General features: G+C 39.0%; 2 non-coding genes across 2 annotated transcripts; both read right to left on the bottom strand.

Annotated features, from left to right (window-relative positions):
- Positions 1–35,376: 35,376 nt before the first annotated feature.
- Positions 35,377–35,484, bottom strand: LOC112746195 (small nucleolar RNA R71). The gene has a single exon (XR_003174090.1). It is a non-coding gene; the product is annotated as a small nucleolar RNA R71 (small nucleolar RNA).
- Positions 35,485–48,718: 13,234 nt separating this feature from the next.
- Positions 48,719–48,826, bottom strand: LOC112745414 (small nucleolar RNA R71). Its single transcript, XR_003173344.1, has one exon. It is a non-coding gene; the product is annotated as a small nucleolar RNA R71 (small nucleolar RNA).
- Between the last annotated feature and the right edge of the window lie 23,263 nt (positions 48,827–72,089).

The raw sequence follows: 72,089 nt of genomic DNA, 5'->3' as shown, positions 1-72,089 counted from the left end.
AAAGAAGAGGAAGAATTGTAATAGTAATATAAGGAGAAGGGTATTTGATTGTAACATAAAAGATGATTTATTTGTATGAGAAGGAAGGAAGGATAATATATTTATTCTGTTGTTGTTGTAATATATGAATAGAAAAGAACTTTTGTACGTAGAAAGAAAGAGAAGATTTTGTATTTGTATTATTGCTTGTGTGTAATTGTTAGAGGCTTAAGCCTCTATTTATACACGTACATTAGGTAACTTTTTCAACTTCATATTAAATGAAGTCATTCTTGAGAAACTATATATCATGGAAAATGGTCATTCACGTAAGGTATGATAAAGTATCCTTATCACAACATTTTCATACCTTTTTTTTGATATTTATTTTCACACCTTAATTTATAATTGTTAAATAACTAAAAAGTTATTTCTTATATCAGACTCATACTTTAATATCACATGGCAATAGTCTTACTGTACCGATTATAGTTATAGAATTTTAAATAATTATGAGTAATTTTTTCAAAAAAAAAAAAGATTAACTAGTAATTATGTTAAATGTAAAATTTTAATAAAATTTTATATTTTGTTAATATTAAATTATTAAATTTAGATATTTAAAAATTTATATTGATAATTTAAATAATTTTATTAATTATTTATTTAAATTGATTTGATTATAGTTGAATTATAGTTGAACCATTAAACTTTTGGATCAGTTGGGTTCACTAACTAGTCCAATTCTCAAAATCTTGGTCAGTCCATGTATGAACAATAATAAAATAAAGATAATAAAATCTTTTTATATAAGTAAAATCAAAGAATTTTGTTCTTGATTAAATTAAAAAATTCATTATTTCTCAAAAAAATAATCCAACTTTAAATACGAGAATTTATTCTTTTTGGGATTCGCATTATTTCGCCCAGTTACATGCAAAACTGCATTATCCTCAGGCAGTTTGCCTAGTGATCCGGTGAGCTGATAGCAAGGTCGCTCAATTATAAAATGCTCGCGTCCTTCTTCTCATTTTACTTTCACCATTCTCATTCTCTCTCGGATCTTTTTTCTCTATTGATGCTCTCAACTCCTCCACTTTCCATGTAAGTCTTTTCTTTGTTTTTGCTTTCATTTAATATTTATTTACTTGTTCTTGTCATATTTATTTATTTATTCAGTTTATATAATATTATTAATAGAATAATTAGATTAGTACTATGTGAAAATAATTATTAATTATTATAAAAATAAATTTCAGGACTAGTTAGATCAGTGTCATATAAATAGTTAGATTAGCGTCATGTAAAAATAGTTATTAATTATTATAGGAATTATTAATTATTATAGAGTATTTTAAATCTTAGAGTTGGTGGTAATATATAGAGTAATTTTCAATTATTATAGTCTTAAATATTTTTTAAGTAGATTACAATATATAAAAATAGAAATAGATGCTTACAATAGAATTGTTTATGAATTAATTTAAATTTAAATTTAAAGTATATTTAGAGTAGTATTTACATATTATTAGCATTATTATTATTATGTGTTATTTGTAATTAGTGTAATATGATATTAGATTATAGATTAAGCATATTAATAAATTATTAATTGTGGCATATTATATTAGAATATGTATAAATAAATTATGCATTGACAAGATTATTTTTATATTTCTGAAGTTTTATATAGATTATACGGATGGATCGGAGTAGAACTTCTCGGTAGAACATGTAGAACATGTATAGATTAAATAGGGATAATCATATTGCTGGGAGACTATAGCACATGGTATAAAATTTAAATTACATTTGATGTGAATGTGATGACAAGTCATCTTATGCTAGTTTCATAAGCATTTTTCATTTGTTTCATTAGGTTTTATGCACTTTCTTGCACAATAAATAAGTGGTTGGAGTAAAATTTCATGATTATTGTGATTCAATCAAACATCATTTATTTTATACAAAATCATGAGATTTATGCAAGAACTAAGTGATTATTATGATTGATGTAAATTCTTGTGATTTTGGTGAAACTTTAATTGCTTGTTTGGTTAATTTCAGGTGAGAAAATGAAGAAAAGAAGAAGCCATACGGTATAGCGTTGCGTTCAAATAATGAACGCCACGCTCACTTGCGACGCGCATGCGTAACGGACGCTTGCGCGTCAGGGATGGATTTTTGAAGATCCACGCGTACGCGTGGTAGTGGTTGGCGCTCGTTTTCAAAAAGAGCGCTACGTTCATTTACTCAGCGTTTTCGGGCTTGGAGGCAAAGTTTTAAAATCGACGCGCACGCGTCGATAAAGAACTTGTGATGAAGCACGCGCACACGTGACTGGCGCTGAAGCCTGGAATTGAGATTTCACTACGCACGCGCACGCGCAGAGGACGCGCAAGCATGGGCAGCGTTCACTAAGCCAACGTGGCGCTCACTAAGTTAACGCTATCAACGACGCGTACGCGTGAAAGGGGCCCGCGAGCATGTTTGGAGCTGAAGATTGATAGTGACGTGCACGCGTATATGACGCGCACGCGTCGGTGAGCAAAGAGGCAAAAGACGGGCACGCGTCTGAGATGCGCACGCCGTGGATGAATGAATGCTGCGCTCACTTAGAGAACGCAACGTTCCCCTGGAAGCAGCACCCAAGTGCCATTTTGATCCACTCCTTCACAGGCCACAAAGCCCACTCCAATTACTTGCAGACTAAATTGGAAAGTGTATAAATAGGATGACATTTGATTTCATAGGGAGCTCTCTTTTAATTTTCCTTTTAGCATTTTAGAATTGTAGATCAGATCTGAGTTTTGGCTTTATGTTTATTTTCTCTCTTCTGCAGCCTTTGTTTTCTGTTCTTGGTTTTGGAACTCTGATTGGAGAATTCTTCTGAATTCCGTCACCTTGGAGTTTTCTTTTATTTTTCCTGTTTCTAGTTTTATGAATTGGAGATCTGATCTGAATTTTTCTTTCTAGTTTTTACTTTCTCTACAATTTCTTCTTTCTATTTTGTTAAGAGAGCAATTGAGATCTTAATTTCTTTTCTGTTTCGTTATTCTTCTGCAATTGTCAATTTCTCTTTTAGGATTTTAAAATTGATCTAAGTTTTCATTCTATTTTAATTCTTCTACAATTTCACTTTCCTGTTTTGGTCCTGAAATCCTGATTTAAATTCTATCATCTAATAGTTCTTTAATTCACCGCAATTTACATTTTCTAGTTCTGTTTTGATTCCTAACACCCAGATCCCTTTATTCTTCATGCAATTTAAGTTTTCTAGCAATCTAGATTCTACAATTTACATTTTCTGCACTTTAAGTTTTAGTTATTTACTTTTCTTGCAATTTAAGTTTTAGATCTTTTAATTTCTTGCACTTTAAGTTTTTGCAATTTTACTTCTTCTGCACTTTACTTTTATGCCAATTTACTTTCTGCTCTTTAGTTTACTTGCAATTTCACTTCTGTTAACCGAATTTCACTCAAATCATCAACTATTCGCTTAACTAAATTCGTCACCGTACTAAAGTTGCTCAATCCATCAATCCCTGTGGGATCGACCTCACTCCTGTGAGTTATTACTACTTGATGCGACCCGGTACACTTGCTGTGAGTTTGTGTGGAATCGTTTTTCCCTCATCAAGTTTTTGGCGCCGTTGCTGGGGATTGATTCAGATTGACAATGATTAAGTAAGTGATAATCTAGATTAAGCAAAATTTCTTTGTTTTTATACTAATTGTTTGAGATCTCTTAGTTTAAACTGACTTTAACCTCACTCTAGCAGTAGAGTACTTTGCTCTTGGTTTCTGGTGTTGTTTGTGTTGTATGCCAGGAGGAAGGAGAGGTGAATCCACCTCCTTTGATTCTGAGCCAGAGAGAACATTATTGAGAAGAAGAAGAGAAGTAAGAGGAAAGTGAATTATTGGAGAAGAAGAATAAGAAGAATAGGATCAAGAGATGGAGGGTAACATCCCAAATCCACCTGAGGATGTGGCTAACAACAATGGCCCACCTCAAAGGAGAGTTCTAGCTTCCTACACCTTCCCTAATACAAGAAACTGTGGGAGCAGTATACTAACCCCCAATGTTCATGCAAACAATTTTGAGTTAAAGCCTCAACTTATTACTCTGGTGCAGAACAACTGTTCCTATGGAGGAGGTCCACTTGAAGATCCAACCCAACACTTATCCATCTTTCTGAGAATTTGTGAAACTGTCAAAACCAATGGTGTGCATCTAGACATCTACAAACTGTTGCTGTTTCCATTCTCCTTAAGGGACAAGGCTTCTCAATGGTTAGAGACATTTCCCAAGAAAAGCATCAACAATTGGGAAGATCTAGTGAGCAAATTTCTAGCCAAATTTTACCCACCTTAGAGGATCATTAGATTGAAGACAGAGGTGAAAACTGTTCCGAGGGTTACCTGAAACTGTAGGCCGATCTCGGATGAGATCTTCTGTACTGGTCGGAGATGACGTGTCCGGCTGGCTGGTGGCGGCAGGAGTTGTTGTGTCCGACTTGTTGGACTGGCTGCACTTCTGATCCTTGGTCACCGGAGGGTGGGGGGTACCTGCAAGAGACTCCGATGCTTAAGTTAGCACGGGTATTAAGTAGGTTTATTGTAGAATAAGAGTATGAGTTATACCTGGGTGCTCCAGTGTATTTATAGTGGTTGTAGAGTGACCTTTCTAGATAAGATAAGTTAGTTATCTTATCTTATCTTTATCTTTGACTTGAGGTCAGCTTATCTTCAAGGGAACCGCCCTTATCTCTATAGGCTTGGACGGCCTGTGGATTTGGGTCGTGTTCCTCTATTTGGGCCCTTTATTGGGCTTTCCTGTCGATTTGGCCAACCTCTTTGAGAAGAGGTCGGATAGCCTGACCTAAAGAGATCGGTCGCTTTATCACTGAACATCTCGGGTCGGATAGCTCGGCCCAGGGTGTGAACAGTGCCCCTGCTCGAGCTTGGTCTTTCTTTTTGAGGTCGAGTCTTAGACTTCGATCCTTCTCTGGTGAAGCCGAACTCGAGCATTTGTTGACTTCTTTCTTTTTGTAGAATTTTTGAATGTGGAACGTTTTCCTCTGAAAGCGCGCGCTTTTATAGTAGCGTTCTGTTCTTGGGAACGTGCGAGGGTTTAATACCTTCATTAATTGGTTTTAATTACCCCGTTCCCTTGGCTTTTATTTTGAAATTTGCTCACAGAAAACGGTTTTTCTTCTTCATTTCTCTTTGTAACTTCTCTTTTACTCTCTCGCTTTTCTGTTTTCGCCTTTTGTATTTCTTGAGTTGCGGCATCATTTGGCAGTTTTTCTGGGTGATTCCGTCTCTCCGTCTTCAATCTCCTTCGAGGCTTCTTCACTCAGGTTGGTTTTTCTTCCTTTCTCTTTTCCATGTCACTTTTTCATGTCTGATTTTGAGAAAGTTTTGATTTTGTTTGGAGAAAGTTTGGATCTTTCTGCTTTTGTTGTGCCTGATTGCTGTTGTAATGTGTGTTCTGGGAGTTTCTTCGCCTTTCGCGTGAACCTTTTCGCTTTTCCTCTTGTTTGATGCTTGCATGTTGTTCCATTTCTATTTGTGCTTTTGATTTTGAAGCTTTGGAATGATGATTTTGTTTGAATCACAAAAGGTTGCATCTTTGATGATTTCCGCTTGGCATGTTTGATGTTGGCGATGCTCTTTTGCTGATAGACTGTAGGAAGATAGTGGCTTTTGATGACTTCGTGTTTCCCTTTTTCGAAACATTTTGTTATTTGAGATCTTCTTTTATTGTTTTGAGAAATGTCGGGACGTGAGCTGTAGATTTTTCCTGAAATCTTGCTTTGTTACTGCCTCCAAAGGATGCCCTAGGGCTTTGGTTTGAGTCTTGGGGTTTTCCTTTTTTGTTTGTTCTTCTGTATTATATTAGTTGAGTTGTTTTGCCCCTGGTCCGAGATGTTTTTTAGTAATCCAATCTTCTTTTCTTATTGTAGGATTAGTTGGCCTCATGTCTTCTCGCAATAACATTGTAGAGATGTCTTCTAAAGTTTCCGAGGGGATGTCCGATTGGCTGGACTCCCTTGTCTTAATGTGTATCTCTGTTGTGGATGCTGAGTTTTGTGTGGAGCTAAAGAAACATCATAGGGTTTGTGATGATGGTGCCCGAGAGAGAGATTATGAGCTTGTGGCGCCCGATTCTGACGAGAGGGTTTGTTTTCCTACTTCTGTCGAGGGGGAGCGTCCCTTTTTCTACGCCTATGAATATTTCTTCAGTCAGTTGGACATTACTTTTCCTTTTACTGCTTTCGAGACCGACTTGTTGTGGTCGTGTAACATTGCCCCATCCCAGCTTCATCCAAATTCCTGGGGTTTTATCAAGATTTTTCAGCTGCTTTGCCAAGAGTTAGGCATAACACCTTCTCAGACTCTTTTCCTCTATCTTTTTGTTTCTGCCAAGCCTGGAGGGTCTTCCAAAAAGAAAGCTTCCTGGTTTCTTTCAGGTCAGCCCAGGGGCATAAAGCTTTTGCCATGTATGATGAGTCTTTTAAAGATTTTAAGAATTATTTCTTCCGAGTCCGTGCTGTTGAGGGAGCCCGCCCCTTTTTTCTTGATGAAAATGATGAGCCTGCCTTTCCTCTAGAATGGCAAAAGAATGTGAGAGTGTCTCGCTATACATGAGAGATGCTTGACGAGGTTGAGCGGGCTTTTGTAATTATTCTTGAAGATTTATGGGGGGAACCACCCCATCTTAATACGAAAAGATTTTTGAGTGATCCATCTTTGATTCGAACTGGTTTGGGTACTGTCTGACTTGTTTCTATACTTGCTTTTTAGTTTTGCTTCTTTTTTTTGTGATTGTAACCCATTACTGTGGTCGATTCTGTATTTTCAGAGATATCAAAAAACAACGATTCCATGAAGGCCTACAAGAAAGCAAAGAAGGCTGCAGCTACTCAAAATATCTCGGCCAAGGTGGTGGGAGAGGGATCTTCTCAAGTTCCGATGAAGCTGCCCGTGCCGAGTTCTCCTGGCCCGAGGAGGGTAATTCCCACTCCTCGGGTTCGCCTGGCCGAGCCTCCACAGTCTTCCGCTTCTACTTCTGGTGTTCCTCCCAACAAGAAACAAAAAACAATTGAGCCTTTCAACCTTGATGCCCCTGATTTTGACGCAGTCGAGTTCGTAGATCAGCAGATCGGTCCATACAGTGTCCTCCCTATGGATGATGTATCACTCCTTCGTCATTTGGACTTTATAACTCGGAGTAGTGTAAAAATGGCACATATGGGAGCTGCCTTGTACCGAACGGCTCAAAATCTTCCTCTCCATGCCACCAGAGTCTTCATGGAGGAGGCAAAACAGGAATTCGATCGGATGAAGGACTTGAAAGAGGAGCTTGAGGTGAAGGTGGCCAAACTGGAGAAGGATCTGGAGAATGAGAAGGCGAGTTCCCTTGCTCTAGTGGCTTCTGTGCGGTTGGCCGAGGACACGGCGTTGAGGCATAAAGACAGCTACGTTACGTCCTATCGGGAGGGAATGCATTTGAAGGGGGAGTTGGAGAACGCCCGAGCTGATAATTCTGAGCTTCAGGGTCATCTTGTTGGCAGTGTGAATGCTACTTACGAGAACCTGAAGGAGCAGGTTCGAATTATTGCTCCCGAGGCCGACCTTACTCTTTTTATCCTGGATAATGTTGTGAGGGATGGTAAGATTGTCCCTGATGACCAGGATGATGACGATATCGAGCCTCCCCCTGTGCCTTCTGTCAAAGTGTCAACTTCTATTGTTCCTCCAGGTGAGGTCGGTCATTCCATTTCTAATCCGGACTGTCAGATCTTGAACCAGGATGATGGTACCGTGGATGCTGTTCCTATTCAGACTCGCCCTCCTTCTCTCTGTACTGATGCTGCTGAGAAGGCTCTCGATCTTAGCTGATTTTTCTTGGGTGTTTGTGTAGATGGCCCGACTTGTGGGCTTTTAAACTCTTTATTTTGTAATTTGAATATTTTGCTGACTCTTGATACTCCTTCTGGTTGCTTGTTTAGCAACTTTTCATTTTGAAAAAACAACAAGTAGCTTTCAAGCTTTGGGCCTGATCATGAAGCTTGTTTATAATATTGTATTTCATATCATGCTTGTTTGCACTTGTCTTGGCACCTTTTTGGGTTTTGAGAATGCTGAAGCCTTGCTGCTCGGCCTCTTTGGATTGCCTTGTACCTATTGCTTATAGCTTGGATCCTTTGAGGTTGTGGATGTGTGGATCCAACTTGTATTTCAGTTTTCTGGCTCTTACTTGTATTTATTTCTGGCCATCCATAACCGATTTCTTTACGTTGGTCATCTTTCCAGTTATTTTTGTAGTCCTCTTTTTTGGACCTTTGTCAGGTCTCTTTCAGGGACTACTTTTATAACTTGTTTGTTGTAGGAGACCGACTTTTTTATGTCAATTTCTTATAAGTTATTTTGTAATCCTCTTTCTTGGACCTTTGTCAGGTCTTTTTCAGGGATTACTTTTTATAACTTGTCCGTTGTAGGAGACCGACTTCTTTATGTCGATCTCTTCTAAGTTATTTTGTAATCCTCTTTCTTGGACCTTTGTCAGGTCTCTTTCAGGGATTACTTTTATAACTTGTTCGCTTGTAGGAGACCAACTTCTTTATGTCGATCTCTTCTAAGTTATTTTTGTAATCCTCTTTCTTGGACCTTTGTCAGGTCTCTTTCAGGGATTACTTTTATAACTTGTCCGTTGTAGGAGACCGACTTCTTTATGTCGATCTCTTCTAAGTTATTTTGTAATCCTCTTTCTTAGACCTTTGTCAGGTCTCTTTCAGGGATTACTTTTATAACTTGTTCATTTGTAGGAGACCGACTTCTTTATGTCAATCTGTTCTAAGTTATTTTTGTAATCCTCTTTCTTGGACCTTTGTCAGGTCTCTTTCAGGGATTACTTTTATAACTTGTCTGTTGTAGGAGACCGACTTCTTTATGTCGATCTCTTCTAAGTTTTTTTGTAATCCTCTTTCTTGGACCTTTGTCAGGTCTCTTTCAGGGATTACTTTTATAACTTGTTTTTCGTAGGAGACCAACTTCGTCATGTCGATCTCTTCTAAGTTATAGCAATTCCTCTTTTATAGGGTTGGCCAGACCTCTTTCCAGGAATTTGCTGATAACTTGGGTTGACTTGGTCCAACTTTTTAACGTCGGCCAGTCTTTAAGTTATTATTTAGCAATCCATAAGACCTCGTCAGGTTCTTTTTCCGGATCACTTTCGATAACTTCTTGCATTATTTTGTGTTCATCTTTGCCGATTTGTAGAAGGTGGTTTCTATCTTTGTTTGGTCGACCTTTAGATGAATCGCGTTTTCATCTCTATTGGTCTTTATCGTGATCGTGCAGTGAATCTGTTTTTCACTTTTCTGCCGATCCGTTGCTTTATAATCGGACGATGAATGCTTCAGATTAATGCGTCTTGAGAATTTGTAGAATATCTAAAATATGCTTTATTTAAAACAAAATGCAAATATATACATGTGGGAGCTTTTCATCTCTTTAAGTCGGATAATTTCTGAATCTCAACTTGATGCCTCATTAAAAAACCTTTTCAGGAAAAAGAGTGCATCCTATGATGAGATCTTTTACTTTTTCTAGCTATAGTACCTTCTTAGGTTGCAGGCGTGCCATGATCTGGGAAGCTCTCGTCCCTCGAGTTCGGACAGTCTGTAGTAGCCCTTCCCAAGTACTTCTATGACTCGGTAGGGTCCTTTCCAGTTTGTTGCCAGCTTTCCTTCTCCGGGTCGAGTTGTTCCAATATCATTTCGGATTAGCATGAGATCATTCTCAGCGAAACCTCTCGGTACTACCTTTTGATTATATCTGGAAGCCATTCGATGTTTTAGTGCTTCTTCCTTGATCCGAGCTTTTTCTAGGATTTCAGGAAGTAGGTCGAGCTCTTCCCTTTGAAGTTGGGAGTTGGCTTCCTCATTGTAATGGACCATTCTAGGCGACCTTTGATAAACCACTATTTTATGGTTTATCTTGTGCTCAATTGAGTGGATTTTATCAACTCTTTACCCACTTATTCATGCTATTTGCATGGTTTTACATTTGCCTTCCTAATTATGTGCTTTGATTGAAAACATGCTTCTTTGGCCTTAAATTCTCTATGATTAATCCTCTCTTATTACCATTAGACGCCTTGATATGTGTGTTAAGCGATTTCAGAGATTACAGGGCAGGAATGGCTCAGAGGATGGAAAGGAAGCATGCAAAAGTGGAAGGAATACAAGAAGTTGAAGGAACTGCAAAGCTGTCCAGCCTGACCTCTTCGCACTCAAACGGCTATAACTTTAGCTACAGAGGTCTAAACGACGCGGTTCCAGTTGCGTTGGAAAGCTAACGTTCGGAGCTTCGATTTGATATTTAATATGCTATAGTTGCCCTGACGCTAGACGACGAGACTGCGTGCTCCATGCGGACGCATCGCAGTGACGGAAATTCAGCATATTTGAATTCGCAACCAGCGAATTCTGGGCTGTTTCTGACCCAGTTCTCGGCCCAGAAAATACAGATTAGAGGCTATAAAGTAGAGAGATTGCATCCATTCATAATCAAGCTTTCATATTCACAATTTTAGGAGTAGATGTAGTTTTTAGAGAGAGAGGTTCTCTCCTCTCTCTTAGGATTAGGATTAGGATTTCTCTTAGTTTTAGGAGTGACTCTCGATCCCAGGTTCAATGTTCTTTTTATTTATTTTCTCAACTTAATTTATGAACATCTATGACAGATTTAATTTCTTTTGTTAATGCAATTCGAGGTATTTTCAGATTTAAGATTGCTTTGCTTTATTTATATTGATGCTTTTAATTTAATTTAGATATTTTTCTCCCTTTTGGCTTTGGTCAAGTGATTGGTAGTACTTGAGTTATCAAACTCAGCAAGTGATTGAAATTGGCAGATTCTGCTTGAGCTAGGATTGCTCTAACACTAGTCTCTCCACAGGAGTTGACTAGGACTTGAGAATCAAGCTAATTCGTCCACTTAACCTTCCTTTGTTTAATAAAGGCTGACCAAGTGGGATTAAAACCAAATTCTCTTCACACCTGATAAGGATAACTAGGATAGGAATTCGAATTCTTATACCCTGCCAAGAGATTTTATTATTATTATTTTATTTTACTTGTCATATAACATATTCCCTCCTTACTTCCAAAACCCCAATTTACAAACTCATAACCAATAATAAGAACATACCTCCCTGCAATTCCTTGAGAAGACGACTCGAGGTTTAAATACTCGGTTATTAATTTTAAAGGGGTTTGTTACTTGTGACAACTAAAACGTTTGTACGAAAGGACTTTTGAAGGTTTAGAAACTATACTTGCAACGAGGATTTATCCGCAAATTTCTAGACCACGCAAAAGTTCTCTCGTCAAAATGGCGCCATTGCCGGGGGAATTGCAAACGTGTGCCTTATTATTGGTTATTGTAAATATTTAAAAAAAAATTCTTATTATTCTTATTTTTAAAAATCAAATATTTTTTTTAAAATCATATCTTTTTCAAAATCTTTTCTTATCCTTTTTCAAAAATCATATCTTTTTCAAAATATTTTCTTTATATTAGTTTTTGTTTTTATTTTCTCCTACTACTATGAACTCTCACCCCTTTGGCTATGAGTCTGGTTACAATTATGTTGCAGGAAGAAGAAATTACAATGAGAACAGGCATCAAGGTTGGAACAATCAAAGATGGGAGGAGCCACAAAGATTTGATCAACCCTCATGGCAACAACCACCTCCAATGGACTATTAACAACCACCACCATATGCCTATAAACCCTCTCCTCAACACAGCTTTGAACCACCATACTCACAAGCCACCTACAACCATTCACCTCCATATGACCCTAACCCGTATCCACCATACCAACCACCCTATGAACCAAATGAACCCTCCTATCCACCCCAAACCTCCATGGAGAAAGCACTTGCCGATCTAAACTCTACTATACAAGCTCTCTTCGCCCAAATTAGACCACCAAATACCTTCAACAATCAACCCTCAAGCTCTAGTGCACTTCCTTGTCAACCACAGAATGATCTCTCCATCCCATCACCTCCATCCATGGAAGAGCACCCACATCCATCAATCCAAGAGCAATATGATCTCAATAATGCTATTGACATGGAACAAGAGAGAAGGGATCATCTTCGCGAATCCATACTTCATAAGGAGCTAGAGGAGGCCCTAAAGGTGAAGGTAGTAAAAACCCTTGAAGTCGAAGGAGTGGTTGAAGAATTAGTGAAGGAAGAATCAAGGGATCATCTCAAGGAAGCAGCGGATCGATTTCATGCAACTCTATATCAACTAAATCAAGCGATAAGTCAATTAGGTTCCCGACGCTCGGACACTCAAAGTGCTCCCATGGCTTCATGTGGGCAATCTAATAAAGAACGTAGTATGAAGGAGACATTAGAAACCCCAGTGGACAGTACAGAACATGACTTTGTACTGGAACAAGTGGAGGAAGCTGTAATTATCAAAGAAGAAGAAGTGGTTGCAGACTTAGGAGATGCTGAACCTCCATGGAAAGTCAAGACATAGAACCTCCTTTCAAGACGGTTGCATTTGATGTTGAGGAGGGTGTACAACCTCCAAGGCATATCATGGTTAAGGACTTGGAAGAGGTTGATCAAGAGATGGAGATTCAAGAAGAAGAAGCACAACTTTCCATACCCTTGGTAAGTAATGAAGAAGAGATTGAATTGGAAGAAAGCTACCAAGAGGAAGAGGTTGAAATTGAAGAAGCTTGCAAAGAGGTGGAAGTTGTCAAAGAGCACAAGGGAGTGGAGCTTGGAATCACCTTGCCAAAGTTATTGGAGACCCCTCCCCCTAAGTTGCCATCATACTTCACAACATTCAAGTGGGTAAAATTCATATCCCTTAGCTTTCTAATTCCACTTGAATATGGGCTACTGGAGACGGATGGTCAACTTAGAGCTCTTTGTGGTATTAAGAGTAAGAGGACGATGGTTAGTGGTTGGAGTTGTCAAGCAAGGTTCAACATGGTTGCATACTCAAGGTTTAAATGCAAGGGTTGGTGTAAAGCTCAACTGAATGGGTCTAGGAAGTTGTTTGGACGCTTCAGTGAGAATTCTAAATCTGAACCACCCGGATGGAATCATGATAATCAACTTGAAGACGGGTGCAAAAGCAAGGTTTGGGACCCCGGAATTCATTCCAACAATCAACACTCTTGGGGCCTTGTCACTTGCCTTAACTTACTTGAAGGCTTTCTGCGCCTAGTCTGGGACCCAGGAGGCCATTGGAATCACAAACATTGGTGGAGATTTCTGGATGAATACAAGCATAAGCCACCATAACAGGGAGCTCACCAAATGTCCAACTTAAGGACTCTAACTAAAAGTGCTAGGTGGGAGACAACCCACCATGGTATGATCGTTCCTCTTTCATTTTTATTTGTTTTCGAGTTTTATTTTATTGTATTGTATTGAACCTGGAATTTTGCATAACATTCATATTAGCATTGCATTCAGCATACTACATTATTAAAAAAAAAAAGTCACGTGACGCGACCGCCTCATTGACGCGTCCGCGTCGCAAGGAGATGGGAGACAACACTAATATGAACAGAGAGTTATGCAGGAGCAGCGCTGGAGGCATGCCAATGGCACAAATCGTCCCACGCGACCGCATCGCTGACGCGACCACGTCATATGGGAATAATGCCTCCCACGCGACCGCGTACCCCACGCGGCCGCGTGACCAAGATTTCGACGTCAAAGTGGTGCACACCCGAAAGTTGTGCGAGAGTGGTGATGGATTGGTGCTGACCGCATAATCCTTCCCACGCGGCTGCGTGACCCACGCGACCGCGTTATATTCCTCTAAAGCCCACTCACGCGATCGCATGCCCCATGCGATCGCGTCACTTAAAATTTGGCACTAATATGATTTTGAACAGAGAGTTGTGCGATTGCGAGGCTGCCCTCGCGCCAGTAGCATAAACTGTGTCACGCGACCGCGTGACCGACGCGACCGCGTCAATCAGTTTAACCGCAAGCCGCGCGACCGCGTGCCCCACGCGACTGCGTCGCTTGCGTCGCACATTTTATCCTTATTTGCCAAATATCTTATCTTTTCTCCCCCAATCCTAATTTTTCCTCCCTCCTTTCTTACTTTCTTCTTCTTCCCTTCTTTCCCTTCTCATTCTTCTTATCTTTTATTTTATTTTACTTAACTTATTTGCATATTTCATTCATTGCATCTTAATTTTGTGCATATTTTTGTTTTCTTTTCTAAATTCATTATTTTTCCTTTGGTGTTAAAATTTTCTTATTTAACTGTTGCATCTTCTCTTGAATTATTTTGGGTGCTTAGTGACTTGTTTTATTCTGGATAGGTTATATTATTTATATCAATGCCAATCTTTTATACCGGTATTACTTTTACATTGATATGAATTTTTATTATCTCTCCTTACCCACACTCTCTTCCCTATTTTTGCAAATTTTTGCATTCCTGATTTGCCATGTACTTCTACTGTTTTCTCATTAGCATGTTGTAGCTACCATGTAATTGAGACCCTCATTATCTGGCATTAACCCAACCATATTTTATTTTATCTTTATTTCTGGGTTACTGTTCTTCTTTTTCTCTTCTTTCAGGTTGGCCACCGAAGACGGACAAGGGAGAAACTTCTATAAGGGGAGACAACACAAGTCCATCTGCACAATCCTTGAAGAAAAGCATCAATTGGAACAACCCGTCCACTCGCACATCTTAGCATGCACCGAGGACGATGCAATCTTTAAGTGTGGGGAGGTCGATACCGATCTCCATGGGTTAGCCATATTCTTCTTTTCAACACCATTGTTTTATTTTCTTTATTTGTTTATTGTCGCATCTGCATATTTAATTGCATATTTGTTTGATTTTTTGCATATTTTACCACTTGGTTGAACTAATATTTTCTTTTTCAAGAAACCTTTTAGAGCATTTTACTAATTTGAATAAAATTTTTGTTACACTTGTTTGAAGAGATATTATTTTGGAACATGGGTTAGAGCTCGAACACATAAAACCAGTGAGATTTTGAGCCTATTTGATTGTTGCATTTTATCAACCAATATTTTATTTTTGGTGTGTGTTTTTCTCTCCAAAATTGTGATCTTTGTCTTGCTTAATTCTATATTTCCATGGTTTGATGTATGCATGCACTTATATGATTGAGGCCTTTATTTCACTAAGCTTACATACCCATATGGCCTTACCTTTCATTATCCTTTGCAAACCAATTTGAGCCTATTTTACCCCTTTGTTCTTTACTTTAGCACATCATTAACTCTAAGCGGAAAACAATGTTGTCCTTAATTTGAATCCTTGGTTAGCTTAGACTAGTGAGAGTGCTCATGAATTAAGTGTGGGGAAAAGTGGGTTTGGAAATATTTGGTTTAAGAATTGGGTGTTATATATCTTTATGAAAATGTGAAAGAAATGTTTAGGACATGTTCATGCATTCAATAATTTAATCATATGCATTGAGAAAAACAAAAGAAAAAAAAGAAAAATATATATATATATATAAAAAAAAAGAAGAAGAAAAAGAGAAAAAGAAAAGAAAAAGAGCAATTATGCAAAAAGGGGACAAAATGCCCCAAAGTAAGTGAAAGCAATGCATATGTACTGTACTTGAAATTAGAATGCATGAATATGTGAAAAACATGGTTAATGGATAGTTAGATATTATATTATGATTACATGGATTGTCTAAAGTTAGGTGGCAAGTTTAAGTTAATTAAAGATTCAGATTTTAGTCCACTTGGCCAAATACAATCCTACCTTGACCCTAACCCCATTACAACCCTTAAAAGACCTCTTGATTTGTGTATTTGTGCATTAAATTTATGTTGATTGTTAGATGAAGAGCAAGCCTTAGAAAGCAAGGTTAGTAGAGAATTGAGAGAATCGAACCTTAAACACTTGAGTGATTAGAGTGTCTACACTACCAGTGAGGGTTTGATGCTCGATTCTTTGTTCCCGGCTTTCATGAGCTATTTTCTTCTGCAAGTCTATTTGTACTTCATTTTTATGATTTGAATTAGTGAAATCCAGTTCATGTATGTTCTTAAAAGATTTGTTTACTTTTAACCAAGTAGGTAGAAACATTCTGCATATAGTTGCATTCATACAGATAGGTTGCATTTCATGCATTCTACCATTCCTCTTCATCTTTATAGCATCTCTTGAGCTTAGCATGAGGACATGCTAATGTTTAAGTGTGGGGAGGTTGATAAACCACTATTTTATGGTTTATCTTGTGCTCAATTGAGTGGATTTTATCAACTCTTTACCCACTTATTCATGCTATTTGCATGGTTTTACATTTGCCTTCCTAATTATGTGCTTTGATTGAAAACATGCTTCTTTGGCCTTAAATTCTCTATGATTAATCCTCTCTTATTACCATTAGATGCCTTGATATGTGTGTTAAGTGATTTCAGAGATTATAGAGCAGGAATGGCTCAGAGGATGGAAAGGAAGCATGCAAAAGTGGAAGGAATACAAGAAGTTGAAGGAACTGCAAAGCTGTCCAGCCTGACCTCTTTGCACTCAAACGGCTATAACTTTAGCTACAGAGGTCCAAACGATGCGGTTCTAGTTGCATTGAAAAGATAACGTTTGGGGATTCGATTTGATATATAATATGCCATAGTCGCCCTGACGCTAGGTGACGCGACCGCGTGCTCCATGCGGACGCGTCGCAGTGACGAAAATTCAGCATGTTTGAATTCGCAACCAGCGAATTCTGGGCTGTTTCTGACCCAGTTCTCGGCCCAGAAAATACAGATTAGAGGCTATAAAGTAGAGGGATTGCATCCATTCATAATCAAGCTTTCATATTTACAATTTTAGGAGTAGATGTAGTTTTTAGAGAGAGAGGTTCTCTCCTCTCTCTTAGGATTAGGATTAGGATTTCTCTTAGTTTTAGGAGTGACTCTCGATCCCAGGTTCAATGTTCTTTTTATTTATTTTCTCAACTTAATTTATGAACATCTATGCCAGATTTAATTTCTTTTGTTAATGCAATTCGAGGTATTTTTAGATTTAAGATTGCTTTGCTTTATTTATATTGATGCTTTTAATTTAATTTAGATATTTTTCTCCCTTTTGGCTTTGGTCAAGTGATTGGTAGTACTTGAGTTTTCAAACTCAGCAAGTGATTGAAATTGGCAGATTCTGCTTGAGCTAAGATTGCTCTAACACTAGTCTCTCCACAGGAGTTGACTAAGACTTGAGAATCAAGCTAATCCGTCCACTTAACCTTCCTTTGTTTAATAAAGGCTGACCAAGTGGGATTAAAACCCAATTCTCTTCACACCTGATAAGGATAACTAGGATAGGAATTCCAATTCTTATACCTTGCCAAGAGATTTTATTATTATTATTTTATTTTACTTGTCATATAATATATTCCCTCCTTACTTCCAAAATCCCAATTTACAAACTCATAACCAATAATAAGAACATACCTCCCTGCGATTCCTTGAGAAGACGACCCGAGGTTTAAATACTCGGTGATCAATTTTAAAGGGGTTTGTTACTTGTGACAACCAAAACATTTGTACGAAAGGACTTTTGAAGGTTTAGAAACTATACTTGCAACGAGGATTTATCCGCAAATTTCTAGACCACGCAAAAGTTCTCTCGTCAACCTTTCCTCGACCTCTACTGGGATCATTGCCTCCACTCCGTATGCTAGTCGAAATGGTGATTCGTTTGTGGTGGAATGTGGCGTTGTTCGATATGCCCATAGGACTTGTAGAAGTTCTTCGGCCCAGGCTCCCTTTGCATCTTGCAGTCTCTGTTTCAGCCCAGCCAATATGACTTTGTTGGCCGCTTCGGCATATCCATTGGCTTGGGGATGTTCAACGGAGGTGAACTGGTGTTTTATGTTTAAGTCGGCTACTAACTTTCTGAAGCCCGCGTCTGTGAATTGGGTGCCATTGTCTGTAGTGATGGAGTATGGAACCCCAAACCTTGTGACAATATTCCTATATAGGAATTTCCAACTCCTTTGAGCAGTGGCGTTGGCTAGGGGCTCTGCCTCGATCTACTTTGTGAAATAGTCTACCCCGATTATGAGGAATTTAACTTGTCCTGATCCCTGGGGAAAGGGTCCGAGAAGATCGAGTCCCCATTTTGCAAATGGCCAAGGCGATGTTACGCTGATGAGCTCTTCTGGCGGGGCGATGTGAAAGTTGGCATGTTTCTGGCATGGTGGGCATGTCCTTACAAATTCTGTAGCTTCCTTTTGTAGAGTTGGCCAATAAAATCCCTCCTGGAGTACTTTTTTGGTGAGAGCTTGTGCTCCGAGATGATTACCACAAATGCCAATGTGTACTTCCTCTAAAACTTCCCTTGTGTTGGAGGTCGGCACACATTTTAGTAGTGGTATTGAAATTCCTCTTTTATATAGGGTGTTGTTTATGATAGTGTAGTACTGAGCCTCCCGTTTTAACCTCTTTGCCTCCTTCTCATTTGTGGGGAGTGTTTCTGTTTTGAGGTAATTAATTATGGGGGTCATCCATCCTTGATCCTGACTTGTTATGGCTAGGACTTTTTCCTCTTCCGAGATTGACGGGTTCTGCAGCATTTCCTGGATGAGGCTTCTATTGTTGCCCCCTGGTTTGGTGTTGGCTAGTTTTTAGAGTACATCAGCTCGGGCATTTTGTTCGCGGGGTATGTGACAGATCTTATATTCCCCGAGTTGACCGAGCTGTTCCTTGGTTTTATCCAAATACTTTTTCATGGTGGGGTCTTTGACTTGGTAGCTCTCTGTTATTTGTGAGGTGACTACTTATGAATCACTGAAGATGTTGAGTTTTTGAGCTCCAACCTCCTTAGCCAGCTTTAAACCAGCTAGTAATGCTTCATATTCTGCCTGGTTGTTCGAGGCCGGGAACCCAAATTTGAGGGAAAGCTCAACTTGGGTTCCTTGGTTGCTTTCTATTATCACACCTGCGCCACTTCCAGTCTTATTGGAGGACCCGTCCACGTAGAGATTCCATTCTGTGGGGGTCTCCAGGGTATTTGTGAATTCTGCAATGAAGTCGGCCAAGTATTGTGATTTGATGGCTGTCCGAGCTTCATATTAGAGGTCGAACTCGGATAACTCGACTGCCCATTGTAAAATTCGTCTTGCTAGATCTGTTTTCTGCAATATCCCTTTTATGGGCTGGTCGGTTCGAACCTTAATGGTGTGAGCCTGGAAGTACGGGCGAAGTCGTCGAGATGTTAGTATGAGAGTATATGCGAACTTTTCTATTTTTTTGTAGTTCAGCTCGGATCCCTGCAGCGTTTTACTAATGAAGTATACAGGTTGTTGCCCTTTGTCATCCTCTCGAACCAGTGCTGAGGCTATTGCCTGACTTCCTACCGTAAGGTACAATACGAGTGGTTCTTCCTTTCGTGGTCGAGTTAGGATAGTTGGTCGTCCCAGGAAATTTTTGAAATCCTGGAAGGCTTACTCGCATTCCATTGTCCATTCGAACTTCTTTCCTTTCCTTAAAGTGGTATAGAAGGGGAGAGATCTTATCGCTGATCCCGCTAAGAATCTGGATAAGGCTGCCAATCTCCCGTTGAATTGTTGTACCTCTCTAACACAAGTTGGGCTCTTTATGTTGACTATGGCCTGGCATTTGTCCGGATTTGCTTCAATTCCTCTTTGTGTGAGCATGAAACCTAAGAATTTGCCCGCTTCTACTGCAAAGGTGCATTTTGTGGGATTGGGTCGCATGCCATGCTTCCTTATAGTGTCGAACACTTGAGCCAGGTCAGACAATAATGTCTCTTCGCTTTGTGTCTTTATTAACATGTCGTCCACGTAGACTTCCATGATTTTTCCGATATGATCTGGAAATACTTTATTCATTAGCCTTTGATAACTAGCTCCCGCATTCTTGAGACCGAAAGGCATCACAATGTAGCAGTAATTTGCTTTTGGTGTCAGAAATGAGGTCTTTTCTTGATCTGGTGGATACATGGGGATTTGGTTGTATCCAGAATATGCATCTATAAACGAGAGGTATCTATATCTGGATGAAGCATCTACCAGAGCGTCGATACTTGGGAGTGGGTAAGGATCTTTTGGGCAGGCTTTGTTGAGATCGGTGTAGTCGGTGCACATTCGCCATTTTCCATTTGATTTTTTCACCAAGACGACGTTAGCTAGCCATAGTGGGTACTTGACTTCTCTTATGAATCCTGCCTCCAGTAGTGCTTGTACCTGTTCTTCCACAGCTTGGGATCGTTCTGGCCCAAGTTTTCTTCGTCTCTGCTGTACCGGCTGAGATCCTGAGTAGACCGCCAACTTGTGGCACATTAGCTTGGGATCTATACCTGGCATGTCTACAGCTTTCCATGCGAAGAAATCGACATTATCTCGTAAGAACTGTACTAGTAATTCTTTTGCGTCTCCCTTCAGTATCGTGCCAATATTAGTTGTTTTGTCCGAGGTATCTCTGATCTGAACTTTCTCTATTTCTCTTTTGGGCTGTGGACGGAGTTCTTCTCGTCTCTGAACTCCACCAAGCTCAATTGTATAGAACTCTTCTCCTCTGCCTCTGAGGTTTAGACTTTCGTTATAACAGCGGCGTGCAATCTTTTGATCTGCTTTTATCGTAGCTATCCCTTCTGTAGTTGAGAATTTCATGCATAGATGTGGAGTTGAGACTATTGCGTCGAGTTGATTTAGTGTTGTTCGACCTATTAGGGCATTGTAGGCTAAACTCACGTCGACTATGATGTAGTCTATCTTGAGTGTTCTGGATTGGTTCCCTTTTTTGAAGGTTGTATGTAGTGACACGTATCCCAGTGGTTGTACTGGGGTATCTCCCAGTCCGAACAGGCTGTTCGGGTATGCTCTAAGCTCCTTTTCTTCTAAGCCGAGCTTGTTGAAGGAAGTTTTGAATAAGATATCGGCGGAGCTCCCTTGGTCTATTAATGTGCGGTGGAGATTGGCGTTTGCCAGTATGATGGTGATGACCATGGGGTCGTCGTGTCTTGAGATGATACCGGATACGTCTTCTTTGGTGAATGTGATTGCAGGGATGTCGGGTGCTTCCCCCTTTCCTTCGACATGATATACTTTTTTGAGATATCTTTTGCGGGATGATTTGGAGATTCCTCCTCCTGCAAATTCTCTGTGTATCATATGGACATGTCTTTCTGGCGTACGAGGTGATCGCTCGATTCGTCCGACATCTTCATCCCTTCTTCTCTTTCTTTGATCACCATCTCGGGTGGCCAGAAACCGATCTAGTTTTCCTTCTCTCACTAATTTTTCTATGATGTTTTTTAAGTCGAAGCATTCGTTGGTGGAATGCCCTCGGACTCGGTGATATTCACAGTATTCGTTCCGATTTCCTCCTCCTCTTTTGCCTTTGAGTGGTCGAGCTGGGGGTATCTTTTCCGTATGGCAGACTTCTTTGTAGACATCTACCAGGGATACCCTAAGAGGGGTGTAATTGTGATATTTTTTAATTTTCTCCCCTTGTCAATCTTCCTTCTTTTTGGATTCTTTATCTTTGTCTCGGTAGGAGAATCCAGATTTTGAGGTTTCTCCCAACCGAGAGTTTTCTTCCATGTTGATATATTTTTACGCTCGCTCCTGCACCTCATCCAGAGATGTGGGATATTTCTTCGATATAGATTGGCTAAAAGGTCCCTCTCGTAGGCCATTGATGAGGCCCATGATGGCGGCCTCTGTTGGCAAGCTTTGTATGTCTAGGCATGTTTTATTGAATCTCTCCATGTAGTTGCGAAGACTTTCCCGATCTCCTTGCCTGATTCCTAGTAGACTGGGGGCGTGCTTGGCCTTGTCTTTTTGGATGGAGAATCTAGCCAGGAATTTTTTGGCTAGGTCGTCAAAGCTTGAGATGGACTTAGGAGGTAAGTTGTCGAACCATCTAATTGTTGTCTTCGTAAGGGTCGTTGGAAAAGCTTTGCAGCGAACAGCGTCCGAGGCGTCGGTGAGGTACATTCTGCTTATGAAGTTGCTGAGGTGATGGTTAGGATCTGTAGTGCCATCATACAGAGTCATATCCGGGAGTTTGAAGTCCTTAGGAATTTTAGTTTTCATGATGTCCCTAGTGAATGGATCTTGATCTTTGGGTGAATTGTCCTTAGGGGTGGTCCGGGTAGCCTTTGCTTTGAGATCGGCTTCAAGTTGTAGGATTTTATCTTCTAGCTCTCGACGTCACCTTACCTCTCTTTGTAGATCCTTGCCAACTTCTCGTTGATGCTAACTTTCTTTTTCAAGTTGCTTTAAACGATTTTGAAGTGCTTCTATTACTCCTGGATTTGATGAGTTTTTGTCTCCGTTAGATTCTAGAGTATCTTTTGGTGTAGCGTCCGTGTTTTTGTGTGGCGTTCTGTCCTCTAGATCTGAATCGTGGTTGTTGTCATGGTCGTCCACCATGGGATGGGATGACTTCCAGGTTCCCCGGCAACGGCGCCAATGTTCCGAGGGTTACCTGAAACTGTAGGCCGATCTCGGATGAGATCTTCTGTACTGGTCGGAGATGATGTGTCCGGCTGGCTGGTGGCGGCCGGAGCTGTTGTGTCCAACTTGTTGGACTGGTTGCACTTCTGATCCTTGGTCACCGGAGTGTGGGGGGTACCTACAAGAGACTCCGATGCTTAAGTTAGCACGGGTATTAAGCAGGTTTATTGTAGAATCAGAGTATGAGTTATTGATAAACCACTATTTCATGGTTTATCTTGTGCTCAATTAAGTGGTTTTTATCAACTCTTTACCCACTTATTCATACTATTCGCATGGTTTTACATTTTCCTTCCTAATTATGTGCTTTGATTGAAAACATGCTTCTTTGGCCTTAAGTTCCCTATGTTTAATCCTCTCTTATTACCATTAGATGCCTTGATATGTGTGTTAAGTGATTTCAGAGATTACAGGGCAGGAATGACTCAGAGGATGGAAAGAAAGCATGCAAAAGTGGAAGGAATACAAGAAGTTGGAGAAATTGCTAAGCTGTCCAACCTGACCTCTTCGCACTCAAATGGCTATAACTTTAGCTACATACGTCCAAACGACGCGGTTCTAGTTGCGTTGGAAAGCTAACATCCGAGACTTTGATTTGATATATAATCTGCCATAGTTGCCTTGATGCTAGGCGACGCGAATGCGTGCTCCACGCGGACACATCGTAATGACAAAAATCAGCGTGGCAGATTTCTTCTCCAGCGAATTCTGGGCTGTTTTCGACCCAGTTTTTGGCCCAGAAAACACAGATTAGAGGCTATAAAGTGGGGGAATCCATTCATTCATAATCATAAGCTTTCACATTCACAATTTTTAGTTTTAGATGTAGTTTTTAGAGAGAGAGAGGTTCTCTCCTCTCTCTTAGGATTTAGTTTTAGGATTTAGGATTATTTCTTCTTCATCATAGGTTCAATGTTCCTCTTATTTATTTTCTACTTTTATTATATACTTTTAATTATTATTTATCTTTTCAATTTGGATTATGCTACATTCATGTTATGATTTTCTTAATTAATATTATTTGAGGTATTTCAGATTTAAGATTGCTTTGCTTTATTTATATTGATGCTTTTAATTTAATTTAGATATTTTCTCCCTTTTGGCTTTGGTTAAGTAATTGGTAACGCTTGAGCTGTCAAATAAAGCAGTGGTTAAAATTGGGAGTTGCTCCAATAACTCTAGTCTTTCCATAGGAATTGACTAGGACCTGAGGATTAAGCTAATTAATCCACTTGATTTACCTTCATAGTTAGAGGTTAACAAAGTGGGATTAAAATCCAATTCTCATCACAATTGATAAGGATAGGACTTCCAATTCTATTACCTTGCCAAGAGTTTATTTTATTATTACTATTTTATTTTTCTTATCATTTAACATACTGCTTCCTTACTTTCAAAACCCCCAATTTACAAGACTCATAACCAATAATAAGAACATACTTCCCTGCAATTCCTTGAGAAGATGACCCGAGGTTTAAATACTCGATTATCAATTTTAAAGGGGTTTGTTACTTGTGACAACCAAAACGTTTGTAAGAAAGGACTTTTGTTGGTTTAGAAGCTATACTTGCAACGGGAATTTATTCTGAATTCTAGACCACGCAAAAGTTCTCTCTTCAAAATGGCGCCGTTGCCGGGGAATTGCAAACATGTGCCTTATTATTGGTTATTGTAAATATTTGCTTTTGCTTGTTTTTTTGTTTTTATTTTTATTTTTATTTTTGCTTTTTCGTAAATTAAGAGGTTATTGGTTTTTATTTAGTCATTAAAAAATTTTTCAAAAATTTGTTCTTGGTGTTCATTTTGATCTTCAAGTTGTTCTTAGTTGTTTTCTTCATTTTGATCTAAAAATTTTAAGTTTGGTTTCATTTTATTGTTTTTCTCTTTCCTCATTAAATTCAAAAATATCTTTTCTCTTTATTTTTATTGGATTTTCGAATTTTCCTTTAAAAAAAATTTTAGATTTTAATTTTAAAACATTTTTATCTTATCTTATCTTAGTTTTAAATTTCAAAATTCAAATCTTTTTCAAAAATTATATCTTTTTCAAAATCTTATCTTATCTTATTTCAAAAATCAAATTTCAAAAATTTAAAATTCAAAATTTCAAATTTCAGATTTCAAAATTTAAAATTCAAATTTCAAAATTTAATTTTCAAATTCAAAATTTAAATTTCAATAACCTTTTAATTTAAATTTGTTTTTATTTTTATTTTTTATTTTCATTTGCTATTATTCGTTCTCACCCCCATTGCTTTGAGTTTGGTCCCAATGCTGTTGCAAGGAATGGAAATTATAACAGGAACATGCATCAAGGTCAAAACAATCAGAGATGGAAGGAGCCACGAGGATCTGATCAACCCTTTCGGCAACATCACCTTCCAAGATACCATGGACAACGACCATCCTACAATGCATGCCAAGACAATAGATATGGTGGACCCCCTTGTAGTTACCAGCAAGCTCCATCATATGCCAATGAACCACCTCCTCAAAATAGCTTTGGACCACTATACTCACAAGTCCCTTTCCACCATTCACCTCCATATGACCCTAACCCGTATCCACCATACCAACCAACTTATGAGACAAATGAACCCTCCTATCCACCACAAACCTCCATGGAGAAAGCACTTACCGATCTAAACTCTACTATACAAGCTTTCATCACCCAAATCGGACCACCAAATACCTTCAACAATTAACCCTCAAGCTCTAGTGCACTTCCTTTTCAACCACAGAATGATCTCTCCATCCCATCACCACCATCCATGGAAGAGCACCCACATCCATCAATCCAAGAGCAACATGATCCCAATGATGCTATTGACATGGAACAAGAGAGAAGGGATCATCTTCGCGAATCCATACTTCATAAGGAGCTAGAGGAGGCCCTAAAGGTGAAGGTAGTAAAGACCCTTGAAGATGAAAGAATAGTTGAAAGGAGTTGTCATGGAAAGAAAATCATCAAGGATAAGTACGATTTTATATTAAAACTACTGGACAAAGCAGTAATTATTAAAGAGGAAAAAGTGGTTGAAGACTTGGAAGATGCAGAACCTCCATGGGAAAGTCCAGTCATAGAACCTCCTTCCAAGACATTTGAATTTGATGCCAAAGAGGGTGTACAACCTCCAAGGCATGTCATGGTTAAGGAATTGGAAGAGGTCGAGCAAGAGATGGAGATTCAAAAAGAAGAAGCACAACCTCCCATGCCCTTGGAAAGCAGTGAAGAGGAGATTGAATTGGAAGAAAGCTACCAAGAGGAAGAGGTTGAAATTGAAGAAGCTTACAAGGAGGTGGAAGTTGTCAGAAAAGAGCACAAGAGAGTGGAGCTTGCAAGTTCATTGGAAACACCTCTCCCAAGGCCATTACCGTTCAACACAACGTTCAAGTAGGTAAAATTCTTATCCTTGACCTTTACCTTCCCACTTGAATATCGGCTACTGGAGACGGATGGTCAACATAGAGCTCTTTGTGGCATTAAGAGTAAGAGGAAGATGGTCAGTGGTAAGAATTGTCCTGCAAGGTTCATTATGGTTGGAAGCTTTAAGTTTAAACGCAAAGGTTGGTGTAGAGCTCAATTGAATGGGTCTAGGAAGTTGTTTGGACGCTTCACTGAGAATTCTAAAGCTGAACCACCCGGATGGAATCATGATAATCAACTTGAAGACGGGTGTAGAAACAAGATTTGGGATCCCGGAGGATATTGGAATCACAAACATTGGTGGAGATTCCTGGATGAGTTCAAGCATAAGCCACCATAACAGGAAGCTCATCAAATGTCCAACTTAAGGACTTTAACTAAAAGTGCTAGGTGGGAGACAACCCACCATGGTATGATCATTCCTTTTTCAATTTTATTTCATTTTGTTTTATTTTATTTTATTTTATTTTATTTTTATTGAACCTGAAATTATTTATTGCATCTACATTAGCCTTGCATTCTGCATACTGCATATATATAAAAAAAATCACACGCGACGCGACAGCGTCGCCGACGCGTTCGCGTCACCAGTGCATTTGGAAGAAAAGGAAAGTGAACAGAGAGTCACGCGAAAGCGTGGCTGGAGGCGTGCCTTTGACACAAAATTAATCCACGCGACCGTGTGGATGACGCGTTCGCGTCATTAGCGAAATAGCCTCCCCACGCGTCTGCATCACCCACGCGAACACGTGACTTTGTAAAATCGACGTAAAGGGGTGCATGGCAGAGAGTTATGATGGAGCGGGGCTGGAATGGTGCTAGCAGCACAAGCCCCACCACGCGAACGCGTCATCTACGCGTCCGCGTCATATTGGAAATAAGGCCACCCACGTGATCGCGTCAACCACGCGACCGCGTCACCCAGATTTTTGGCAAAAATGCATTTCAAACAGAGAGTTGTGTGAACGCGAGGCTGCACTCACGCCAGTCGCACAAATCAGGTCACGCGGTCGCATGACCCATGCGTCCGCGTCACCTAACCTTATCGCGCACCACGTGACCGCGTCACTCACGCGTCCGCGTCGCCTTCGTCGCATAACTTATCCAGATTAGTGCCAATTATCTTATCTTTTATTCTCTACTTCTAATTTCTTCTATCTTCTCTTCTTTCTCTCTCCTTCTTACTTTCTTTTTCCTCACTTCTTTCCCTTCTCATTCTTCTTATCTTTCATTTTATTTTACTTAATTTATTTGCATATTTCATTCATTGCATCTTAATTTTGTGCATACCTTTATTTTCTTTTCTAAATTCATTATTTTTCCTTTGGTGTTAAAATTTTCTTATTTAACTGTTGCATCTTCTCTTGAATTATTTTGGGTGCTTAGTGACTTGTTTTATTCTGATTGGGTAATATTATTTAAATCAATGCCAATCTTTTATATCTGTATTACTTTTTCATTGACATGAATTTATATTATCTCTCCTTCCCCATTCTCTTCCCCATTGTTGCAAATTCTGCACCATTGGTATGCCATGTGCTTCTATTTTTTTCTCACGTACATGTTGAAGCTTCCATGTAAATGAGACCCTTATCAATTGGCATTAACCCACCCATACTTCATTTATTTTCTTATCTCTATTTCTAGGTTACTTTTCTTCCCTTTTTCTTTCAGGATGGCCACCCGGAAGGAAACCGGAAGACGTTTACATGGGAAAACAAGACAAGTCCATCTGGACAATCTTTGGAGAAAAGCGCCAATTGGAACAACCCGTCCACCTGCACATCTCAGCATGCACCAAGGACGGTGCAATCTTTAAGTGTGGGGAGGTCGATACCGATCTCCATAGGTTAGTTGCTCTTCTATCTCAACACCAATGGTTTATTTTCCTTGTTAGTTGTTGCATTTGCATGTTTGATTGCATGATTATTTGATTTTGTGCATATTTTATCACTTGGTTGAAGTATTATTTTCTTTTTCAAGAAACCTTTTAGAGTATTTCACTAATTTAAATAAAATTTAATGTTAAACTTGTTTGAAGAAATATTATACTGGAACATGATTTAGAGCTCGAACATACAAAACCTGTGAGATTTTTTGAGCCTATTTGAATTGGTTGTATTTTACCAACCAATATTTTATTTTTGGTGTGTGTTTTTCTCTCTAAAATTGTGATATTTGTCTTGCTTAATTCTATATTTCCATTGTTTGATGTATGCATACACTTACATGATTGAGGCCTTTGTTTCACTGAGCTTACATACCCATATGGACTTACCCTTTCATTATTCCTTGCAAACCAATGTTGAGCCTATTATACCCATTTGTTCTTTACTTTAGCACATCATTAACTCTAAGCAGAAAACAATAATATCCTTAATTTGAATCCTTGGTTAGCTTAGACTAGTGAGAGTGCTCATGAATTAAGTGTGGGGAAGTGAATTTGGAAATATTTTGGTTTGAGAATTGAGTATGTTAGAATTTTCTAAAAATGTGAAAGAAATGTTTAAGACATGATTCATGCATCCAATAATTTAATCATATGCATTGAGAAAAATAAATGAAATATATATATATATATATATATATATATATATATATATATAAGAGAAGTGAAAAAAAAAGAAATGAAAAAAAATTATAATTAAGCAAAAAGGGGACAAAATGCCCCAAAGTAAGTGGTGAAAGCAATGCATATGTACTGTACTTAAAATTAGAATGCATGAATATGTGGAAAACATGGTTAATGGATAGTTAGATGTAGTATTATGATTACATGGATTGTCTAAAGTTAGGTGGAAAGTTTAAGTTAATTAAGGATTCAGATTTTAATCCACTTGGCCAAATACGATCCTACATTGACCCTAACCCCATTACAACCCTTAAAAGACCTCTTGATATGTGTATCTGTGCATTAAATTTATGTTGTTAGATGAAGAGCAAGCCTTAGAAAGTAAGGTTAGTAGAGAATTGAGAGAATCGAACCTAAAACACTTGAGTGATTAGAGTGCATACACTCCCAATGAGGGTTCGATGCTCGATTCTTTGTTCTTGGCTTTCATGAGCTATTTTCTTCCACAAGCCTATTTGTACTTCTTTTTTATGATTTGAATTAGTGAAATCCAGTTCTTATTTATTCTTGGAGAATTTATTTACTTTTAAACCAAGTAGGAAAAAGCATTCTTCATGTAGTTGCATTCATATAGATAGGTTGCATTTCATACTTTCTACCACTCCTTTATAGCTTCTCTTGAGCTTAGCATGAGAACATGCTATTGTTTAAGTGTGGAGAAGTTGATAAACCACTATTTCATGGTTTATCTTGTGCTCAATTGAGTGGTTTTTATCAACTCTTTACCCACTTATTCATCTATTCGCATGGTTTTACATTTGCCTTCCTAATTATGTGCTTTGATTGAAAACATGCTTCTTTGGCCTTAAATTCCCTATGTTTAATCCTCTCTTATTACCATTATATGCCTTGATATGTGTGTTAAGTGATTTTAGAGATTACAGGGCAGGAATGACTCAGAGGATGGAAAGGAAGCATGCAAAAGTGGAAGGAATACAAGAAGTTGAAGGAACTGCAAAGCTGTCCAGCCTGACCTCTTTGCACTCAAACGGCTATAACTTTAGCTACAGAGGTCCAAACGATGCGGTTCTAGTTGCGTTGGAAAGATAACGTTTGGGGATTCGATTTGATATATAATATGTCATAGTTGCCCTGACGCTAGACAACGCGAACGCGTGCTCCACGCGGACGCGTCACAATGACGAAAATCAGCGTGGCAGATTTCTTCTCCAGCGATTTCTGGGCTGTTTTCGACCCAGTTTTCAGCCAAGAAAACACAGATTAGAGGCTATAAAGTGGGGAAATCCATTCATTCATAATCATAAGCTTTCACATTCACAATTTTTAGTTTTAGGATTTAGGATTATTTCTTCTTCATCACAGGTTCAATGTTCCTCTTATTTATTTTCTACTTTTATTATATACTTTTAATTATTATTTATCTTTTCAATTTGGATTATGCTACATTCATGTTATGATTTTCTTAATTAATATTATTTGAGGTATTTCAGATTTAAGATTGCTTTGCTTTATTTATATTGATGCTTTTAATTTAATTTAGATATTTTCTCCCTTTTGGCTTTGGTTAAGTAATTGATAACGCTTGAGCTGTCAAATAAAGCAGTGGTTGAAATTGGGAGTTGCTCCAATAACTCTAGTCTTTCCATAGGAATTGACTAGGACCTGAGGATTAAGCTAATTAATCCACTTGATTTACCTTCATAGTTAGAGGTTAACAAAGTGGGATTAAAATCCAATTCTCATCACAATTGATAAGGATAGGACTTCCAATTCTATTACCTTGCCAAGAGTTTATTTTATTATTACTATTTTATTTTTCTTATCATTTAACATACTGCTTCCTTACTTTCAAAACCCCCAATTTACAAGACTCATAACCAATAATAAGAACATACTTCCCTGCAATTCCTTGAGAAGATGACCCGAGGTTTAAATACTCGATTATCAATTTTAAAGGGGTTTGTTACTTGTGACAACCAAAACGTTTGTAAGAAAGGACTTTTGTTGGTTTAGAAGCTATACTTGCAACGAAAATTTATTCTGAATTCTAGACCACGCAAAAGTTCTCTCTTCAGTTATACCTAGGTGCTCTAGTGTATTTATAGTGGTTGTAGAGTGACCTTTCTAGATAAGATAAGTTAGTTATCTTATCTTATCTTTATCTTTGAGTTGAGGTCAGCTTATCTTCAAGGGAACCGCCCTTATCTCTATAGGCTTGGACGGCCTGTGGATTTGGGTCGTGTTCCTCTATTTGGGCCCTTTATTGGGCTTTCCTGTCGATTTGGCTGACCTCTTTGAGAAGAGGTCGGATAGCCTGACCTGAAGAGGTTGGTCGCTTTGTCACTAAACATATCGGGTCGAATAGCTCGGCCCAGGGTGTGAACAAAAACATTCACTCAATTGGATGGAGAATCACTGTATGATGCATGGGAAAGATACAAAGCCTTGATCAGAAAGTATCCACCAGAGATGTTCAGTGAATGGGATAAACTCCAAAATTTCTATGAAGGATTAACATTGAAGGCTCAAGAATCCCTTGATTATTTAGCAGGAGGTTCATTACAACTCATGAAGATAGCTGAGGAAGCCCAAAACCTCATAGACACTGTGACTAACAATCAATACTTCTATGGTCATCAAAGGCAACACCAGCCAGCTCAAAGGAAAGGTGTGTTAGAGCTGGAAGGTGTAGACACTATTTTGGCACAAAATAAGGTGATGCATGATGAGCGGATAATTTATACGCTTTTTGGCATTGTTTTTAGTATGTTTTTAGTAGAATCTAGTTACTTTTAGGGATGTTTTTAATAGATTTTATGTTAAATTCACATTTCTGGACTTTACTATGAGTTTTTGTGTTTTTCTGTGATTTCAGGTATTTTCTGGCTGAAATTGAGGGACTTGAGCAGAAATCAGATTCAGAGGTTGAAGAAGGACTGCTGATGCTGTTGGATTCTGACCTCCCTGCACTCAAAGTGGATTTTCTGGAGCTACAGAACTCGAAATGGCGCGCTTCCAATTGCATTGGAAAGTAGACATCCAGGGATTTCCAGCAATATATAATAGTCTATACTTTGGCCAAGAATAGACGACGCAAACTGGCGTTCAACGCCAGCTTTCTGCCCAAATCTGGCGTCCAGCGCCAGAAAAGGAGCCAAAACCAGAGTTGAACGCCCAAACTGGCACAAAAGCTGGCGTTCAACTCCAAGAAGGACCTCTACACGTGCAACACTCAAGCTCAGCCCGAGCACACACCAAGTGGGCCCCGGAAGTGGATTTATGCATCAATTACTTACTTCTGTAAACCCTAGTAGCTAGTTTATTATAAATAGGACCTTTCACTATTGTATTAGACGTTTTTGACTATCTTTGGACGCCTGGTTCTTAGATCAGAGGGGCTGGCCATTCGGCCATGCCTGGACCTTTCACTTATGTATTTTCAACGGTAGAGTTTCTGCACTCCATAGATTAAGGTGTGGAGCTCTGCTGTTCCTCAAAGATTAATGCAAAGTACTACTGTTTTCTATTCAATTCATCTTGTTTCGCTTCTAAGATATTCATTCGTACTTCAATCTGAATGTGATGAACGTGACAATCATCATCATTCCCTATGAACGCGTGCCTGACAACCACTTCCGTTCTACCTTCGACTGAACGAGTATCTCTTAGATCTCCTAACCGGAATCTTCGTGGTGTAAGCTAGAATGATGGCGGCATTCAAGAGAATCCGGAAAGTCTAAACCTTGTCTGTGGTATTTCGAGTAGGATTCAATGATTGAATGACTGTGACGAGCTCCAAACTCGCGATTGCAGGGCGTTAGTGACAGACGCAAAAGGATAGTAAATCCTATTCCAGCATGATCGAGAACCGACAGATGAATAGCCATGCCATGACAGGGTGCGTTGACCATTTTCACTGAGAGGATAAGATGAAGCCATTGACAAGGGTGATGCCTTCAGACGATTAGCCGTGCCGTGACAGGGCATTGGATCATTTTCCCAAGAGATGACCGAAAGTAGCCATTGACAGTGGTGATGTATCACATAAAGCCAGCCATGGAAAGGAGTAAGACTGATTGGATGAAGATAGCAGGAAAGCAGAGGTTCAGAGGAACGAGAGCATCTCCATTCGCTTATCTGAAATTCCTACCAATGAATTACATAAGTATTTTTATCCCTATTTTATTTTATTAAATTCGAAAACACCATTATCAATTTATATCTGCCTAACTGAGATTTGCAAGGTGACCATAGCTTGCTTCATACCAACAATCTCTGTGGGATTCGACCCTTACTTACGTAAGGTATTACTTGGACGACCCAGTGCACTTGCTGGTCAGTTACACGGAGTTGTGAACCGTTGTTTTGGCATCATGTTTTTGGCGCCATTTCCAGGGAAAGAAAGAGCAATGAACTTTACATAATTAAAGTGTAATCACGATTCCGCGTACCAAGTTTTTGGCACCGTTGCCGGGGATTTTTCGAGTTTGGACAACTGACGGTTCATCTTGTTGCTCAGATTAGGTAATTTTCTTTTTGTTTTCCTTTCAAAAATTTTTCAAAAACCTTTCAAAAATTTCTCACTTGTTTTCGAAAAAAAAAATGTTTTCAAAAATATTATTTTTCTTCAGAATTTTTAAGAATGAATTCTAGTGTTTCATGAAGCATGTTGAAGCCTATCTGGCTGTAAAGCCATACCCAAACTGCTTTGGGATTGGTCTTCAACTAATCACCTCAATGGAGTCATGCCCAATTCTTCTAGATAGGGCATGTTAGGCTTGTCATGTCTGAATTACACTCATATTTTTATTAAAGCTTGGCTGGCTATTAAGCCATGCCTGACCCTTTGATTGGAGCTTTAAGACTAACATGGTAAGATTCCTGGAATTCATATTAAAAATTTTGGAATCCTTATTTTTATTTTTCACAATAATTTTTGAAAAAAAAATTAAAAGAAAATACAAAAAAATTCATAAAATCATAAAAATAAAAAATATTTTTGTGTTCTTGTTTGAGTCTTGAGTCATGTTATAAGTTTGGTGTCAATTGCATGTGCATCTTGCATTTTTCGAAATTCTCATGCATTTATAGTGTTCTTCATGATCTTCAAGTTGTTCTTGGTAAGTCTTCTTGTTTGATCTTTGCATTTGCATGTTTTGTGTCTTTTCTTGTTTTTCATATGCATTATTGAATTCTTAGTGTCTAAGCATTAAAGAATTCTAAGTTTGGTGTCTTGCATGTTTTCTTTGCATTAAAAATTTTTCAAAAATATGTTCTTGGTGTTCATCTTGACATTCAAAGTGTTCTTGATGTTCATCTTGACATTCATAGCATTCTTGCATGCATTCATTGTTTTAATCTAAAAATTTCATGCATTGCATAATTTTCATGTTTTTCTCTCTCATCATAAAAATTCAAAAATCAAAAAAATATCTTTCCCTTTTTCTCTCTTAAAATTTCAAAAATTAGATTTGACCTTTTCAAAAATTTTTAAAAATCTAGTTGTTTCTTATGAGTCAAATCAAATTTTCAATTTGAAAATCTTATCTTTTTCAAAATCTTTTTCAAAAATCAAATCCTTTTCAAATTTCTTAGTTATTTTCGAAAATTCCAAAAATATTTTTCAAAAATCTTTTTCTTATTTTTCTATCAAATTTTCGAAAATAACAATAACAATTAATGTTTTGATTCAAAAATTTCAAGTTTGTTACTTGCTTGTTAAGAAAGATTCAAACTTTGAGTTCTAGAATCATATCTTGTGATTTCTTGTGAATCAAGTCATTAATTGTGATTTTTAAAAATCAAATCTTTTTCAAAAACTAATTTCAATCATATCTTTTCAAAAATATCTTCTTATCTTACCTTTTTCAAAAATTTGATTTCAAAATATCTTTTCTAACTTCTTCTCTTCTTAACTTTTCAAAAATTGATTTTCAAATTTGTTTCAACTAACTAACTAACTTTTTGTTTGTTTTCTACCTTTTTCAAAACTACCTAACTAACTCCCTCTCTCTAATTTTCGAAAATATCTCCCTCTTTTTCAAAATTTCTTTTTAATTAACTAATTATTTCAAATTTTAAATCTTAATTTTCAAAAATTACTAACTTTTTCAAAAACTATTTTCGAAAATCACTAACTCTTTTTTTTTTCAAAAATAATTTTCGAAAATTTTCTTCTCTCTCATCTCCTTCTATTTGTTATTCATCTACTAACATCTCTCCCTTACTAAAAAAAAAAGGGGGATCTCTATTATTATTATTTTTCTGTGCCCTCTTCTTTGTCATATGAGCAGCAGCAAGGACAAGAATATTCTTGTTGAAGCAGATCCAGAACCTGAAAGGACTCTGAAGAGAAAACTAAGAGAAGCTGAATTACAACAAACCAGCAAGCACCTGTCAGAAGTTTTCGAACAGGAAGAGGAGATGGCAGCCGAAAATAATAATAATGCAAGGAGGATGCTTGGTGACTTTACTGCACCTAATTCCAACTTACATGGAAGAAGCATCTCCATTCCTGCCATTGGAGCAAACAACTTTGAGCTGAAACCTCAATTAGTTTCTCTGATGCAGCAGAACTGCAAGTTTCATGGACTTCCATCTGAAGATCCTTTTCAGTTCTTAACTGAATTCTTGTAGATATGTGATACTGTTAAGACTAATGGAGTAGATCCTGAAGTCTATAGGCTCATGCTTTTCCCTTTTGCTGTAAGAGACAGAGCTAGAATATGGTTGGACTCTCAACCCAAGGACAGCCTGAACTCTTGGGAGAAGCTGGTCACGGCTTTCTTAGCCAAGTTCTTTCCTCCTCAAAAGCTGAGCAAGCTTAGAGTGGATGTTCAAACCTTCAAACAGAAGGAAGGTGAATCCCTCTATGAAGCTTGGGAAAGATACAAACAGCTGACCAAAAAGTGTCCTTCTGACATGCTTTCAGAATGGACCATCCTGGATATATTCTATGATGGTTTATCTGAGTTATCAAAGATGTCATTGGATACTTCGGCAGGTGAATCCATTCACCTAAAGAAAACGCCTGCAGAAGCTCAAGAACTCATTGACATGGTTGCTAATAACCAGTTCATGTACACTTCTGAGAGGAATCCTGTGAATAATGGGACGCCTATGAAGAAGGGAGTTCTTGAAGTTGATACTCTGAATGCCATATTGGCTCAGAACAAAATATTGACTCAGCAAGTCAATATGATTTCTCAGAGTCTGAATGGAATACAAGCTGCATCCAACAGTACTCAAGAGGCTTCTTCTGAAGAAGAAGCTTATGATCCTGAAAACCCTGCAATAGCAGAGGTGAATTATATGGGTGAATCTTATGAAAACACATATAATCCATCATGGAGAAATCACCCAAATCTCTCATGGAAGGATCAAAAGCCTCAACAAGGCTTTAATAATGGTGGAAGAAACAGGTTTAACAATAATAAACCCTTTCCATCATCCACTCAGCAACAGACAGAGAATTCTGAGCAGAATCCATCTAGCTTAGCAAATCTAGTCTCTGATCTATCTAAGGCCACTGTAAGTTTCATGAATGAAACAAGGTCTTCCATTAGAAATCTGGAAGCACAAGTGGGCCAGCTAAGTAAAAGGATCACTGAAATCCCTCATAGTACTCTCCCAAGCAATACAGAAGAGAACCCAAAAGGAGAGTGCAAGGCCATTGACATAAGCATCATGGCCGAACCTGTAAGGGAAGGAGAGGACGTGAATCCCAAGGAGGAAGACCTCCTGGGACATCCAGTGATCAATAAAGAGCTTCCCTCTGAGGAACCAAAGGACTCTGAGGCTCATCTGGAGACCATAGAGATTCCATTGAACCTCCTTATACCCTTCATGAGCTCTGATGAGTATTCCTCTTCTGAAGAGAATGAGGATGTTACTGAAGAGCAAACTGCCAAGTTTCTTGGTGCAATCATGAAGCTGAATGCCAAATTATTTGGTATTGAAACTTGGGAAGATGAACCTCCCTTGTTCACCAATGAACTAAGTGATCTGGATCAACTGAAATTGCCTCAGAAGAAACAAGATCCTGGAAAGTTCATAATACCTTGTACCATAGGCACCATGATCTTTAAGGCTCTGTGTGACCTTGGTTCAGGAATAAACCTCATGCCCCTCTCTGTAATAGAGAAACTGGGAATCTATGGGGTGCAAGCTGCTAAAATCTCATTAGAGATGGCAGACAATTCAAGAAAACAGGCTTATGGACAAGTAGAGGACGTGTTAGTAAAGGTTGAAGACATTTACATCCCTGCTGATTTCATAGTCCTGGATACTGGAAAGGAAGAGGATGAATCCATCATCCTAGGAAGACCTTTCCTAGCCACAGCAAGAGCTGTGATTGATGTGGACAGAGGAGAATTGATCCTTCAAATGAATGAGGACAATCTTGTGTTTACAACTCAAGGATCTCTCTCTGCTTCCATGGAGAGGAAGCATAAAAAGCTTCTCTCAAAACAGAGTCAACCAGAGCCCCCACAGTCAAACTCTAAGTTTGGTGTTGGGAGGTCACAACCAAACTCTAAGTTTGGTGTTGAACTCCCATATCCAAACTCTAGGTTTGGTGTTGGAGAGTTTCAACAATGCTCTGAACATCTGTGAGGCTCCATGAGAGCCCACTGTCAAGCTATTGACATTAAAGAAGCGCTTGTTGGGAGGCAACCCAATTTTTATTTATCTAACTATATTTTTCTTAGTTATATGTCTTTATAGGTTCATGATCATGTGGAGTCACAAAATAAACAAAAAAAATTAAAAACGGAATCAAAAACAGCAGAAGAAAAATCACACCCTGGAGGAGCATCTGTCTGGCGTTCAGCGCCAGAACAGAGCATGGTTCTGGCGCTGAACGCCCAAAATGGGCAGCTTCTGGGCGCTGAACGCCAGAACAGGCATGGTTCTGGCGTTCAACGCCAGAAATGGAACACAAATGGGCGTTGAACGCCCAAAATGGCCACCAACCTGGCGCTGAACGCCTAGAGTTGTGTGCAAGGGCATTTTACATGCCTAAATTGGTGCAGGGATGTAACTGCCTTGACACCTCAGGATCTGTGGACCCCACAGGATCATCTCAGGATCTGTGGACCCCACAGGATCCCCACCTACCTCATCATCTCTCTTTCCATTCATGATCATCCCTTCTGTTTTCCATTGACCACTCACATCCATACACCCACTACCTTCAAAATTTAACATCTCTCTCTCACCCAATCCCACCCATATGGCCGAATACACACTCCCATCCATCTCCTCCATATCTTCTTCTTATTCTTCTATTCTTTCTTCTTTTGCTCGAGGGCGAGCAACATTCTAAGTTTGGTGTGGTAAAAGCATAGCTTTTTTGTTTTTTCCATAACCATTGATGGCACCTAAGGCCAGAGAAACCTCTAGAAAAAGAAAAGGGAAGACAAAAGCTTCCATCAAGGGTCTATAGCTCAGTGGTAGAACATTTGACTGCAAATCAAGAGATCCCTGAGATACCTCAGGGGATACATTTTCTTCCACACAATTATTGGAAGCAACTAAGGGTGGAACATCAAGAGCACTCCATCATCCTTCATGAAATCAGAGAAGATCTAAAAGCAATGAAGGAGGAGCAACAAAGACAAGGAAGAGACATAGAAGAGCTCAAGGATATCATTGGTTCCTCAAGAAGGAAACGCCACCATCACTAAGGTGGATTCATTCCTTGTTCTTATTTCTTCTATTTTTCGTTTTCTATGTTATGTGCTTATCTATGTTTATGTCTTCATTACATGATCATTAGTAGTTAGTAACTTTGTCTTAAAGTTATGAATGTCCTATGAATCCATCACCTCTCTTAAATGAAAAATGTTTTAATTCAAAAGAACAAGAAGTACATGAGTTTTGAATTTATCCTTGAACTTAGTTTAATTATATTGATGTGGTGACAATGCTTCTTGTTTTCTGAATGTATGCTTAAACAGTGCATATGTCTTTTGAAGTTGTTGTTTAAGAATGTTAAATATGTTGGCTCTTGAAAGAATGATGACTAGGAGACATGTTATTTGATAATCTGAAAAATCATAAAAATGATTCTTGAAGCAAGAAAAAGCAGCAAAGAACAAAGCTTGCAGAAAAAAAAAATAGGCGAAAAAAAATAGAAAAGAAAAAGAAAAAGCAAGCAGAAAAAGCCAAAAGCTCTTAAAACCAAGAGGCAAGAGCAAAAAGCCAATAACCCTTAAAACCAAAAGGCAAGGGCAAACAAAAAGGATCCCAAGGCTTTGAGCATCAGTGGATAGGAGGGCCTAAAGGAAAAAAATCCTGGTCTAAGCGGCTAAACCAAGCTGTCCCTAACCATGTGCTTGTGGCGTGTAGGTGTCAAGTGAAAACTTGAGACTGAGCGGTTAAAGTCAAGGTCCAAAGCAAAAAAGAGTGTGCTTAAGAACCCTGGACACCTCTAATTGGGGACTTTAGCAAAGCTGAGTCACAATCTGAAAAGGTTCACCCAGTTATGTGTCTGTGGCATTTATGTATCCGGTGGTAATACTGGAAAACAAAGTGCTTAGGGCCACGGCCAAGACTCATAAAATAGCTGTGTTCAAGAATCATCATACTGAACTAGGAGAGTCAATAACACTATCTGAACTCTGAGTTCCTATAGATGCCAATCATTCTGAACCTCAATGGATAAAGTGAGATGCCAAAACCATTCAAGAGGCAAAAAGCTATAAGTCCCGCTCGTTTGATTGGAGCTATGTTTCATTGATAGTTTGGAATTTATAGTATGTTCTATTCTTTTTATCCTATTTTGATTTTCAGTTGCTTGGGGAGAAGCAACAATTTAAGTTTGGTGTTGTGATGAGCGGATAATTTATACGCTTTTTGGCATTGTTTTTAGTATGTTTTTAGTAGAATCTAGTTACTTTTAGGGATGTTTTTAATAGATTTTATGTTAAATTCACATTTCTGGACTTTACTATGAGTTTTTGTGTTTTTCTGTGATTTCAGGTATTTTCTGGCTGAAATTGAGGGACTTGAGCAGAAATCAGATTCAGAGGTTGAAGAAGGACTGCTGATGCTGTTGGATTCTGACCTCCCTGCACTCAAAGTGGATTTTCTGGAGCTACAGAACTCGAAATGGCGCGCTTCCAATTGCATTGGAAAGTAGACATCCAGGGATTTCCAGCAATATATAATAGTCTATACTTTGGCCAAGAATAGACGACGCAAACTGGCGTTCAACGCCAGCTTTCTGCCCAAATCTGGCGTCCAGCGCCAGAAAAGGAGCCAAAACCAGAGTTGAACGCCCAAACTGGCACAAAAGCTGGCGTTCAACTCCAAGAAGGACCTCTACACGTGCAACACTCAAGCTCAGCCCAAGCACACACCAAGTGGGCCCCGGAAGTGGATTTATGCATCAATTACTTACTTCTGTAAACCCTAGTAGCTAGTTTATTATAAATAGGACCTTTCACTATTGTATTAGACGTTTTTGACTATCTTTGGACGCCTGGTTCTTAGATCAGAGGGGCTGGCCATTCGGCCATGCCTAGACCTTTCACTTATGTATTTTCAACGGTAGAGTTTCTACACTCCATAGATTAAGATGTGGAGCTCTGCTGTTCCTCAAAGATTAATGCAAAGTACTACTATTTTCTATTCAATTCATCTTGTTTCGCTTCTAAGATATTCATTCGTACTTCAATCTGAATGTGATGAACGTGACAATCATCATCATTCCCTATAAACGCGTGCCTGACAACCACTTCCGTTCTACCTTCGACTGAACGAGTATCTCTTAGATCTCCTAACCGGAATCTTCGTGGTGTAAGCTAGAATGATGGCGGCATTCAAGAGAATCCGGAAAGTCTAAACCTTGTCTGTGGTATTCCGACTAGGATTCAATGATTGAATGACTGTGACGAGCTCCAAACTCGCGATTGCAGGGCGTTAGTGACAGACGCAAAAGGATAGTAAATCCTATTCCAGCATGATCGAGAACCGACAGATGAATAGCCGTGCCGTGACAGGGTGCGTTGACCATTTTCACTAAGAGGATAAGATGAAGCCATTGACAAGGGTGATGCCTCCAGACGATTAGCCGTGCCGTGACAGGGCATTGGATCATTTTCCCAAGAGATGACCGAAAGTAGCCATTGACAGTGGTGATGTATCACATAAAGCCAGCCATGGAAAGGAGTAAGACTGATTGGATGAAGATAGCAGGAAAGCAGAGGTTCAGAGGAACGAGAGCATCTCCATTCGCTTATCTGAAATTCCTACCAATGAATTACATAAGTATTTCTATCCCTATTTTATTATATTAAATTCGAAAACACCATTATCAATTTATATCTGCCTAACTGAGATTTGCAAGGTGACCATAGCTTGCTTCATACTAACAATCTCCGTGGGATTCGACCCTTACTGACGTAAGGTATTACTTGGACGACCCAGTGCACTTGCTGGTCAGTTACACGGAGTTGTGAACCGTGGTTTTGGCATCATGTTTTTGGCTCCATTTCCAGGGAAAGAAAGACCAATGAACTTTACATAATTAAAGTGTAATCACGATTCCGCGTACCAATGCACCAACAGATCCAGCAGGAAATGGAATTGATGGCTAAGAGGATTGATGGTCTTCAAATTGCAGCAGTAAGCACTCCAAATCAACCATCAGCTGGATGGGGGCAGAATGAAGAAGTTTATGAAGAGCAGTAGCAAGAACAAGTGAACTATATGCACAACCAAGGTGCTGGACAGAATGAATTTCATGGAGACACTTACAACTCCTCTTAGAGGAACCATCCCAATCTAAGGTAGGGAGACAACCAGAACCAAAATTCATGGCAAAGGAACTCTAACTCAAGCAATACCCGCACAAACCACCAAAACCATCAGCAAACTAACCAAAATCCATATAGAAAGCCACAAAACAACTACCCCAATTCTAACTTCTATCCACCCCACAACCCATCAACCAACCAAAATAATTTTCACCAACCACCCTCATCTCACACTCAGCTACAACCACCCCAAGATTTCCAAAGAATTTCCAATTTGAAGATGATGATGGAGAAGATGATGAAGCATCAAGAGTTAGCTAATAAGAACCATGAAGCTTCATTGAGAAACCTGGAAAGACAAATAGGCCAACTGTCTAAACAGCCTGAAAGACTAACCAACACTCTCCCTAGTGATACCATTCCAAATCCCAAAGAAGAATGCAAAGTAATTCAACTGAGGAGTGGAAGAACGTTGGAGGATGACAAGGTTGGCAGTAAGAAGGAAGAGGAAATTGAAGAAAAGAACCAGGAAGAGCTCAAGAAGAAGGATGAAGAGCTACAATCTTCAAAGAAGGGAAAACAAGTCATGATAGAGCCTCCACAAGAATAGAGGAAGGAAGTTAAACACTACATCTCTCCTCTGCCATACCCTCAAAGATTGCAAAGAGAGCTCAAGGATCAACAGTTTTCCAAATTCCTGAAAGTTTTTAAAAAGTTGGAAATCAATATTCCACTTGCTAAAGCATTGGAGCAGATGCCTCTATATGTAAAATTTCTCAAGGAGATCATCAATAAGAAGAGAAGCTGGAATGAAAAGGAGACAATGTTCTTAACCCAAGAGTGCAGTGCAGTCATCCAGAAAGGGCTCCCACCCAAACTCAAAGATCTTGGAAGTTTCTTTTTGCCTAGTATCATTGGCAATATATCCATTGATAAGACATTGTGTGATCTAGGATCAAGCATCAATCTGATGCCCTTATCCATGATGAGAAAACTATCCATAGAAGAAGTGAAACCTGTGAGGATGACCTTACAACTTGTTGACAGATCAATGGTAATTCCTAATGGAGTGGTTGAGAACCTTTTGGTCAAGGTAGATAAGTTTATATTTCCAGTAGATTTTATGATCTTAGATCTAGATGAAGAGGAAGGTGATTCCATCATATTGGAAAGACCTTTTCTGGCCATAACAAGAGGCATCATCGATGTGGAAAAGGGAGAAATGACTCTGAGAATACATGATGAGAAGATCAATTTAAATGTCTTTAAAGAAATATAGCATACTGTTGAAGAGAAAAATTGCATGAGAGTTAAAGAAGAAGACTTGCATTGGAAGAAAAAACCCAAAGAGGCACTCATCAGCTCACCTTTGAAGCAAAAGACAAACAGTGGAGAAGAACAAAAGAGGAATGAAGATGTAAAGACTGAGAAGAAAAGACAGGAAGAGATTGAGAAGTTGATCACTAGGAAGAAAGACCCTGATAGAAAAACTGCTGCCAAGAAGGAAGGGTCACTGAAGAAAGAAAAGAAGAGCAAGAAAAAGGTTCCAAAAGGGTGAAAAAACAAGAAACTACCAACTGAGGGATTCTCAGAAGGAGACAAAGTGAAATTGATCTACCAACAGTTGGAGACAGACACACAATCTGATGATTATTATACTGTCAATAAGATACTCTCGTTGGAGCATATAGAGATTGTTCATCAAATCACAGGAAGAAGGCTCACAGTGAGAGGGGACAAGCTGAGGCACCACAGTCATCATCCACCCTAACGAGGAACCAATGTCAAGCTAGTGACAATAAAAGAGCGCTCCATGGGAGGCAGCCCATGATTTAATATTCCTGCTTTTGTTTTAATTTCAATAATTAATGGTCTATCTAGCAAAAATTTGAACTCTCATGGGTGAATTTGATAACTGCACGCATTATTTTTGAAGCATATGTCTAACTCCTATGTTTGGTGTGCCTAAAGGCACTTTAAAATGGCTTTTAAAGCATGCTGATCATATAACCATTTTAGAATATATACTCATTCATTCTATTGAAGTATATAGCCAAACATTAAGTTTGGTGTCTACATATGCTATGAATTTCAGGAAAGTCACTTTTGCTCATAGAGTCAAGTTCATGAAAAGATAAACCATATTTGCATCATTCTTGTGAATTGATTGTATTAAGGTAGAAAATAAAATGTTCTTTGTAATGAATATGCTAATTATGACAAGACATTTATTGGGTTTCATATGAATCACTTAGCAGAAAACAAGTTTGGTGTTCACCAATATTTTGTTCAAAGTCCTAAAGGGCATAGTTGGTTATTCATAAATAAGAAACATATAGCAAATTTTAATTTTTATATATACTTTGCACTTGATAACCACCACCGTGCTAAATTTAAGTTTTGAGCTTACTGTTGCCTTGATTGAAATGGATAGGTATGAAGACAAAAATGAAGAAAGGACAACACCATACAAGTACGGGTGTCACAAGGAGGAAAAGTGAGTCACATGTGCTTGGGAATTGATTTTTGGGGAGCAAAAATCTACAAGGTTCAGCACCTAGGAGACTGAACCACATGCCCAATGAAGAGGTGGTCCTTGTCCTCATCCTCTCTTACATGCACACCATCCATTCTAACTCTTTCAAAAGACATCCTAGCCATCCAATCTTCATTAAAGTTGCTATAAATAGAGTCACTTGGACTATGCCTTATAAACCAACTTTCACGCTCCTTGCATTGAAGAATTTAGCTTTCGGTTTCCTTAAGAAAAATCCTCGTAACCGTGTTCTGTGAGCTCCAAACCAATCTTGTCTCCTTAATCTTTTCTTCTTGCTTCACCAGTAAGCCAAACACTCATCCTAAGAGTCACATAAATCCTCTCTCCCTCACCATTCTTCAATTCTCTACTCGGCCTCATCCTTCCCTAACTAATGGCTTTATCAAGTTCCAGAAGAAGGAAAGGGAAGCAACCAGTTGAAACTGAACCACCAACTTATGATGACAGAAGATTTAAATCTCAATTTTATGAGTCACGATATCATAGGTTGATGGAATCAAAAGAAGTCATTTCAGAGATTGGCTTTAGATTGAAAGAAGGAGAATACCCCATCATGAGAAAGATAATCGAACAAAGAAGATGGGAACTCTTGTGTGAACCTCTCACGGACATAAGTGCAACCATGATAAGGGAGTTCTATGCAAATGCTTTGAGACCAAGCAAAACCAGTCCTCCTTACAAGAGCTGTGTTAGGGGGGTTAATGTGGATTTCAGCCCATTATCCATCATGAGGGTTGATGAGCGGATAATTTATACGCTTTTTGGCATTGTTTTTAGTATATTTTTAGTAGGATCTAGTTACTTTTAGGGATGTTTTCATTAGTTTTTATGTTAAATTCACATTTCTGGACTTTACTATGAGTTTGTGTGTTTTTCTATGATTTCAGGTATTTTCTGGCTGAAATTGAGGGACTTGAGCTGAAATCAGATTCAGAGGTTGAAAAAGGACTGCTGATGCTGTTGGATTCTGACCTCCCTGCACTCAAAGTGGATTTTCTGGAGCTACAGAACTCGAAATGGCGCGCTTCCAATTGCGTTGGCAAGTAGACATCCAGGGCTTTCCAGAAATATATAATAGTCCATACTTTGGCCAAGAATTGACGACGTAAACTGGCGTTCAACGCCAGCCTTCTGCCCAAATCTGGCGTCCAGCGCCAGATTAGGATCCAAAACCAGAGTTGAACGCCCAAACTGGCACAGAAACTGGCGTTCAACTCCACAAATGGCCTCTGCACGTGCAACACTTAAGCTCAGCCCAAACACACACCAAGTGGGCCCCGGAAGTGGATTTATGCATCAATTACTTACTCATGTAAACCCTAGTGACTAGTTTATTATAAATAGGACCTCTTACTATTGTATTAGGCATCTTTAGTCTCAGTTTTATTCCATTGTACATCTTAGGAGACTATTGATCTCGTTTAGGGGGCTGGCCATCCCGGCCATGCCTGGACCTTCACTTATGTATTTTCAACGGTAGAGTTTCTACACTCCATAGATTAAGGTGTGGAGCTCTGCTGTTCCTCAAAGATTAATGCAAAGTACTACTGTTTTCTATTCAATTCTTCTTATTTCTCTTCTAAGATATCCATTCGCACCCAAGAACGTGATGAAGGTGATGATTATGTGTGACGCTCATCATCCTTCTCCCTTATGAACGCGTGCCTGACAAACACTTCTGTTCTACATGAAATAAGCTAGAATGAGTATCTCTTAGATCTCCTAATCAGAATCTTCGTGGCGTAAGCTAGAATGATGGCGGCATTCAAGAGAATCCAGAAGGTCTAAACCTTGTCTGTGGTATTCTGAGTAGGATTCAATGATTGAATGACTGTGACGAGCTTCAAACTCGCGAGTGCTGGGCATTAGTGACAGACGCAAAAGGAGGGTGAATCCTATTCCAGCATGATTGAGAACCGACAGATGAATAGCCGTGCCGTGACAGGGTGCGTGAGCATATTATTCACTGAGAGGAGGGGATGTAGCCACTGACAACGGTGATGCCCTTGCATACAGCCAGCCATGGAAAGGAGTAAGACAGATTGGATGAAGATAGCAGGAAAGCAGAGGTTCAGAGGAACGAAAAGCATCTCCATTCGCTTATCTGAAATTCTCACCAATGAATTACATAAGTATCTCTATCCCTATTTTATTATATTAAATTCGAAAACTCCATGATTATTTTATATCCGCCTGACTGAGATTTACAAGGTGACCATAGCTTGCTTCAAACCAACAATCTCCGTGGGATTCGACCCTTACTCACGTAAGGTATTACTTGGACGACCCAGTGCACTTGCTGGTTAGTTGTATCGAAGTTGTGACAATTATGAATTAAGATCAAAGCACCAAGCTTTGGAGCCATTACCAGGGATTGTTTGAGCCTGGACAACACAATTTCGTGCACCAGGTTTTTGGCGCCGTTGCCGGGGATTGTTTGAGTTTGGACAACTGACGGTTCATCCTGTTGCTCAGATTAGGTAATTTTCTTTTTATTTTATTTTCAAAAATTTTTCAAAAATATTTCTAAAATTTTCTCATCTGTTTTCGAAAAAAATAAAATGTTTTCAAAAAATTTTTATTCAAAATTTTTAAGAATGAATTCTAGTGTTTCATGAAGCATGTTGAAGCCTGGCTGGCTGTAAAGCCATGTCCTATTCCTTTGGGAATGAGTATGTCAGGCGTGTCATGTCTTAATTACATGCTAAAGCTTGGCTGGCCATTGGCCATGTCTAGTGTTTTGGACCGGAGCTTTCATTGAAAGCTTGGCTGGCTAGTGAGCCATGTCTAATTCCTGGACTGAAGCTTTAGACTAAGAATGCAAGATTCCTGGAATTCATATTAAAAATTTTGGAATCCTTAATTTTCTTTTTCACCTTAATTTTCGAAAAAAAAAAATCCAAAAAAAATTAGAAAATCATAAAAATCAAAAACAATTTTTGTGTTTCTTGTTTGAGTCATGAGTCATGTTATAAGTTTGGTGTCAATTGCATATGCATCTTGAATTTTTTCGAAAATATCATGCATTCATAGTGTTCTTCATGATCTTCAAGTTGTTCTTGGTAAGTCTTCTTGTTTGATCTTGATGATTTTTTGTTTTGTGTCTTTTCATGTTTATCATATGCATTTTTGAATTCTTAGTGCGTAAGCATTAAAGAATTCTAAGTTTGGTGTCTTGCATGTTTTCTTTGCATTAAAAATTTTTCAAAAATATGTTCTTGATGTTCATCATGACATTCATAGTGTTCTTGGTGTTCATCTTGACATTCATAGCATTCTTGCATGCATCACATGTTTTGATCTAAAAATTTCATGCATTGCATTTTTTTGTGTTTTTCTCTCTCATCATAAAAATTCAAAAATAAAAAAAAAATATCTTTCCCTTTTTCTCTCATCAAATTCGAAAATTTGGATTGACTTTTTCAAAAATTTTAAAATCAAATTGTTTCTCATGAGTCAAATCAAATTTTCAATTTGAAAATCTTATCTTTTTCAAAATCTTTTTCAAAAATCAAATCTTTTTCAAAATTCTTAGTTATTTTCGAAAATTCCAAAAATATTTTTCAAAAATATTTTTCTTATTTTTATACCATATTTTCGAAAATAACAATAACAATTAATGTTTTGATTCAAAAATTTGAAGTTTGTTACTTGCTTGTTAAGAAAGATTCAAACTTTAAGTTCTAGAATCATATCTTGTGATTTCTTATGAATCAAGTCATTAATTGTGATTTTAAAAATCAAATCTTTTTCAAAAACTAATTTCTATCATATCTTTTCAACAATATCTTCTTATCTTATCTTTTTCAAAAATATCTTTTCAAAATATCTTTTCTAACCTCCTAACTTCTTATCTTTTCAAAATTTGTTTCAACTAACTAACTAACTTTTTGTTTGTTTCTAAACTTTTTCAAAACTACCTAACTAACTCTCTCTCTCTCTAATTTTCGAAAATATCTTCCCTCTTTTTCAAAAATTTCTTTTTTATTAACTAATTATTTTTATTTTTAAATTTTAAAAATTTTTCGAAAATTTCTAACATTTTTCAAAAACCATTTTTCAAAAATCACTAACTCTTTTTCAAAATAATTTTCGAAAATTCCCTCATTCTCTCTCATCTTATTCTGTTTATTCATTCATGTCCTAACATCTCATCTCACATCTCTTCCATCCGTACAGTTGTGTTTCTTCCTTTACATCACATTCTTTGTCTCCCCCTCTTTTCTTCCACTCACAAAGGGATCCCTATACTGTGGTATAAAGGATCTCTTTTATTATTATTATTTTTCTGTGCCTTCTTCTTTGTCATATGAGCAGGAGCAAGGATAAGAACATTCTTGTGGAAGCAGATCCAGAACCGGAAAGGACTCTGAAGAGAAAATTAAGAGAAGCTAAAATACAACAATCCAGAGATAACCTTTCAGAAATTTTCAAACAGGAAGAGGAGATGGCAGCCGAAAATAATAATAATGTAAGGAAGATGCTTGGTGACTTCACTGCACCTAATTCCAATTTACATGGAAGAAGCATCTCCATTCCTGCCATTGGAGCAAACAACTTTGAGCTAAAACCTCAATTAGTTTCTCTGATGCAGCAGAACTGCAAGTTTCATGGACTTCCATCTGAAGATCCTTTTCAGTTCTTAACTGAATTCTTGCAGATATGTGATACTGTTAAGACTAATGGAGTAGATCCTGAAGTCTACAGGCTCATGCTTTTCCCTTTTGCTGTAAGAGATAGAGCTAGATTATGGTTGGATTCTCAACCTAAAGACAGCCTGAACTCTTGGGATAAGCTGGTCACGGCTTTCTTAGCCAAGTACTTTCCTCCTCAAAAGCTGAGCAAGCTTAGAGCTGATGTTCAAACCTTCAGACAGAAAGAAGGTGAATCCCTCTATGAAGCTTGGGAAAGATACAAACAGTTGACCAAAAAGTGTCCTTCTGACATGCTTTCAGAATGGACCATCCTGGATATATTCTATGATGGTTTATCTGAGCTATCAAAGATGTCACTGGACACTTCTGCAGGTGGATCCATTCACCTAAAGAAAACGCCTGCAGAAGCTCAAGAACTCATTGATATGGTTGCTAATAACCAGTTCATGTACACTTCTGAAAGGAATCCTGTGAGTAATGGGACGCCTATGAAGAAGGGAGTTCTTGAGGTTGATACTCTGAATGCCATATTGGCTCAGAATAAAATATTGACTCAGCAAGTCAATATGATTTCTCAGAGTCTGCATGGAATGCAAGCTGCATCCAACAGTACTCAAGAGGCATCTTCTGAAGAAGAAGCTTATGATCCTGAGAACCCTGCAATAGCAGAGGTAAATTACTTAGGTGAACCTTATGGAAACACCTATAACTCAACATGGAGAAATCATCCAAATTTCTCATGGAAGGATCAAAAGCCCCAACAAGGCTTTAATAATGGTGGAAGAAACAGGTTTAGCAATAGCAAGCCTTTTCCATCATCAACTCAGCAACAGACAGAGAACTCTGAACAAAATGCTTCTAATTTAGCAAATCTAGTCTCTGATCTATCTAAGGCCACTGTAAGTTTCATGAATGAAACAAGGTCTTCCATTAGAAATTTGGAAGCACAAGTGGGCCAGCTGAGTAAAAGGATCACTGAAATCCCTCCTAGTACTCTCCCAAGCAATACAGAAGAGAACCCAAAAGGAGAGTGCAAGGCCATTGACATAAGCGCCATGGCCGAACCTGAGAGGAGAGGAGAGGACATGAATCCCAAGGAGGAATACCTCCAGGGACGTCCAGTGATCAATAAGGAGCTTCCCTCTGGGAAACCAAAAGACTCTGAGGCTCATCTAGAGACCATAGAGATTCCATTGAACCTCCTTATACCCTTCATGAGCTCTGATGAATATTCCTCTTCTGAAGAGAATGAAGATGTCACTGAAGAGCAAACTGCCAAGTTTCTTGGTGCAATCATGAAGCTGAATGCCAAATTATTTGGCATTGATACTTAGGAAGTTGAACCTCCCTTGTTCATCAATGAACTAAGTGATCTGGATCAACTGACATTGCCTCAGAAGAGACAGGATCCTGGAAAGTTCATAATACCCTGTACCATAGGCACAATGATCTTTAAGGCTCTGTGTGACCTTGGTTCAGGAATAAACCTCATGCCCCTCTCTGTAATAGAGAAACTGGGAATCTATGGGGTGCAAGCTGCTAAAATCTCACTAGAGATGGCAGACAGCTCAAGAAAACAGGCTTATGGACAAGTAGAAGATGTATTAGTAAAGGTTGAGGGCCTTTACATACCTACTGATTTCATAGTCCTGGATACTGGAAAGGAAGAGGATGAATCCATCATCCTAGGAAGACCTTTCCTGGCCACAGCAAGAGCTGTGATTGATGTTGACAGAGGTGAAATAGTCCTTCAATGGAATAAGAACTCCCTTGTGTTTAAAACTCAAGGATTTCCCTCTGCAACCATGGAGAGGAAGCTTGAAAAGCTTCTCTCAAAGCAGAGTCAACCAGAGCCCCCACAGTCAAACTCTAAGTTTGGTGTTGGGAGGCCACAAACAAACTCTAAGTTTGGTGTTGAACTCCCATATCCAAACTCTAATTTTGGTGTTGGAGAGTCTCAACAAAGCTCTGCACATCTGTGAGGCTCCATGAGAGCCCACTGTCAAGCTATTGACATTAAAGAAGCGCTTGTTGGGAGGCAACCCAATGTTTATCTAATTCTTATTTTTATTATTTTTCATGTTTTCTTAGGTTCATGATCATGTGGAGTCACAAAATAAATATAAAAATTGAAAACGGAATCAAAAACAGCAGAAGAAAAATCACACCCTGGAGGAGCATCTGTCTGGCGTTCAGCGCCAGAACAGAGCATGGTTCTGGCGCTGAACGCCCAAAATGGGCAGCTTCTGGGCGCTGAACGCCAGAACAGGCATGGTTCTGGCGTTCAACGCCAGAAATGGCACACAGATGGGCGTTGAACGCCCAAAATGGCCACCAACCTGGCGCTGAACGCCCAGAGTTGGATACAAAGGCATTTTTACATGCCTAATGGGTGCAGGGATGTAAATCCTTGAAAACCTCAGGATCTGTGGACCCCACAGGATCCACTCAGGATCTGTGGACCCCACAGGATCCACTCAGGATCTGTGGACCCCACAGGATCCACTCAGGATCTGTGGACCCCACAGGATCCCCACCTACCTCCACTCACTTCTTCTCACCACTCTCTTTCACACAACCCCACAAACACTCTTCCCTAAAAACCCCTCACCAATCACCTCAATCTCTCTTCCCCACTAAACCTTCACCACTCACATCCATCTCCTCTTCCCCATAAATCCACCTCATAAACTCCACCTACCTTCAAAATTCAAAACCAATTTCCCACCCAAACCCACCCATATGGCCGAACCTTAACCCCCCCTCCATTCCCTATATAAAGACCTCCATTCTTCACCAAATTCACACAACACACCCCTCTATACTCTCCTTAGCCGAAACCACATCTCCCTCTCCCTCTCCATATTTCTTCTTCTTCTTCTTCTATTCTTTTGTTTATTGCTCGAGGGCGAGCAATATTCTAAGTTTGGTGTGGTAAAAGCATAGCTTTTTTGTTTTTCCATTATCATTGATGGCACCTAAGACTGGAGAATCCTCTAGAAGAGGGAAAGGGAAGATAAAAGCTTCCACATCCGAGTCATGGGAGATGGAAAGGTTCATCTCCAAAGCCCATCAAGACCACTTCTATGATGTTGTGGCCAAGAAAAAGGTGATCCCTGAGGTCCCTTTTAAACTCAAAAGAAATGAGTATCCGGAGATCCGACATGAAATTCAAAGAAGAGGTTGGGAAGTTCTGACAAATCCCATCCAACAAGTCGGCATCCTAATGGTTCAGGAGTTCTATGCCAATGCATGGATCACCAAGAACCATGATCAAAGTAAGAACCCGGATCCAAAGAACTATGTTACAATGGTTCGGGGGAAATACTTAGATTTTAGTCCGGAGAATGCGAGGTTGGCGTTCAACTTGCCATACATGGAAGAGAACGCACACCCCTACACAAGGAGAGTCAACTTTGATCAAAGGTTGGACCAAGTCCTTATGGACATATGTGTAGAAGGAGCTCAATGGAAGATTGACTCCAAAGGCAAGCCAGTTCAACTAAGAAGATTGGACCTCAAGCCTATAGCTAGAGGATGGTTGGAGTTTATTCAATGCTCAATCATTCCCACTAGCAACCGGTCTGAAGTTACTATAGACCGGGCCATCATGATCCATAGCATCATGATTGAAGAAGAGGTGGAAGTTCATGAGATTATACCTCAAGAACTCTACAAGGTGGCTGACAAGTCCTCCACTATGGCAAGGTTAGCCTTCCCTCACCTCATTTGCCACCTATGCAATTCAGCTGGGATTGACATAGAGGGAGATATCCTCATCAAAGAGGACAAGCCCATCACTAAGAAAAAGATGGAGCAAGCAAGAGAGCCCAGTCATGGAGCTTAAGAGGCGCAAGAAGCTCATTTCCATGAGATCCCTGAGATGCCTCAAATGCACTTTCCTCCACAAAATTATTGGGAGCAAATCAACACCTCCCTAGGAGAATTGAGTTCCAATATGGGACAACTAAGGGTGGAACATCAAGAGCACTCCATCATGCTGCATGAAATAAGAGAAGATCAAAAGGCAATGAGGGAGGAGCAACAAAGACAAGGAAGAGACATAGAAGAGCTCAAGGACATCATTGGTTCCTCAAGAAGGAAACGCCACCATCACTAAGGTGGATTCATTCCTTGTTCTTCTTACTTCTGTTTTTCGTTTTCTATGTGCTTATCTATGTTTGTGTCCCCATTACATGATCATTAGTAGTTAGTAACTTTGTCTTAAAGATATGAATGTCCTATGAATCCATCACCTCTCTTAAAAGAAAAATGTTTTAATTCAAAAGAACAAGAAGTACATGAGTTTCGAATTTATCCTTAAACTTAGCTTAATTATATTGATGTGGTGACAATGCTTCTTGTTTTCTGAATGTATGCTTGAACAGTGCATATGTCTTTTGAAGTTGTTGTTTAAGAATGTTAAATATGTTGGCTCTTGAAAGAATGATGACTAGGAGACATGTTATTTGATAATCTAAAAGATCATAAAAATGATTCTTGAAGCAAGAAAAAGCAGCAAAGAACAAAGCTTGCAGAAAAAAAAAAAGAAAAAAAAAGGGGCGAAAAAAAAGAATAGAAAAAAAATAGAAAGAAAAAGAAAAAGCAAGCAGAAAAAGCCAATAACCCTTAAAACCAAAAGGCAAGGGCAAATAAAAAGGATCCCAAGGCTTTGAGCATCAGTGGATAGGAGGGCCTAAAGGAATAAAATCCTGGTCTAAGCGGCTAAACCAAGCTGTCCCTAACCATGTGCTTGTGGCGTGTAGGTGTCAAGTGAAAACTTGAGACTGAGCGGTTAAAGTCAAGGTCCAAAGCAAAAACAAAGAGTGTGCTTAAGAACCCTGGACACCTCTAATTGGGGACTCTAGCAAAGCTGAGTCACAATCTGAAAAGGTTCACCCAATTATGTGTCTGTGGCATTTATGTATCCGGTGGTAATACTGGAAAACAAAGTGCTTAGGGCCACGGCCAAGACTCATAAAGAAGCTGTGCTCAAGAATCATCATACTGAACTAGGAGAATCAATAACACTATCTGAACTCTGAGTTCCTATAGATGCCAATCATTCTGAACCTCAATGGATAAAGTGAGATGCCAAAACTATTCAAGAGGCAAAAAGCTATAAGTCCCGCTCATATGATTGAAGCTCTGTTTCATTGATAGTTTGGAATTTATAGTATATTCTCTTCTTTTTATCCTATTTGATTTTCAGTTGCTTGGGGACAAGCAACAATTTAAGTTTGGTGTTGTGATGAGCGGATAATTTATACGCTTTTTGGCATTGTTTTTAGTATATTTTTAGTAGGATCTAGTTACTTTTAGGGATGTTTTCATTAGTTTTTATGTTAAATTCACATTTCTGGACTTTACTATGAGTTTGTGTGTTTTTCTGTGATTTCAGGTATTTTCTGGCTGAAATTGAGGGACTTGAGCTGAAATCAGATTCAGAGGTTGAAAAAGGACTGCTGATGCTGTTGGATTCTGACCTCCCTGCACTCAAAGTGGATTTTCCGGAGCTACAGAACTCGAAATGGCGCGCTTCTAATTGCGTTGGAAAGTAGACATCCAGGGCTTTCCAGCAATATATAATAGTCCATACTTTGGCCAAGAATTGACGACGTAAACTGGCGTTCAACGCCAGCCTTCTGCCCAAATCTGGCGTCCAGCGCCAGATTAGGATCCAAAACCAGAGTTGAACGCCCAAACTGGCACAGAAACTGGCGTTCAACTCCACAAATGGCCTCTGCACGTGCAACACTTAAGCTCAGCCCAAACACACACCAAGTGGGCCCCGGAATTGGATTTATGCATCAATTACTTACTCATGTAAACCCTAGTGACTAGTTTATTATAAATAGGACCTCTTACTATTGTATTAGGCATCTTTAGTCTCAGTTTTATTCCATTGTACATCTTAGGAGACTATTGATCTCGTTTAGGGGGCTGGCCATCCCGGCCATGCCTGGACCTTCACTTATGTATTTTCAACGGTAGAGTTTTTACACTCCATAGATTAAGGTGTGGAGCTCTGCTGTTCCTCAAAGATTATTGCAAAGTACTACTGTTTTCTATTCAATTCTTCTTATTTCTCTTCTAAGATATCCATTCGCACCCAAGAACGTGATGAAGGTGATGATTATGTGTGACGCTCATCATCCTTCTCCCTTATGAACGCGTGCCTGACAAACACTTCTGTTCTACATGAAATAAGCTAGAATGAGTATCTCTTAGATCTCCTAATCAGAATCTTCGTGGCGTAAGCTAGAATGATGGCGGCATTCAAGAGAATCCGGAAGGTCTAAACCTTGTCTGTGGTATTCTGAGTAGGATTCAATGATTGAATGACTGTGACGAGCTTCAAACTCGCGAGTGCTGGGCGTTAGTGACAGACGCAAAAGGAGGGTGAATCCTATTCCAGCATGATCGAGAACCGACAGATGAATAGCCGTGCTGTGACAGGGTGCGTGAGCATATTATTCACTGAGAGGAGGGGATGTAGCCACTGACAACGGTGATGCCCTTGCATACAGCCAGCCATGGAAAGAAGTAAGACAGATTGGATGAAGATAGCAGGAAAGCAGAGGTTCAGAGGAACGAAAAGCATCTCCATTCGCTTATCTGAAATTCTCACCAATGAATTACATAAGTATCTCTATCCCTATTTTATTATATTAAATTCGAAAACTCCATGATTATTTTATATCCGCCTGACTGAGATTTACAAGGTGACCATAGCTTGCTTCATACCAACAATCTCCGTGGGATTCGACCCTTACTCACGTAAGGTATTACTTGGACGACCCAGTGCACTTGCTGGTTAGTTGTATCGAAGTTGTGACAATTATGAATTAAGATCAAAGCACTAAGCTTTGGAGCCATTACCAGGGATTGTTTGAGCCTGGACAACACAATTTCGTGCACCAAGGGTCTTGCAGATAAGAGTGATACCCTTTGGAGAATTGAGCTTTGATGAAAGAATGAAGGTTGAAAATGATCCTGATGAGCTACTAAATGGTTTATGCTTGGAAGGCAAAAACTGAGAAAGGGATTCAGATGGAGACCCAAGCTAGTTGAAGAGGATTGATCTCATACCTGAAGCCAAAGTTTGGTATGAGATAGTAAGAAGATCCATACTCCCCACTAGAAATACCTCAAAGGTCACAATAAAGAGAGCAATTCTAATATACTACATATTCAAAGGAGGAGAAATCAATATTCCACAGATCATAGCAGACAGCATCCAAGAAATGGCTGAGGATAACGGCAAATTAAGCAGACTTGGTTGTCCAAGCACCATTTTGAGGCTATGCAATAGAGCAGGGGTACTCTTTGAGGATGCAGATATAGATCGGGTAAAGGGAGGCAGAGGAATCACTAAGCAAAGGATGGAAGGTGTCACTGACACCCAAGAGGAGAGAAGACCTCAAGGCAGGAGAAAGAGACCACAAAGGGAAGAGGGACAAGCTTCTGATGCAATGGACTTAAGCCAAATGCAACAAGCCATTGAAGAAATGTCTCAGCAATACATGAGAGCACAAGAACAATAACAAGAGCAATACTTGAGGCAACAAGAGCAATACTTGAGAGCTCAGGAGCAGCAAGAAAGTTGGCAGCTGAAAATGATGGAACAATAAGAAAACTTCCAATTGAGAATGATGGACCAGCAAAGAGTATTTCAAGCAAGAATTCTGGAGCAACAGAGGGAACAATCTAGTCACTTTCAAGAATCATTCGACAAAGTGTTCCAATAACACGCTAAACAGGAAAAATACCTCCAGGATCTTCGTCAATAGAAAAGCATATACCACGCAGCTGGAGAAGCTTGGCACTTGGACATAATTGAGTATGATATAGAGACTCAAACAAAGCTAAACTACGTAGTCTGTGGCATGCCAGTAGTAAATCGAGAGATCAAACCATTCGTCCAATGCCAGGAATTAGTGAACAAGCAAAGAGCAAGAGTCCATGGAAACATAGAATGAATGGAACAACGATTGAAGGAAGCTGGACTCTGGGATCAGGTAGATTTCTCTTGGCCTCCGAAACAACCTGCTGAAGAGCCACAAGAAACAAACAAGAAGAGGAAGTAGGAGCCAAACAAGAAAGGAGAGTCCAGCAAAGGAAAAGAGCACAAAAAGTAGAGGTGGTAGAGTTGTTTCATGATCTTAGTAAATAAGGAGGATGCATATCTGCAACATGATATGCCTTCCAAGTTATGCAATTGTTATAATTAAGATTTTATGCTTTGCACGTCTATGTTTTGAATGAGTTCTGCATTTGGTCTTTTATTTTTCCTAATTCTCAAAATAAATGATCTAGTATAAGTGACTGCATCATTTTCATCCTACTGGAATATATGTCTTGTTCCTTTGCATGAATAAGAGAAAAATATTGAAACAGGAAGTGAATGTCCAATGTGGTAGAAATGATGAGAAAGTTCAGTGGTGGTATGTATGATTGCTAAAGCAAGCTCATTAATAAAAGATAAAGGTTAGGATGATCCCTTGTAGTGTGAATCTAGTTGCTGTTGTAAAGCCTTCAATTAATAATTATCCTTGGAAAAAGAAAGAGCAAGAAAAGGAAGGAAGAAAAGCCAAGAATTGGCAACAAAAATGAAAGAAACAAATAAAAAGGCTAGACACCAATAGCTTAGACCTTAGGACATATGCCTGTGATGCTATTGTATTAGGATCTGCTTGGATTAGTAGGTTCTGAGGAGTATTTTCAAACTTGGTAACTTGGATTAACTAATCCAGGATTACCAACCGAAAATCAATCCACCATCAAGAGCAACCTAATTACAAAGAATTTAGTAGCCCAAAGAGGTGCTGGGCATCAATGTCTTAGGATGAATTGTGAGCCAAGTGTCTGTGGTGGAGATGTGTTGACTGAAAAACAAAGCTAAAAAGCTGCTGCAACACATAACACTTAGCTTTGAATAAAAATGTATAAGCTTCTCAGCAGGAAAGACAAAAGAAAATCAAAACACCAAGGATGGATGAATAACAAGGCTCACAGCAGCAACTTTGGTTATCATTTAAAGGGACATTTCAAGCCTGAAATCTAATAAAAGAAGAGCTTCAATTGCATTTGCATAAAATCCCATGAACCAAATTCAATTACCTGCTAAATAAGGACATATAGGCTTCTCTGTTTTCTTTCATTTCTTCTCATGTTTTAGTGCTTGCTTGGGGACAAGCAAGATTTAAGTTTGGTGTTGTGATGACAAGTCATCTTATGCTAGTTTCACAAGCATTTTTCATTTGTTTCATTAGGTTTTATGCACTTTCTTGCACAATAAGTAAGTTGTTGGAGTGGAATTTCATGATTATTGTGATTCAATCAAACATCATTTATTTTATACAAAATCATGAGACTTATACAAGAACTAAGTGATTATTATGATTGATGCAGTGATTTTGGTGAAACTTTGATTGCTTGTTTGGTTAATTTCAGGTGAGAAAATGAAGAAAAGAAGAAGGCATACAGTATAGCGATGCGTTCAAATAATGAACGCCACGCTCACTTGCGACGCGCACGCATAACGGACGCTTACGCGTCAGGGATAGATTTTTGAAGATCCACGCGTACGCGTGCATGACGCGTACGCGTGGTAGTGGTTGGCGCTCATTTTCAAAAAGAGCGCTATGTTCATTTACTCAGCATTTTCGGGCTCGGAGGCAAAGTTTTGAAATAGACGCGCACGCGTGCGTGATGCACTCGCGTCGATAAAGCACTTGTGATGAAGCACGCGCATACGTGACTGGCGCTGAAGCCTGGAATTGAGATTTCACTACCCACGCGCACGCGCAAAGGACGCGCAAGCATGGGCAGCGTTCACTAAGCTAACGTGGCACTCACTAAGTTAACGCTTTCAACGACGCGTACGCGTAAAAGGGGCGCGCGAGCAAGTTTGGATCTGAAGATTGATAGTGACGCGCACGCGTATATGACACGCACGCGTCGGTGAGAAAAGAGGCAAAAAGACGCGCACGTGTCTGAGACGCGCACGCGTGGATGAATGAATGCTGCGCTCACTTAGAGAATGCAACGTTCCCCTGGAAGCAGCACCCAAGTGCCATTTTGATCCACTCCTTCACAGGCCACAAAGCCCACTCTAATTACTTGAAGACTAGAAATCGTCACCAGAAGGTTGTATTGTTACTTAATACCATTGTACCCAGAATTGTTGAAAATTGGAATTCCGGATGCACTTTTGATTAATAGTTGCTCGTAGTTTGAACTTTATTTTAATTCTGTCTTTTAAAGTTTTGATGCATAGGTCTTTTGTCGCTGGTCTTTATGTTACTGCATCATTTCTTTACTTACTTGTATGCTTGTCCCTTTTGAATCAAATGAAAAGAGAATGATTGTTTTCAAAAGACCAGAGTGGAGTTCATACTAGGGAGTAAGTCCATGAGTTTGTGGTGTGGTCATAAGTTAGCTAAGTTGGTTCAACCATAAGGTGGGAAGACAACTATCTGTCATGAATACTATGCTTGAGACACACCCCATGAGATTAGATAAATAAGAAGATCCTAATAAGAAAAAGGGAAAGAACAATCAAAGTGGAGGAATAAAAGAAAAATAGTAAGCAATAAGGCTAGGCACCAAAGGTTTTAATCTTGAAGCATGTGTCTGTGGTGCTCCTGTGTGAGGGATCTACTTGGATGAGTAAGCTCTTAGGGGTGCCTCATCACTTGGTAACTTGGGTTAACTAACCTGGGATTATCAGCTGAAAGTCCACTATCAAGAGTAACCCTCACCACAGAGCATTTAGTAACCCAAAGAGGTGCTGGACACCAAGGTCTCAAGAAAAGAAAATAAATAAACTATGTGCCTGTGGTGTGTATGTATGGGGGAGAGACTTGAGCAAGTAAGTCCTTAGGGGTGCTTCAACACCTAGCACCTTGAACCAACTGGTTCGGGAGTGTTGGCTGAAAGCTTATTTTAAAGAGTTGCCCCCTTACAGAGCACTTAGCTTAAGAACAAAAATAAGACCTCAAATAACAACAAAAGGATCAATGAATAAAAGTCTCATGGGATGCAATAACAAGTGAGTATTCTAGGACATGATAAAGGTCTGAAAGCCAGAAATGAGCCTAAGTTGCTATGCATGAAACCACCATAAAACCAGGGACATGACTTCCACAAGAATGACTCATTTCTCTTGGCATTCCATTCATCATTCTCTTGTTCCAGTACTTGCTTAGGGACAAGCAAACTTTAAGTTTGGTGTTGTGATGCCAGGGCATTTTGGCCAGTTTCACTGACCTTTTCTTTACTGTTTTTAGGGTAGTTTCATGCATTTCCTTAGGAAATAAGCTAGTTTTGGGTAGATATTCACTTACATCTTGATTCAAGCTTACATTGTGCACTTTACATGATTTCATGAGGATTTTGCATGAATTTAAGGACAAAATTGGATGTTGCATTTCCCATGACTTGGACTAGAACTTTGATGCACGTTATTGCTTGATTTCAGGACAAAGGAAGCAAAGAAGAACCACATTAGTGGCTACGTTAGTTACACTAACGTTAACACTAACGTGGAATGGGAGTAACTTGCAAAGTTAATAAGAAAAGTGATTGCCAATAACGCTCTCGAAGCCATCATTGCCCACGTTAAGAGTCACGTTAACTAAGTTAACGTGAACTCTAACGTGGAAGTAAAGAAATGGAGCCAATGTTAGTGACACTTAACATTATCACTAACGTTGGACCAAGATCATGAGTGGCCACGTTAGAGTCCACGTTAACTTAGTTAACTTTGTTAACGTGGCCTCTAACGTTAAGAAGAAAGGGGGGGGGGAGCCAACGTTAGTGACACTCAACATTGTCACTAACGTTGGCCAAAGCACATTAAGCCACGTAAACTCCCACGTCCCACGTTAACCTAGTTAACGTGGAAGCTAACGTGAAGGAACAAAGTGGTCGACAACGTTAGTGACACCCAACATTGTTATTAACGTTGGAAGAACACAAGCCCCCAATGAGCCACATTGACTCCCACGTTAACCTAGTTAACATGGAAGCTAACGTGAAGAAAGAAGGTGATCGCCAACGTTAGTGACACCCAACATTGTCACTAACGTTGGAAGGAGCCACACATGCCACCATGAGCCACGTTAACTCCCACGTTAACTTAGTTAACGTGGAAGCTATCGTGGATAAGGGAAAGATGAGCCAACGTTAGTGACACTCAACTTTGTCACTAACGTTGGAGATGGCTAACAAGGCCACGTTAGAAGCCACGTTAACCTAGTTAACGTGGACTCTAACGTGGAAAATAGGGGCAATTTGGAACGTTAGTGACAATGGTAAGTGTCACTAACGTTCTCGAAGGATGGCAAGCCTACCTTAAAAGAGCCACGTTAACTAAGTTAACGTGGACTCTAACGTAGGGAAGGGGGAGGCTTCTCAACGTTATTGGGAAAGTTGAGTCCCAATAACGTGTGCGAAGGACATAGTGGAAACGTTAGTGGCAACATTTGTGCCACTAACATTGAGGTTAACGTGGCTTTTAACTTTGGTGAGGAACGTTAGTGAAAAAGGTGATTGTCACTAACGTTCTTGAACCCATATTTTCACTGAACATTAACACCACTAACTTCCTGAGCCAAAGCCCCTGCCCACTTCATACTTTCTCTCTGCAAGTAAAAGCTAAGCCCAATGAAGAAGAGAACTGCTTCAAACTCAAGATCCAAAGGCCCAAGACTTGAAGAATCAACTAGAAGAACAGAAGAGTAGTATATATAGGAGTAGCTTTGAAATATTTTAGTGAGTTGGAAAATATAGGGAGACTCTTAGCATAGGAACTACTCTCTGTATTTACTTTCTCTGCACTTCTAAGTTTTCATCATGTATTCTCCATCTTTGTTTTCATTTTCCAGAGCTATGAACAACTAAACCCCTGTCATTGGGTTAGGGAGCTCTGTTGTAATTTGATGGATCAATACTAGTTTTCATTATTCTTCTTCTATCTTTTCTCTTGGTTTTACTTGAAAGCTTTCGATCTTCATCCAATTGAGTAGTTATCTTGAAAAAGAAGCTATTCATACTTGGATCTCTACTGAACCTTGAAAGAGGAATGAAGAGATCAAGCAAGAAATGCTTTCTCATGCTGGACCAAATTGGGTTTGGATGGATATGTGACTATAATCCTCTCAACACTTGGTTTGGGAAATGCATGTGGTATAATCAGTGACCATACTTCATCTCTTCTCATGAGCAATTGACCAAGGAATTGGCTATTGATCAAGATTTGAGAGATTGAATTACAAGAAATTGTAATTCAATCACTTAAGATTGCCAAGGAGATCAATGAGTGCATTGATTGAGGAAGAGATGAAAATGAAATTGATCCGGAGAATGCAACATCTCCTAAGCCCAATGAACTCCCCATTTCTGATCTTACCCATTCTCTTTAATTTCTGTTATTTACTTTAATGAGCAATTCCCCCATTCCCATTTACAATTCTGCAATTTACCTTCAGTCATTTACTTTCAGATCTATAATTCTAGCATTTACTTTCCTGTCAATTACCTTCCCGCCATTTTATTTTCTGCAATTCTCAACTCAAATTCTGGATTCACTCAACTAGAACAGTCCTCTAATTAAAGTTGCTTGATCAATCAATCCTTGTGGGATTCGACCTCACTCTATTGTGAGTTTTTACTTGATGACAAATTCGGTACACTTGCTGAAGGAAATTTGTTGTGAGACAAGTTTTCCGTGCATCATTGATCCCACAGGGATTGATGGATTGAGCAATTTTAGTTAGGTGATAAATTTAGTTAAGCGAACAGTTGAGGAATTGAGTGATTTTGAGTGACAGAAGCTAAATTGTAAGTAAATAGAAGTGCAGAATGTAAATTGAGTAGAAAATAGAGTGCAGAAGGTAAATTGACTGAATCTAAAGGTGCAGAAAGATTAAATAGCATGAAACTTAGAGTACAAGAAAGTAAATAAACTGAAACTTAAATTTCAAGAAAAGTAAATGGCTGAAGCTTAGAGTACAAGAAAACTAAATTACTGAATCTAAATTGGTGAAAGACTTGAATTGCTTGAAGAGTAAAGGTTTTGGGTGCTGGAATTTGAAATTGAACAAGAAATTGCAAAGCAAAGTAAATCAGAAAGCTCTGAGATGCAAGACTTCAGATCTGGACCTCAGTAGCAAGAACAGAAATGGAAAATAGCTTCAAAAAACAAAACATCAAGGAAACTTGAGTAAATTATGAAATCCTAAAGAGAAATCGAAGATCGAAGAAGAGCAATGAGGTTAGAAAGTAGATCTAACTCTCAATTACTCTCTAGATCAAGCAGAAAATAAATTGCAGAAGAAAATAAAATTTAAAACAGCAAAAGAAACTTAGATCCAAATTCAATAGAAATCCTCAATCTCAATCCAAAAACCCAAAATAGAAAAGTAGAAGTTGCAGATGAAAGAAATTGAAAACAAAAAACTAAACTCAGATCCAATCCTTAGAACAATTGAGAAGAGAGGTAAAAGATGATTCTCAAACTTAGAATCAATGAAGCTCTTCAATCCCAATTCAAATTCCAAGAACAGAAATTAAAAGTTACAGAAGAAAGAAAATGTAGAAAGAATACCAGATCCAATTCCCAAATCCCCAAATTCAAAACAAGAGTGAAAACTAAAATTTAGCTAAAAGTAAAACAAAAAATGAGCAAAAGGTCCTTTACAAATCAAATTAACTCCTATTTATACACTTTCTATTTTTAGTTTTCAGAACTTGGAGTGGGCTTTTCGAATTGGTGAAGAAGTGGATCCAAGATGGCTTTTTAATTAAAAATGGACCAAGGGTGCTAGCTCTAGTGGAGTGCTCCGTTTGGTTAGTGAACTAAGCGCTACACATGCTCCTTGGTTCCCCCTTTCGAGCCTGGCTGCTCCCCTTTGTGCTAATTTCCTCAGCGCTCTGTGAAGAGAATAGAACGTAGCGCTCCCTTGCTTGCCTTGGTCTCCCTCTTCGAACCCTGCCTGCCCCTCTTGTGAGTGCTGCTCCTTGCTTTTCTTTTGAGCCATGCCCGAAAAAGGTTGAAGGAGTTAACGTAGCGCTCACTTCAATTGAACGCTGGTCTTGTTTTTGAGTTTCCTTGTAGCACTCAGTTGGGACATTTAACATAGCGCCCTTGCTTGGTCTCTCCATTATGCGCAAAAATGTTCAATCAATTTGAACGTAGTGCTCATTCCATTTGAGCGCTGGCCTTGGTGTGTTCCCAACTAGCGCTCACTTTGTGAACGCTCCGCTCAAATAGAGAGCGCTACATCTCTTTGTTGCTCCCTCAGCCTTGCTCCTTTGGATGATCGCCACGCTTTAATATCATGGGTCATGCTTTGATAAGGCACACTTTCCTGGTTCTTTCCTTTCTTCTCCTATAAGCAACCAAATAAACTTATCAAAGTATCACCAAATTCACAAGGTTTCTAAATCCTTCATAAAATTAACTAATTCGAGCTTAAACCTTATGATTTTGTGTTAATTAAATAATGGTTGATTGATTTATCATAACCATGAAAATCCACTCCAAATCACTTACTTATTATGCAAGAAAGTGCATAAAACCTAATCAAACAAGTGAAAAATGCTTGAAAAGCTAGCATAAGATGACTTGTCATCACAACACCAAACTTAAATCTTACCTGTCCCCAAGCAAGCACTAAACATAAGAAGAAATGAAATGAAACAGAGAAGCATACATATCCTTATTTAGCAGATAATTGAACTTGGTTCATGGGGTTTTATGCAGATAAATGTAGCTCAATTATTCTTAGCTATCTGATATGGAATGTTTCTTTGATGGCTCACTAGAGTTGCTGCTATAATGCCTTACTTTTTGATTGATCCCTGTTAGCTTTTTCTTTCTTTCTTTTGCTTAGAAAGCTTATTTATTAATGAAACTTGGTGGCAAGTGTTGCAGCAGCCTTTTTGCTCAATTTTTGCTCAACACTTCTTCACCACAGACACTTGGCTCACAATTTCTTCCTAGGAACATTGATGCCCAGCATCTCTTTGGATCACTAAATGCTTTGTAACTAGGTTGCTCTTGATAATGGACTTTCGGTTGGCAATCCCAGATTAGTTAATCCAAGTGGCCAAGTTTTAAAAAACTCCTTAGAACCTAATTGTCCAAGCATATCCTAGTACAAAAGCACCACAGGCATATGTCCTAAAGTCTAAGCTATTGGTGTCTAGCCTTATTGTTTGTTTCTTTGCCAATTCTTGGCTTTTCTTTTCTTTTTCTTTCTTACTTTGATCATTCTCAAGGGGATATTCATTAATAAAAGGCTTTTATAGCAGCACCCTAATTCACACTTCAAGGAACATTTTATTATGCATCTTTTATTATTGAGCTAATCATTAAATCAAACAAGTACCACAACTGAATTTCATTCTAATTCCTACAACATTGGACAATCACTTTTCTATATCAAACACTTTTCTTTTATTTATGCAGAAGGGAACAAAACAGAATTTAAGCAAATGATTGATAACAAGCACAATGCATATCACTTGTAAGAAAACTACTTAGAATATGAAGGTGCAAAACATAAAGCATCTGGAGGCATATCATGTTTCAGGTATGCATCATCCTTATTTAATTGAAAAACATGAAAGAAACTCCACCACCTCCTAATTGTCGTGCTCCTTGCTCTTGCTTGATTCTCCTTTCTTCTTCCTCTTCTTGGTTGCATCTTGAGGTTCTTCAACAGGGCACCTTTGATCCTAAATAGGGTCTATCAGAGCTGAGAGTCCAGCCTCCTCCAACTCATGCTGCATGTGTGCTGTATGTTGCTTGGTTCTTGCTCTCTGATGGTCTACCAACTCTTGGCATTGCTCAAATGGCTTGATCTGTGGGTTCAATGCTGGCATGCTGTGGACTACATAATCCAACTTTGATTGGGTTTCTATATCATACTCCATTCTATTCACGTGTCTATGCTCTCCAATGGTATGATATATGTTCTTCCACTGATAGAGATTTTGGGTGTATTCCCTGTACTTGGCCTGTCGTAGGAACAATCCATTAACTGATTCTTGAACATTTGTTGATTGTTTCTTTTGCCCCTTAAGAATTCTTGCTTGAAATTCTTATTGTTGAGCCATCATTTGTTGCTGCCATATCTCTTGTCGTTCCATCATTTGGCGCTGCCAGTTCTCTTGTTGCTCTCGATCCTTTAGATACTGCTCCTGTTGCCTCAAATATTGTTCTTGATGTTGCTCCTGTGCTCTCACGAATTGCTGAGACATTTCTTCAATGGCTCTCTGCATTTGACTCAAATCCAGTGCACTAGAAGCTTGCTCTCCCTCCACCTGTGGTCTTCTTCTTCTTCCTTGGGATCTTCTTTCCTCTTGATTGTCATCATCAGTAGCACCTTCCAAGCTCCGCCTTGTGATTCCCCTGCCTCCTTTTACCTTCTCTGTATCTTCATCTTCAAAGAGCACTCCAGCCCTGTTGCACAGCCTCAGAATAGTGCTCGGGTGACCAAGCCTACTTGATTTGCTTGTATTCTCAGCCATCTTCTGAATGCTGTCTGCTATGAGCTGTGACAGGTTGATTTTTCCTTCCTTTAAGATGCAATATGTCAGGATAGCTCACTGAATTGTGACTTCTGAGGTGTTTGTAGTAGGGAGTATAGACCTCCTCACTATCTCATACCACCCTTTGGCCTCTAGTATGAGATCTATTCTTTTAAAGTGGCTTGGAGCTCCCTCTGAGTCACTTTCCCAGTCTTTGTCTTCAAAGCATAACCTATATAATATCTCGTCAGGGTCATTCTTACCCTGCAATCTTTCCTCAAAGCTAAGCTCTCCATAGGTTATTACTCTCAACTGTAGGACCCTCATGACTGATGGTGGACTAAAATCTACCTCAACACCCCTGACATAGCTCTTATAAGGGGGGCTGTCCTTGCTTGTCTTCACAGCATTTGTGTAGAATTCTCTTATCATGACTGCACTGATGTCTGTGAGAGGCTCACACAAAAGTTCCCACCTCCTTTCTTGGGTAAGTCTTTTCATGATAGGATACTCTCCATCCCTCAGTCTAAAGCCCATCTCTGGAATGACGTGCTTTGATTCCATGAGTCTATGATACCTTGATTCATGAAACTGAGACTTAAATCTCTTTGTATGATAAGTTGATGGTTCGGCTACCACTGGTTCTTTTCCATTCCTTCTCTTAGAACTTGATGAAGCCATGGATTCGAACAGAATGGAGAAGAAAGGATGAACATGGGTTAAGGCACGGTCTTGTTATGAAAAGGGATGGGAGATAAGTTGCTGTTGGGTATTTTGTGTTGCCTTTGGGTAAATAGGGGTTGCTGGAACGTGTTTGGGATGAAAGCGTGAGTGAAGCAAAAGCAAATAGATGAGAAATTCTTGTATGAGGAGAGAAGGGATATGTGAGCTAAGAAGTGTCACCACCTATTTATAGTCAAGGCATGAATCTTTGGAACAAAACTACAAGTGGGAAGGCTTCGGTTGAACAAAATAAATGGTGAAGATTGAGCAAAACATTGTATAAAGCTCATAGCATAGATGGCTAGCATGCAAAGATGAAGGAGTACAAGGATTGCTCCCCTATTAGATGCATATGGTTCGGCCTCCAAGGCATTAATGCATGCAGATTTTTTTCCAAGAGAGCACCATTCCCTAGGCACATGTGACTCTCTTTTCATCTTGTCATAACCGTGAATGCTCCCCTTTGTCTTCTTCTCAATCTCCCTTGTACCTATACAATTAAATCAAGACAATGGTAAGCTTTAAGGTTTGAATTACGGTGGTGTAGTGCCAAGCAATAAAGAAAAACAAAATTCTATATGTTCCTTATTCATAGATAACCAATTGAGCTCCTTAGATAGTGAACCAAAATTTGGTGAACACCAAACTTGTCCCATGCTAAGTGATCCATATAAAATGCAAAGAGCATCCATCACAATTGGTACATTTATCATAAGGGACATTTTATTTTCTACCATAAACTCATAAAAATGAAATAATGTATGGTTCATATATTCATAAATTTGATCCTTTGAGCAAAAATGGTTTTCCTGAGATTCAATGCAAATGTAGACACCCAACTCAGTGTTTGGCTATATACTCCACCTGAATGAATAAGTATATATCCCAAGATAGCTTGAGAAGATATTTTGGAGTGCCTTTAGGTACACCAAACTTAGGAATCAGACATATGCTTCACAATGATATGTGCAATTATCAAATCTGCTTGTAAGAACTCAAATATATACTAGGAGAACCATTTATTGAAATTAAAACAAAGCAAGAATATTAAATCATGGGCTGCCTCCCATGGAGCGCTCTTTTATTGTCATTAGCTTGACATTGACTCCTTATTAGGGTGGCTGATGATTGTGGTGCCTCAATTTGTCTCCTCTCACTGTAAGCTTTCTTCTAGTGCCTTGATGTTCAATCTCTGTATGCTCCAGTGAGAGTATCCTGTTGATAGTGTAGTAATCATCAGATTGTTGCTCTGTTCCCAACTGTTGGTAGATTAGTTGCACTTTATCTCCCTTTGAGAATCCTTCAGTTAGGATCTTTTTGTTTTTCCACCTTTTTAGAGCCTTTTTCTTGCTTTTCTTCCCCTTTTTTGTGATCCTTCTACTTTGACAGTGGGCTGTATTTTGGGATCTGTCTTCTTAGTGGCTAACACCTCACTTTTTTCTTGCTTTCTCTCATCATTCTATACAGTTTCATTCTCCTTTTATCCTGCTTTGCTGCTTGTCTCTTGCTTTGGAGGGGAAATAATGAGTATCTGATACAAGGATTTATACCGGTTCGGAATTTCACAAAATATTTACGTTGTTAGTGTAGTCCAAACCGATAGTCAATCCTCAAATCAAATTAAATTTGGTTGTCACAAAGAACAAATCCCAAATAAGAATTAACCGAAGTATTTAGACTCCGGGTCGTCTCACGAGGATAGCAATGAAGTGGTCAATTATTGGCTATGAAGATGCAAGGGGTAAAAGGGGGTTTGGTTGATAAAAGGGGCAATAAAATAAATGGCAAGAAAAGTAAACCAAATAAGAAATTAAAGAAGCAAGATAAGGGACTCTTGGCTAAGACTTAGGTAGTTGAGATCACTATCCTTGTCGCAATTCAAACATTGATAATTATGCGGAACCGAGCTCATTAGGTCTACTCACTAAAGCCTTAAGTATGTAATGTCTACTCCTAGGCTTGGAGTACGTCAAATGGCTTGATCAACATCAATCCATAAGTACCAACCTAGCTACTAATTGACTTAGTAGTAGGCTAGAGTCAATGGTTATCAAATTGATCCATAAAGGTTCTAAAATTACCAATTCAACAAAACCCAAGGACTCAAGGTCACTCAAACCCCTTAGCCTAGGCCAAGGGTCAAGAGAACTACTAAAAAACTATAGGAAGCATTATATCAAACACCTAATGTGCAATAAAAGCAAACATCACAAAATGCTAAAATTAAGGAGAACCATGACTATCATAAGCAAGGACTTAGCAATAGCAAGCAAGATCAACATGAAAGAAACATCAATATCAAATTGCATTAATTATAAACCAAGTCTAACATGAGTTCATCATCACAAAAGAAAACAAAATGAGAAATTAACATCACAACTAAATAGATCAAGACATAGACATGAGAAATTATAAAAGAAACAAGATGAAAGCAAGGAATTAAACATGGATCTATAATAATCTACACTAATCCTAACCTAATTCTAGAGAGAAGAAGGAGCTTCTCTCTCTAGAAAACTAACTAAAGGCTCATGTTGACTAACTAATTGCTCCCCCTTTGCTTGGACTTCAATTCTGCATGAAATACACTCAGAAACAAGTTGAATTTGGGCCTGGGCAGCTGATGACATGTCATCATGTCATGTTTTTCTATGCCTTTTTCCTTTGTTTTCAATAGGTTTTATGCACTTTCTTGAGCCATAAGCAAGCCAAGTGGGTAGATTTTCATGCTTCCTTTGATTTAATCAACCATGTATGAATTCATGCTATTTCTTGAGGTTTTATGCTAAAATTGTCACATATTATGAAAGAATGAATATCTCATGAATTTGAGCATAGCTTTGATGTGTTTGGTTGATTAATGATAGGTGAAGAAGGCTTGGAGAAAGGGTGAAGCAAGAAGGAATGGCTAGGAGTAAAGAGAGGACAATGGAATAAGTTGAACCAGGAAGCAAAATCTATTGGGTGAAAAGTTAGCCTCAAAGTTAGACCCCTAACTTGGAGGCTAACGTTGGCACATGAATTCCTCCCTAGCCATCCAACGTTTGCACCAACGTTAGCCCCCTAACTTGGAGGCTAACGTTGGCACATGAATATTCAAGGAAGAGGAGCAAAAGTTAGCCCCAACGTTAGCCCCCTAACTTGGAGGCTAACGTTGGAACTTGAGAATTTCTCCCCTGGGCACCAACGTTTGCGCCAACGTTAGCCCCCTAACTTGGAGCCTAACGTTGGCACATGAATTACAATGGGGAAGGAGCAAAAGTTTGCGCCAACGTTAGCCCCCTAACTTTGAGGCTAACGTTGGCGCGACACACCACAACAGCTTGAAGGGGTATACTTCCAACAAGAATAACTTGAGCTACAGAGCTCCAAATGAGGTGATTCAAGGAGCATTGGAAAGTAGGAATCAAGAGCTATCCAAGCATATATGGCACTGCATGGTGGACACTAAAATTGAGGGAGAAAACTGCCCCGCAATGTGCATAAATGAACATGGTGGCAACATGCAGTGAGGCCACTTGACCTCTGCACCTTCGATGAAGTATAACTCGAGCTGTAGAGCTCCAATTGATGTGCTCCCAACGGCATTGGAAAGTAGACATCCAGGGCTTTCCAACAATGTATAATAGTATGGGGTGGACAATACGTTTGAGCCTCCAGAACTGGCGTTTTCGCCAACGTTTGAGGCAAACGTTACCTCAAACGCTGCACAGCAAAGCCAGCGACCATGCCCTCTTCAAATGATCATAACTTGAGTTGTAGATGTCCAATTGAAGTGATTCCAAGTGGGTTAGAAAGCTGACATTCAGAGCTTTCCAACCATATATGATAGTCTATATTGGGCATAAAATTGGCAACATGACAAGAGGACAAAGTTGGCGCCATAAATGTGCATAAGGGAGGCCAACGTTAGGGTCAAAGTTAGACCCCTAACGTTGGCACCAACGTTCATACCAGCAAGTTTGTGGGCTGCTATGAAAAGTTGGAGCCAAAGTTAGACCCCTAACTTTAGCTCCAACTTTTGGTCCAACTTTTGCAAACTCAACCCGGTTCAATTCGGTTCCTCTTCAAACTCCAAGAGCAATCAACCAAGGCCTCTTTCAACCCAATTCCACCAAGAGCAAAGGCCCATGATCATCACTCAAAGGCACAAGAAATAGATAAAATAGGAATTTCATTTAATTGTAATTTGTTTTTAATTTCATTTTCATTTCCATTTTGTAAAGCCTATATAAGGCATCATTTTCATATTTGTAAGGAGGCTGGCTCCACTAGGGAGCACTAGAATTTGAGAGCTCTCTCTTTAATTTTCTTTGTTTTGAATCTTGGGTGGAGAATTGAAGGTGTTCTGTTTCATTCTCCCTCTGAGATTTCTCTTTGTTTTTCTTGCTGTTTTTAATTCACTGCACTTCAAAATTTCAATTCTGTTTTGATTCCCAGCATCCAATTTCCTTTATTCTTCCTGCAATTTAAATTTCCAGTTGCGTGATCTATTGCTCTTTTTAATTCCCAACACCCCAGCCCCTTTACTTTTCATGCAATTTACTTTTCTTGCAATTTAAGTTTCAGCTATTTTACTTTCTTGTTCTTTAACTTACTTGCAATTTTACTTTCTGCATCTTTAAGATTCATTGCAATTTACTTTCTGTTGGCTACATTTCACACAATTCACTAAATGTCAGCTTGACTAAACTAATCACCCACTAAAATTGCTTGATCCATCAATCCCTGTGGGATCGACCTCACTCCCGTGAGTTTTTATTACTTGATGCGACCCGGTGCACTTGCCGGTTAGATTTGTGTGTTTTGGGAGAAATTTATTTTTCACCAAAATACTCATCAAGTTTTTGGCGCCGTTGCCGGGGATTGATTAGATCAACAATGATTATGTGGGTGAGAAGTCTAGATCAAGCATTTTCTTTATTTTTGTTTTCTGTTTCAAAGTGAAACCAAGGTGTTTGAGTTTTTGCCTCACTAAGAAATTCTCATCTATGATATGAGTAATTTCAATTTTCCTTGGTTGTGTGTTTTACAAAACTCAAATGGAGTTCAACTCATCTTATGATCAAACAAATTCTATGGGATATCACCTACCATCACCAATTTCTAATGGTGGATGGGAATATCACCAAGAAACTTCAAATTCTGGGCTCTCCAATTCATGGAGCCATGCTTCAGAACCACAAGATGAGAAAGAAAATCATATTGGACATTTCCCTCCACCACAAAATGATTCAAGTCATTATTCCACTGGTGGCTGGGAGTATTACCAAGAAACTGCAAATTCTGAGC

This window comes from Arachis hypogaea, chromosome 14, assembly GCF_003086295.3.
Source record: "Arachis hypogaea cultivar Tifrunner chromosome 14, arahy.Tifrunner.gnm2.J5K5, whole genome shotgun sequence".
NCBI classification, from domain to species: Eukaryota; Viridiplantae; Streptophyta; class Magnoliopsida; order Fabales; family Fabaceae; genus Arachis; species Arachis hypogaea.
This window is presented reverse-complemented; position numbering and strand designations above follow the sequence as displayed.